The sequence below is a fragment of the Eucalyptus grandis genome, chromosome 6 (genome assembly GCF_016545825.1).
Source record: "Eucalyptus grandis isolate ANBG69807.140 chromosome 6, ASM1654582v1, whole genome shotgun sequence".
In the NCBI taxonomy this organism is placed as follows: Eukaryota; Viridiplantae; Streptophyta; class Magnoliopsida; order Myrtales; family Myrtaceae; genus Eucalyptus; species Eucalyptus grandis.
This window is the reverse complement of record NC_052617.1, coordinates 16,094,859-16,166,544: the sequence shown is the minus strand read 5'-3', so window position 1 is coordinate 16,166,544 and position 71,686 is coordinate 16,094,859. Positions and strand designations below refer to the sequence as shown.

The following is a 71,686-nucleotide window of genomic DNA, read 5'->3' as shown; positions in this document are numbered from 1 at the left end:
CCATTGTTAGCGGGTGAAACACTTGTCAACATCGATAACACTTGAGATGTGCTAATGTCCAAGCAACCATTAATGAATGGGACAGACCAAGGTGAAGAAAGTTTTGGAGTCCTCGACCATCCATCTCAATTATTGTCCGAGTATTTATGATTATTATACCGTCCACTGGCTTGGAATTCCAAATTCAACATATATGATTCTTTTTTTCTTATCGAATTTGACAAGACAATTTCTTCATTATTTATATTCAACATATATGATATCATTAATTGCGTGCAAACTATGATTTAAGATTATCCACGCAGACCAAAAGATTGAAGTTAATCGGTTTGTAGAGATTACAAGGCATTTCATTGGCCTCCACATAATCGGGTCTCTGCAGCCATACCTCTGTTTTTTACAACTAAAGTAAAAAGAAAGAGGAGAAAAAAGATTTGTCCCAAAAATAGTGAATCTAATTATTTTACAAATAAGTCAACAAGCTAATGAAGTTTCCGAAGAGTTAGAGAACTTGGATTCCGCCATTTATAGACTAAAAAAGAGTGCCAGATACCTGTAACAATGTTATTGATCTGAGAAATGAAAAAGAAGAATAAATTAAACGTTACCAAAAAAAAAAAAAAAAAAGAGTGCCGGACACCTTAAGTGCCAAAACTTAGCACGAAGAAACATTTAAGTGCTAAAAATTAGGAAAGTGACATTTAAATGCTAAAATTGAAGCATAATGAATCATTTAAATACCGACGGTGAGAAAATCCAATCAAAATATTAACGTGGTGATTTTCCGGCTAGATAAATGCAAAACAACGTTGATTTGCACACTGACGTGGCTAGACAAATGCAAAAACAATGTCATTTTGTTGTTGACGTGGTAAATAATTAACATAAAAATTAATTTAATTAAATTTAAAACTAAATTTATTGAAAGCATTTAAATTTTTCTTTTTTTAAAAAAGAGGGAGGTGATGGCGGCAAGGGCTCAGCCCTCAGCCACCTTCTTCCTCCCTTCCTTTTTTAAAAAAATTATTCATTTTAAAAAAAAATTATAATTTAATTTAATTATTTTTTTATATTAAAATTTAAATCCGTGCCAAAACAACGTCATTTTATGTTTTTTTAATTGAGTTAGCTCTTCGGCGAGCCATGTAGGCGAAAAATAATAAAAAAATTGTCACATAAGATTTTCAGCGAGGTTTACCGGAAGTGACATAAGTATCCTATTTTTTTTTAAAGTGGGACACTTAATGCCATTCCTAATTTTTGGCACTTAAATATCCCTTCTTGTTAAGTTTTGATACTTGAGTGTACTTCTTCTGACTAAAAATAACCTAAATCTGCTGAGACTTGGACATAGCAAAATCAAAGCCATTGAAAAGACTATTGTTATTGGGAGAACAAAATGAAAGAGGAAAAAATGATAAGAATAAAAAGACTTTTATGAGGTACATGATAAACATCAATTCTAAGGAAGACTTGGCAGCTCGTCTCTCACTTTCAGCCATCACTCTTGACTCGCTCTCGCTATCACTTACAGACGGACAACAAGCGAAAGTCCAAGTCCACTCTCCCTCTTTTTATACATACATGCCATGAAGTTAAACCACACATTCTTAATAGTCATCTCTCTCTCTCCTTCTCTCTTACTTAGCCGAGTTTTGCCTTCGAGACTCTGGTTAAAAAGAGTGAGAGTTCTCTCACTCTCTCTGGGTTGAACTTGAGACTGAGATGATGACGAATCTCTTCTCACCTGGAGCTCTCTTCTCTGTGCTCGTCTTTTCGTGCGCCATTAACTCAGCAATTGCCACCACTCTTTTGCCTCCCGACGAAGGTAAAGAAAATAAAGAAACCCAACAATCTTGTTTTGCTTTCTTCATACTGTTCCTCTTCCTCCCTTTTTGGCTCGCACGTACACCGGGTTGTATTTGTTTTTGCTTCCTTGCAGAGGTAAGGAAAGATGCTACACATATATTGAACCTCAAGTACACGGGAATTTGACGTCATTTGTCCTTATTTTGAGATATTGATGTTCCTTTAATTGTCGACTCTTTTCTCTTTCAGTGGATGCGTTGAGAGAAATAGCAGAGAAGTTGGGGAAAACGGATTGGGATTTCAACAAAGATCCATGCGGGGTCGAGGGTAGATGGGGAGCCAACAAAACGATTGATGAAAATAGTAAAGATGCCGTCACTTGCACCGTCGACAACAACAACGTTTCCCATGTCATCAACATGTCTCTCTCTCTCTCTCTCTCTCAATTTCATGAATTTTTATGATCATAAACTCCTAGCTAGACTTTGATATTAATTATGCGATTGGGCACCAATCTCTTTATAGAGTCGATCGGCTGATGTGCTAAACACCAAACTGCTTCTCTTTGCACCGTACCAGCATTTCATCGAAAGAAATTTGGCCCATTTTCGAGTCGAAATGTATTGAAAATACATAAGTCATTTATCATATTAAAGTTACTCATGAAGTAATTATGAGCATAATATTGAGCATAATATTAATTTCCCACTATGATTATACAAATTTTCATAAATTTTATTAATACAATCACGTGTTATGTGCTTAGCATTTAAATTAAGATCATAAACGAGTTTAGCATATTTTGAGTGATTCAAACTCAAAAATCACAATCGAATATCGATGATTGTTATGCCTCCTGACTTTAAATAAGAATTCCGATTCTATCTTTTTCTTATTATGTATATGAATTTTATCGGTGCATAGAAGGGTTATGTTTTGAATGGTATATGCTTTTTACATTAAGCGAAAAATATATATATTCATTTGCTTAAATAAAACCTTTTCTCTTTTGAGGCAATTTTTGAAGAATTTTATCACATAGAATCGATTGATGTTAAATATCAGGTCAAGGTACAGGGAAATTGAATGGGGCTCTCCCCAGAAATGGGGAGGGTGTGGCGGCGGCGGTAATATAGCCATTTTTTAACGTCATTTTGATGCCTAGTTTTCCAGTAAAGATAGAGTAAAGCCTTTCCGTCGTTGCGAAAACAGAATTCTTAAGGAGCAGTCACTTGCTGGCACTCTTCCGCCTCGACTGTTCAGATTGCCTTTCCTCCAGAACTTGTAAGCACTCTCTCTCTCTCTCTCCATTTCCCCTTTCTCCATTTTCGATCTTCTTCTTCTTCTTCTTCATCGTCGTCATCGTAGCAGTCTTCTGTCTCTGTAAACAGTGACGTCACCCGGAACTTCCTGAGCGGCACGATTCCTAAAGAATGGGGCTCTACGAAGTTGCGCGACATGTATGTGCTTCTCTCTCTCTCTCTCTATTGCGAGTGTATCTTCTACTGATTGGGGGAAACGCGGAGTGCAGTTCTGTACTCGGAAACCGATTGACTGGTCCAATCCCGAAGGAGCTGGGAAACATATCCACACTAGAAGTTTTGTAAGTGACCCCTCATCCCGACGCTCGCGTTTAGCCTCTTCGCTGTTTTAAATTTGATTGATGTTTCGAGATTTTAACATTCTCATTCTGCTCAGAGTCGTCGACATCAATCAGCTCTCTGGACCTCTGCCTCCCGAGCTCGGGAACTTGTCCCGGTTACTCCGATTGTGAGTCTCTGGATGCAAATTCCTGTATCATTCATCGAGTTATTTATTCGCTGATGATTTTGTGTCTGGCGAGGGGAATTTATTAATTGGAGTGATCTGTTGAGAGATCAGCATTCAAGTTCATTTGACCAATGTGATACCATTGGGTTTTCTTGTTTCAGGTGCCTTACGTCTAATAATTTCACTGGGGAGCTGCCTCCGAGATTTGCTGAATTGACGTCACTACAGGACCTGTTAGTTTCATTTCCAGTTTCCACAAACTCTGCTAATATTTACACATTTCTATTCTTTCTTCCTCATATCAATCTTGTCGTTCAATGCACTGCAGGCGACTTGGTGATAATCAGTTCACGGGAAAGATACCCGATTTTATTCAGAACTTGACAAATCTTGAAAAACTGTAAGGCTTAATGCTTCTTCACCTTTTAAGTCGGTCTCTATAGATATACCCCCTAACTAATTCAATCTATGAATTGTATCATCAGGTTTATTCAAGGAAGTGGATTGCAAGGGCCAATTCCCTCTGGGATCTCACTTTTGGAGAAATTGTCCGACCTGTCAGTATTGAAGTTTGGCATTTCAATCTCAGCTCTCCTTTCTTTAAAATGGTATCAATCTAATAAAGTTTCCTATTTGATTTTGATGTGCAGGAGAATAAGTGACCTCAATGGACCCGAGTCCCGAGTTCCACAACTTAGCAGTACAATTATTGAGAGACTGTGAGACCGAAGCTCCTGCACAGATAGTTTACTTTATGCAAAAAAGCCAAATTGTCTTAGCAATGTGACAATATCAGTGCTTTTTTCTTATAGGATTCTGAGGAGCTGCAATCTCACAGGAGAGCTACCTGGTTATCTAGCAGGAATGACACAGCTAAAAATATTGTGAGTGGAAAACGGCTTTCTCCTTTTCCTATTCCAAGCAGAATAGATAATTTTACTCTTAATGACCGAAAATCTACTAGTTTATGGTTGACTATTGGCTGCAGTTAAGGAACCCATTTAAGATGGCTTGAAGGTGCCTTATTGACTGCAATGGTGTTTTGATCTTTTCTGTTGATATTGATGAATTGTGAATCGTGATGTGGCATTTAAATGCCTGGTGATTGTGGGCCTCTGCCGTAGAATGTACAGTTTCTCGCAGAAGTATATGGACCTTGTCTCTCTTTGTTTTCACTTTTCCAGGAATAGAAACCACAAGAATTCTTACCTTGGTTGTGGTGCCCATTTTGTCTATTTTACTAACTTCAATAGAGGCTTCTAGTGGTTGATCATCTGGAAATCTTCCTTCTAGTGGTTTACATTGTTGAATCTCAGCCGCATAATATCTAACTGGAGTTTTATGCTTGACTGTCGTATATTTGTCGGCCATAATATTGTTTGTTTGAATGAGAGCATGGCTTCAAATGCATCTTGACACAAGCCAATTCTTCTTATTCATCTGGTCATCTCTGTAAGATTTTATACATGCTACATTTAACAGCAGTTTTTTGCCATTCTGTCATCATCAGCCATCAATGCTTATCCTTTGTTAACATTTTGAATAACCGAATTTCTGTGGTTCTGTGTGGCTTATCATATACTCCATTTCCTTTTCTTTAGTTTTGACTAGGTTGTAATTTCTCCATCGATAATTATATTGGACTGCAGAATCATGCTTTCCTGTTTTTTGAAATCCTAATTTTATTTTTTATTTTACTATTCTTTATTTTCAATATTTTTATTTTATTATTCACTCAGGCTGATATTCTACTCTTTTAGCATCCTAGTATTTAGTCATCATCCCTTTATTCATGTATAAACTGTTATGGAGGAGATCTGTTCAATAAATTATGATTAGCTTTAGTTTTGGTCCTATTTGATAAATGGAATCTGCCAATTTGAACTAGAATATGTTGCATTCCATGGGATGCATATAATTCGTTGCCGGAGTAGCATTTCTAGTTATATAAATTGAAATTTGCAAGTTGCAAATTTGAGTTACAGCAGAATTTTTGCATATGTATGGCGTGTGACCAACTTGATGCACATGGATTTTATGCAATGAATGCCTCTGGAAAGGAATGTCTAGTAGAAAGCATAGGCACCAGGCAGTTGACCTGTATGTAGAAACATCTGAACTGGACCTGTAGGTTCATTGATGTTGTCTATGTTTGCGTAATCCTCCAAAGTATACTCAAAGAGTGTCCACTGGGAGTCTGTTAAAACTATCTTCTCATTATATTTGTCTCCTTTCCATTTAATTGTTTTGCAGGGACCTCAGCTTCAACAAACTGAGGGGCGAAATCCCTGGCAACTTTAGCAGCCTGGGAAAAGTAGATCATATGTAAGTACTTTGATGCTGGACTTAGGCTTCCTTTTTGTATATTAGATAAGAATCTAAACTCGCAAGTTGTTCCGGTGGCCAAGCTATAGGCAACTCTTACTGTAAAGTAGTTGAGCTATCAATAGAACTTAGACCACGATAACACATCCAGTTTATATCCCTTAAAGTCCTTGTGTCTTGAATGCTTATTATTTCACCATTCGAACTTTACAATGATTTGGGTTATGAATTTATGTTTGTTGTCGACTAATTATTTTGAGGGGACTCTAGTCTTGGAGCAGATGTAGATCGATGATATTCTGTTGCTTAAAGAGCACGATTCACTAGTTTCAATAGAGTTACTTGTTTATGCTGAAAGAGATGAATGGGTCAGTGTTACTTAACTATTTGACAGTTGTATGCGTATGTTCCTAATGCATGTCCTGTGTGCCAGTCTTATGATGTATAGGAGTTAAGGATAGCAAAAGTCCTTAGGCTCTCTATTTGGTTCTTTCCACAACAATAACCATAGATTGTTTCGTGAGTGCAGTTCTTATGTGCTATCTACAAGGTCTGCAGATAGGGCCTTGATGTCTTGTCCCTTTTCTTGAAATGATGAGAAACTGTAGTCCTAAGCTTCTTGGACTGTTTAACTATGGCGCATCTTTTCATCTTTTTGCTCAACGATTGACTGTTTGACATTGGCACATCTTCCCTCATTATTTATTTTATGTCTTAGAAGGACAAGAACATCATTGTGACGAAATAGTTAATGAGCCAGTATGATAGTGTCCTTCATTAAGTTCAGCTTTCTGTACTAGTGTTATGGCAACCCATGCTCTCCAAGTTTTTGCAAGGATCAATTTTTTCCTCTTTTATTGATTTCCTTTATCTTTCATCTCCAGCTGAAAGCTCTATCTTGATATCATGAGTTAACTGATTTTTTTTCTACACCTAACAATTAAATGCTTTTAATTTGCTAAATAATGCATTTTCAAGGGGTAGCTCTAAAATCTTTCAATTTGAGTGCATAAAGTACATGAGGAACTGACTCAATCAAATAATCTTGTTTAGTTACCTGACTGGAAACCAATTGACTGGAGCAGTCCCTGATTGGATCCTGGAAGCAGATAATATGTAAGCTTCACTGCCTGAAGAACATGTCTTGTTTAATCACAAATTTGATTCTAGCTCTATCTGGTTAATCTTGCACGGTAGTAAGCAACTATGCAGTCCCGTCTTTCGTCTTTATGGTTTGTAGCCTACGGAGTTGATAAGTATCTTTCTGCTTGGGGATCTGTTAATTGGAAAGTTGTATGTAAGACAAGAGGCTGAATTGTATGGTAAGCATGAAAGAACATAAAGTGGATTGTCTTGGAAGTGCTTAGTTAGCCCCGCTTTCTGCTTTACAAAAAGGCCTTCTCAGCTCTAGATCTTTTTCAGACCTCTTGGAATGATAAAAATAACATGGAAAATTTTTACTTTGTATAAATCCTCTTTGAAAGTTTGTCTAACGCATCTCCTGCGGAATATGATTAGTTGCTTGGGCTATTTCGTGCTGATAGTAATATTTATGGGCTTGTGTATTTGAAAATCTCTACAGTCAACATGAGTGTTCCTTGGAGAAAGTTGATATTATCTTATGGGTGTAAGAATGAAGCTCTTATGAGGTAGTTTAAACATTTTAATGGCGGTCTGGATAATAAGATGATCTGACTTAGTAGTAGTTGGTATCACAGTTCTATTTTTGCCTCTTTGCCTTATGCATCGTGTCTGTTATACTGTTGATGGGTAAAATTGTATTTATGCACTCCAACTAGTTCTAAAGTTTCCATTGACTACAGTTAGTCTTTCTCCTTCTAATTATTTAAGATGAGATAGCTTGAATAAATATAAAATATTACTTTCATCATCTTGTGATGTTTTTGCCTTTAAACTTGCCGTACCTGTCCATATTTTGCAACTGATCTGCATTTTTGTACACAATGATCATTTGATGGAATGACTTTGAGTGTTCTCTTCAAAATGCTGATATTTTGGAAATGGTTGACTATTTCTCTGTGTAGTGACCTATCATACAACAAGTTCAAGTTCACTGCTAGAAACTCAGAATGTCAACCACGATCTGATATGTACGTACTACTTTCTTCAGTCTAAGTCCAGGGCTCCCCTCAAATGTGCAGTTGTGGGTAAAAGATTTCCATTTCTCTACTGAATGTTGATTTTGTCTTTTCTCTGCAGCAACTTGTTCGCAAGCTCGGCGGTTGATAATGTGTATGTTACCAAGAGACTTGGATTTCCAAGGACCTGCTTTTTAATTGTTTATCTACGTAGCATTGAGCTTCATTCAAAATGATGACAATTGTAACCTTAAAATCTTTATTGACTTTTTCAGAATGTCATATCCTGCCACAAATGGGCTTGTCTCATGTTTGAAAAGTCAGCATTGTCCAGAAAGTAAGTTGATCTGCTGTATATCCTGTCATTATAACCAGATCCTGATATTGCATCATATTTTCTGTGTACCCTTCTCAACTCTCCTCTTGGCTATCGTCAATTTTTGATGGTTAATGCATAATTACTCTAGAAATTCAAAAACCGCCCACATGAAATAATGTGTTGCTCATAAACTTGGGAACTTATGTGATTTTCCAATAAATGAATGCTAGTTTAGTTAGTGTGTCTGGAAAGTCCGCTCCATATTAAAAAGAAGAAGAAGAAGAAGAAGAAGAAAACCTGATTTCTCTCTGTGGCTATTTCTTTATTCCATCCAGATCGGTATAACCTCTTCATAAACTGCGGTGGGAGAACAGAAAAAATAGGGGAGAACACGTACAATGCAGATGCAGAACCGGCTACTGCTTCAAGGTTCTTCCTCAATAGTGAAAATTACTGGGCCTACAGTAGCACTGGTCACTTCCTTGATGACAATACTCCTGGAGATAATTACAAAGCTGACAATGTATCCGTACTGTCCGAGGATGATGCCCAGCTTTACAGGAATGCACGATGTTCTGCTACCTCTCTGACTTATTATGGTTTTTGTCTGAGGGATGGGCCCTACAGTGTAAGCCTTCATTTCGCGGAGATAATGTTCACAAGCAACGAAAGTCATACAAGCCTTGGAAGGCGAGCTTTTAATATTTATATGCAGGTAAATTTTGGGCGTCGTGTAGTGCTGGTTCTAATATGCAAAGCATATAGAGCGTTCAATATGTTATGGTTGGGTTGTTTTCTCTAGATATCTCGTATTTGCAAATCATGATCTGATCACAATCTCTACATTCTATTGAGACTGATGGTTTCACCTTGTTCAGTGTGGAGACACTTAACTTGAATCAGAGTAAATATTATTTCAGGGAATATTGGTGTGGGAAGATTTCAACATTGAGATTGAAGCAGGTGGAGCTGGAAAGCCGGTCATAAGAAATTTTACTGCCAATGTGACCAAGGGCACTCTGGAGATACGCTTATATTGGGCTGGGAAAGGGACCACTGCTATACCTAGAAGAGGAGTCTATGGTCCTCTTATATCTGCTATCTCTGTCTATCCTGGTATGCAGACAGACGCTTCCATGTTTCACTTGGTGCTTTTCTATTGAGAAAGTTACTCGTATTCATATTGGAAAAAAAAAGTACCCTTTTTGGTCTTGCACCAGAAGTCATCAATACGCTATTCATTTACTTGGTTTGGTCGCAAATGTCCACTATTAAATTCAGGCCATTCGCATCTGTTACAGTTGATCAGATAAATTTCCATAGGAGCTGACTAGGATATATTTTTGTCTCTAAAGAGGCAAAATTTGGCTATGGTTTGCTTTGTTTTCTTTCTATATGGGCATGTTTTCACCACGTATCTTTAATCCTTCCATTCAGACTATGAAACTATAGCCTCGTTCGCTTTCCTGCTACAAATCAACGGCCATTGCGCCTGTATTATATAGTACAGCCTTGAGAATGAAGAACATATTTCTCTTTCTTTTTCCCTTTGTATTTAGTATTACATGTTCCAAAGATGATATTTTACTGTGCTCATAGTTTCTGTGGAGTGTTCTGAGCATTTCTCATGTCCTCTTGATCCTCAATTTGGGTGCTGTCCCATCTGTTGGTTTCTGTGTTCACCAAGAAGCTTCCGATATTTTATAGCACGTATGCCCACCTCATTCACTTGGAACAGTTTTGGGTAAACATATGTTGTTCTTTCTTCACTGCAGACTTTAACATCCCACAAGAGTCGGCCATAATATCTGCTGGTACAGTCGTCGGGATTGTGGCTGCTATAGTTTTGGTAGTTTTTCTTATCCTGGTTATCCTTTGGTGGAGAGGATGTCTTGGACGTGAAGATGAAATGGCACAAGGTAGTTGCTTACCTGGAATCTTTGTTATTTTGTTTGCATATATCTATCAAGAAATAGAATGTCATGCATTCTGAATACGTTTCCCCCTTCCTTTTTTTTTTTGGGAGGGGGTGGGTTGGGCAGGGGTAATCACATTTTGTCATTTATATTTCACACAGTTGTCCTTTCAAACTGTTGGTGCGTGACTCTTCTTCTTCTTCTTCATATATTTTCTGGTGGGGGAAGGGGTAATCACAATGCATCATCATTACTACAACTAGGTCACACAGTTCTCCTGTAAAACTTTTGATGCACAACATTTGTGCATTACATTGGAAATTCGATTTGACACAAAAGGAAAATAAATTGTTAAGCCATAGTACAGCTAAATTGTCATCAATCCATTTGTTACCCTCAACGACCTAAATTTTTATTTAGAAATCCTAAAAATGAAGGGATAGATATTTATAGGAAGAGGAAGATAGATTGTTTCTTAGATGTGTGTGTGTGTGTGTGTGTGTGTTTTGGGTCTCCTTGGGGGCACAATCGACCATATATATACTAAGTCTATGTTTCAAGACATTAAAAACAAATGCTGGAACTTTGGATATACAAGATATTAAAACATACAAACCTTGCCTTACATTTCCAAAGTAGGTTTTTCTATGATTTTTCTCTTCCCCTGCTACTAAATACCTTGAGGACATTCTCACTTCATTTTTCAAAGTACATACTGCCAATCAAAGCCAGAGTTTCCTAGAAAATAAATTTCAAGGTGCTAAGATATACCGTCCTGAACAGTTTTAATTAGGTTTTCTGGTACATTGAGAAGGAATTGCTATATCTTTGTTAGATAGTAGATTATATACTTTAGCTGTTGACTCCTCCAAATTCTTAGAAGTTCCAAAATATTGTGCAGATTTGAAGGTTCTAGCATTGCAAATTGGTTCATTTACCTTGCGACAGATTAAAGCTGCCACACACAATTTTGATGCTGCCAATAAAATTGGAGAAGGTGGTTTTGGTTCTGTATACAAGGTAGGCTGGAAAATCGGTGAACTAACTTCCCCCAATTCCCAACAGAAAAGAATTGTAGAAAGCAGCATTCAATGTATCTAAATCTTCACAGCATAAATCTTATGCCAAAGTTCAATTGCAGGGTCTTCTGTCAGACGGCACCACTATAGCAGTGAAGCAGCTTTCGTCCAAATCAAAGCAAGGAAATCGTGAGTTCGTGACTGAGCTTGGGATGATTTCTGCTCTTCAACATCCACATCTTGTGAAACTCTATGGATGCTGCATTGAAGGAAATCAACTTTTGCTGGTTTACGAGTACATGGAAAATAACAGTCTTGCTCGCGCTTTATTTGGTAATTTGATATCACATTGTGCTTCACTGACTTCAATTAATGACATGGCTGTAAAGCATTTTTGATGTCTTCTGTCACAATTGAAGGTCCTGAAGAATTTCAGTTAAAGTTGGATTGGGGGACAAGACACAAGATATGTGTGGGTATTGCCAGGGGGTTGGCATATCTTCATGAAGAGTCAAGGCTAAAGATTGTGCATAGAGACATTAAAGCTACTAATATTTTACTGGATAAGGATCTCAACCCAAAAATATCAGATTTTGGTTTAGCAAAGCTTGATGAGGAGGACAACACACATATTAGCACCAAGATTGCTGGAACTTAGTAAGTTTTTTGTTTTATGTTCCTGTTAACCTAATTAGGAGTCAGTGACAACATAAAAGAATGGAGTAGAAAAATCTCATCTTATTTAAGAAAAGTGAGTTGAATGGAGCTTTGTGGTTGACTCACATCATCCCAAAGCATGGTGCTCAACAAATGGGGCTTAACCGCAAAGCTCCATGCCTCTCCCACCACTCTTCATGTTAATTAGGAAAAAATGTTAACTATATTTCATACTCTACCATTAATATTAACTTATGTAATTGTTAATTTGGCTATAAGTTGATATAATAGGCAAAGGAGCTAATTCGCCTATGTTTCTGTTGATTACTGTATAAGGAAAATATTTTTTTGCATATAAAAGTTGTATACACAGAGAAAAATATATAATAAGCATGTTTAAATGTTTCAAATGTTTGCATTGACATGTGTAGAAAGTCAACCTGTTCATAAAAAGAATGTGACTGATTGGGAAAGATAGAACTGTAAGTTCCTTCTACTAACTCTATTGCTTAACGAAAAATAACTATAACATTAAACTCCATCATCTCAACAAACTTAGATGATCTAATACAGTTTCTGGAAAAATTTTATCAGCCTACCTGAGATATTAATCAAAAGATTGATCGTATTCTACACGCTTCATTTAATACATTAAGAATAGTCAAGAAAAACATTTCGGAAGGTAATTCAGTATGCCCTACCTTAAATTCTCTCATGCAAAAAGCATATGAAAATATTACGACACAATTATGATGCAATACTTGTAATAACCTATATTGACATGTAATTTAATTGTTTTTATTATGTTTTTCTAGTGACAATCTACTTAGGCTCCGTTCATTTCGCGGAAAATAATTTCCGGAAAAACATTTTCCGGATTTTCTGGCATTCATTTCACGGAAAATGAATTCCTTGGGAAAATATTTTCCATAAAAGAAAAAAAATCTTCTAAACTAGGGGAAAATATTTTCTATTTTGAAAAGTGAAAAACATTTTCTTCACTTGATCTCTCTTGTCTCACACCTCTATAAATCCCCACTTCCTCCTCCCCTTTCGCTTATTATTTTCTTTTTTATTCGAATGATTTTAATTTCCTTGTTCTTTTTCTTTTTTTCTTTTTCTTTTCTTTGTTTCTCATCTTCTTCTTTCTTGGCTAGTCATTGGTTATCACTAGGCGAACCTCAAGCTCGTCGATTTCAAGCTCATGTTCGTCGATCTGGCGAGCCTTGAGCTCGACGCTCACGCTCGCCAATCTGTGAACGGAAAATATATTCCTTCTTCGAACATCGGAAAATATTTTCCGAAACATTTTCAAGTTTTAGCCGAACACCAGAAAACAGTCATTTTCCTGGAAAATGACTTCTGGGAAAATACTTTCCGAAAATGACCCATTTTCCGCGAAACGAACAGAAATGTAAAACAACTCAATGAACAAGAACAACTACTATACATTAAGGATTTCAATGTAAATTATCTATAAATATTCCTTTGCATGAAAGGTGCCATTTTTCATAAATATATTTCACATAACATAAACATATTGCACTTTCAAGTGAATTACAAAAGAATAAAACCAAAATTACGACGCAAGCACATGAATCGCAAGGGTTAGAAAGCTAGTGAGAAAATATAAAAAAGCTTTTTTGCCCCTGGACTTGGCTTTAGGAATCCTCCTACGGTTGCTGCCTATGTGTTCAGACCTTGTCTCAGCCTGTTTCCAACTCTTTTTTCAGTTAATGAGCCTCTTTTCCAAGTTATAAGGATGCACTTGTTTTCCAACTATGAAGCTATATGTACCCTGAAAGTTATATAAAAACCACAAATGTCTTTTTTTTATTTTGAAATATTCTCAGCGGAATCCTATTAAAAAATTTCTAGAATGCACTTGTTTTTTACTTGACTCTTGAGACCATGGTGTCATGATTAGGAATATCTCCTTACTTTGTATTTTAGGAAGATAAGAGGGACGATCTTTGGAAAATTTTAAGTAAGTGCTATTTAAGACATTTGCCATGTTGCAAACACCAGCTCTTTTTCTTGTTGTGCAGTGGATATATGGCACCAGAGTATGCAATGCATGGTTACCTCACTGAAAAAGCCGATGTCTATAGTTTTGGCATTGTTGCCTTAGAAGTTGTTAGTGGCCGGAGCAACACCAGTTACCAAAAGAAGGAGAAATGCTTTTATCTACTCAATTGGGTAATTAACTCTAGCGTTCAAAAGTTTCTTATTATGATATTTAAGTCTCTGCTTGTGCTTGTTGAGAGATGGATTAAGGAAGTGTGAACTTAGTATAGAACTCCTCATATGCACTTTTGATGGTTGCAAAGGAGAGTTACAGTTACCAGCTAATGAAACCCGTTTAACAAATTGTCATGCCGTTAAGTGCAATTTGTCATTTAAAATTAATCCAATTATTCTTGTTATGTTGGTCTATACTGAATTTGAAAGGAGCAAGCAATCCTTGCAGTAGCCGGCCTATGGTGTTCATGCTCAAGATGAGCGACTTGGGGTGGGGGTGGTGACGGATTAGTCTGGTTCTAAGAAACTGAAACTGGAATTTACCTAGTGACAAATTGAAACTTGAAACAACGGACTGCCTCCTGAAAGAAGGAATCGTGTAGATTCCCTTTTGGATTGAAGACAATTCTACTCATTGAAATTTGGGGTCTTTAAAATTTGGGTTGTTTTTGTTTGTCTTTATAGTTTTATGTGTGACATTTGTACTCCCTGTAGTTTCATTAGCACCAAACAAGTTGGTCGAGTACTTTGCAGTTTTGACAATTAGTATTGGATTTGAAAAGTTTTCAAGACCATGCTTGACCCAAATATTGATATACTGTCAATTTAGATTTGACTTTTTCACATTTATGTAATGGAGTCCAAAATTAGATTTTATTGTGCTTTGAGTAAGCCAATCAGTAGCTAAAACAATCATTATTAGTCCCTGTTAAATCTGATTTTCACCTAAGTTGCATAATCAGGTAATTCTTGTTAAACTAGAATTGAGAGTAAAAGGCACTGAATGGTGTAAACCATTGATGGACGATTCTCATGTAATGACAAACTGACAAATAATTCCTGCCAGTATAACTCAACAACAGCTAGTAATTTTAAAGCAGTGGTGGAATTTTTTTGCGACCAGTGAATGTTAGTAAGTGATTAAGAAGTGTTTAAGTTTACTAAATTTTACTTCAAATTGGTAAAGAAATCATTTTCATTTGTATTGACTTGTTCAATCTTTTCCTTCCAAATATAACTTATAACAAAGACAAAAAACTAGCAGGTGTTTATCAACTGCATTTGTCATGAAATTATCAAGGGCAGAATATATCTCCTTCTTCCTGTTTTAGTATTCTGAGCATATTCTACAACTGATCAGTACCTGTAGCTTGAGGGAAATATCTTCCTTTCCATTTCTGTTTCTAGGCACGAGTTTTGAAGGAGAGAGGAAATTTGATGGATCTAGTTGATCAGAGGCTGGGTTCTCATTTTGAAAAAAAGGAGGTGCTGGCGATGATAAATGTAGCTCTGTTGTGTACTAATGCGACTCCAGCACTCAGGCCGCCGATGTCATCTGTGGTTAGCATGCTTGAAGGCAAGGTTGCTGTTCCAGTGCTGGATTCTGAAGGCACTATCATAACGGAGGAGATGATTGAGGCCATGAGGAAGCATTTCAAAGGTGACGAACATCAGGCAGTTGATGAGAATATCACGAAGAGCATGCTCACTGATGGGCCGTGGACTGGAACCACTTCTTCTACATCTGCTAATGATCTCTATCCGATAAATCCGGATACTGATTACTGGCGGAACAGAAAATAAGAAATGGTTTGCTATGTTTTGCTATGTTTTGAGTTAATTTGGTTTTGAAAGAACTAGGGCTTTATTTGGTAATCCATCAAAGGGAACTCTTAAATTTCCTTCTAAGTTTCTCTTTTGTTCGCATTTGAAACTGAAGGTATAGATACTATAAAGAATACAACAACTATTATGCGGTGCTGTAATTGTGTATTGTAAAGAAATTATTGGGGAAAGCCAAAAGATGCTAGTTGTTTGATGGTTGTATTCGTGCCATTTCTTTCGATTTTGTTATATCGTACAATCGTGATTTTGTGACTTCTTCACGCAATTATGATGTGGATGGTTGCCACTGCAAGAGTGGGAATCTATAATGGAAGCTTTTCATTGTTTGAGTAGCGAGATGTGCATCGTGGATTCTTGCTCTGGATGTGTTTTAGTCCCCGAGCTAGGCCTGTTATATGTTGCTCCTCAAGAATTATTATAAGGAAGTGCCAGGTTTTCTCTCTTTAGTGTGGATGATGCTCCGCCAACTTCATCTATCCCATATGTGAGAAATGATAATATAGAATACTACATCCACCAAAAAAAAAAAATCTGTAAAAATTTGCACATCTAGTCACTGTTTCTTACAGATGGTTGATTACAGCCTCGTGAGCACACTACATTTCTATTAATTGTCTCCCTGTTCTGAGTCCTTGCCTTGGATTCTTGGTGACAGTTAAGCGTGTAGGCTCACCCAAAAAAGGCAGCAAGGTCTTCACTCCCTGTCCATTTGATTTATAGAAACGTCGGACCCTATGGATGCGTTTCTTATTCTAGCAAGTCAGTGCCCGCATTATCCTGTATCCCTAATTGGTCAGTATCTTTATCGATGTCTATACCCGATTTTGCCTCCTTGGTATTTTTACATTCAGGAAATCTCGATGCGTGGACTAAATCTTAGTTGAAATCTTTTAAGAACATACTTTTAGGTCGCCAAAACGTTTTTACATTAATGTCGTCGAGAGAATTAAACAAGTTAGAAATCTCAATGACCTCATTTGCTTTCCTTGAGATCCAAGGGGACTAGCTTGTTGCCCCACCGCGAGTTGGTTGACCCCACCAATTCGAAGTGTCAACATCAAAGGTGGTGATTGGTTGCTACTCCCTTCCATCACGGCTCAGCCAGCAAAGCCAAGCTATTATTATTTATTATAAAAAAAAAAAAAAAAAAACAGATCTGCTGCAACTTCCTAAATCCTATATAAATCCCTAGCCCCGCCCTCCACCGAAAATGGAAACCAAATCCTGTATTTTAAGTAGCTAACCAGAAAAAGAGTAACAAAGAAGGTACATTAAGTAGAATCCAGTATTGCCTTTTATCTCAGTGGACACCGACCTCTGGTTTTTCTTACCACCCCCCCCCCCTCCCCCGCCCACTTACGGTAAATGTAACCCAGAATCCAAAAACTCTCTTTTCTCTCTCTGCGCAAAAAGAGCCCTGCTATGTTGCAGTGAAAGCAAAATGGTTGGGGTTGGTGTACAGAGGCAATGCAGATGGGCTCGTCCTCCTCCTTCTCCTTCACATTCTTTTCACCGGAACTGGCTCTTCGACCTTGATGGTATGGGAGGGTGTGGAAGTAGCCCGGGAAGCAGCGTAGAGAGAACCCCCTCCACGTGTGATGTTGTTCCAGGGTAGCCGGGTGGCGGCCACGTCCTACCCTCTCCACGACTCCTCCGTCTGCTCCCTCATCGAGCGCGAGTTTGCTTGCCTCCCGAACGGCCGCCTCGACGTCGCCTTCGCACAAGTACCAGCGGGAGCCCCTCGGCAACGGCTTCTCCTTGTCCAGTTACTACTCTCTCCCTCTCCCCGCTCGCCTTTTATCGCTTCTTAGGTGCAAAAATAGTGGAACCCGTTATGGCTTTGATTTGATTGGTCGATGGGCATCTCTATGTTCTGCAATGGTCCCATTCCGGTGTGGCTGCATAGCCCGCAACAACTTATTTCGTGACAAAAAAAAAAAGGGGAAAAAGCCACCAAAAACTCCAAACTTTGCCTGGAGTGACACATTTACCCCGAATTTTATTTTGTGACGTGAAAAACCCCGAAGTTTGCTAATTATGACACATTTACCCCATTAAGGGTATTTTCATCTCGAAGCTCCAGCAGAAACATCATCCACTTCTTCCATTGCCATGTTTCAAGAGGCTGATTTTCCCCCTCTTGTCAAAGAAAATTCCAAACTATCGTTTCCTGCTCCCGAGGAATTCATTGATCCACAAAATAGATATCGTCATGTTCCAAAGATACCAACTCCCACTGATGTGGATGAACATGGGAGACAAAGAAAGACTCCTGCTGCTGAAGCAGTTCTAAATTGGCAATCAGAGACTCTGTTAGCACAAAACAATACCTTCAAAGTAATTGATTCCAAGATTGGAAATATGCAACAAGATCTCCGAAGGTATGATGAAAGCACCAAAAAAGATACTTTCTGAGTTCCAGAAAAGGCTTCACGCCTTGGAATCAAGACAACATCTTGGGTATCATTATCTTGAAAGTCCAAAGACAGAGATAGAAAAGCTCAAGAGGCAAATTCAACTTATTGAAGAAGGAAGGTTTAGACCTTTCGATCCACTGGCACCCCCTGTCAGAACTGGATATTTGCCTCCACAACCGCAGACGTCCATTTTTGCTACCATTCCAGAAGATTCCTTCAGAAAAGAACCAAATATGGCAGAAATACGGAACCGCCTCAGAAACTTGCAGAAGGACAAAGGAAAAGAAAAAATGCCACCTACATAATCAAGTTCGATTGTCATAAGAGAAAGGCCAGATCATATGATGTTATCCAATCCACTAGAATCTTTTCTAAAGGATTTGGGAACTCAAGAACCTAACCTTATCAGCCAACAGCCTGATCCTGCCATTCCAAGAAAACAGATTATGTTCCCAGCTGAGCAAACTTTTCCTGATACTGAATCTAACTCAGTATCTCTTTCTTCCTCTTCATCCTTCTCCATTCCCACAATTGATTCTCTTCCTATTGCACCAATAACTTCATCAATATTCATGGCTGATCCTCCAGATGATGAGATGGAATCAAATTATTCTGACCCAGAAAATGGTCAGACAAGCAACCCCACACAGCATGTATCAACTGCATCAAAACAGTTCTTCACCATCGATGATATTCCTTATCATAAATGGCCAGAAAGACTTGAGGACTTTCATACTTGGTTGAATACTTAGTCCATCACCAACCATGATATGAATGATATCTTATACAACTTTGTTATGAGGTTTACAGGAAGCCTCAAACTCTGGTGGCAATCAATTTCAGAACAAGACCAGATTCATTTTCTGATGTCACCTAATTTCGGCCATGCCATCACTCTCTTATATCATGTCTTTGTGGGAAAGCCCACTAATCTCATAGTGTTAAAAAGAAGAGAATTTTTCGAATAAAAATGCTGCTCCCTCCAGAAGAAGCATCTTGATAAGCATTATCAAGTGATGCTTCAGCTTTTCTATTAGATTGGAGCAGATCCAAATCTAAAGCACGTTTTCCTTACTTCCATTCCTAAAGAACTATCCCAGATGGTTGAAAGATCTTTCTTTGGAAAACAAAGGAGAATATAAGATATTCCCTTGGGAGAAATACAGCAAGAAGTCCATCTATGCCTTGAAGAATTATGCTTAAAGTGCCAGATGGTCCGTACCTACATCACAGATGACAAGCACCTTGAATCAGCTTGCTCTCGACAGAAGTTAAAAATTAAATGTTCCAAGCAAGACTGTGATGGTACTTGTGGCAAGTTTTCTCGAAAAAAGAAACAGTACAAGAAGTTTTGGATAAACAAATCCAAACATGGCTCCAAGCATTTCCGGAAAAAGAAGAAATGGCGATACTTACGCAAAAGGAAGGATCGCACAGGTCACAAAAAATCAAACCGTTGCTACATTTGCAACCAGAAATGACATTTTGCCAAAAATTGTTCTCAAGCAAGAAAAGGTCAGAATCGTATAATTCATCACATTGAGAATGAAACAGGTATTTCTCTTGAAAATGATGATATTGAATCCTTATTCTCTGCTGACGAAGAACCATCTGAACAAACTCTTTGTGTCATTCCCTCTTACCAAACTTCCAGTGAGACTGGATCAGACTCGGAATTTGAAGATATTTTTCATATATCATCCCTAGAACCAAACCTTGATATATTTTCAAGTCAAACTCACTGTCCCCATTTCCCTGTAAAAATCCTCACTTCAAAGTTTGCCAAACCTATCACTGTTATTGCTCTCATTGACACAGGAGCAAGTTGTTCAATACTAGACACCAAAGTTCTTCCTGAAGAATTTTGGACTCCTTACATCCGATATTTCAATTCTGCATCAGGAGATACTTTCTCCACAAATGTTAGAACCACTCCAGTAACTGTCCAGTTTTTTCCCCAGTGTTCCATAACCACAAAGATCTTTGGATCAAGTCTCCCCAATAAAAACCTGATAATTGGGTGGAATATCATGACTCAAATCTCTCAACTTCGCATCATTCCTGAAAAAGGTCTTAGATATAAAGACCAATTCTCTGAGATTGTCAATATTCATAGACTCTTTTCCATTCAGATGAGTCTATTAGATCCAATCATGCAAAAGTTGTTAGAATCTTGTTCTGAATCCCATTCAGAATTCGCTTAAAAGTGTTCACATCCTTTATGGGAAAATCCAAAGTTCTTTGTTTGCCTTCCTTTCAAAAAGAATGAAGACATAAATCCAACTAAGGCGAGTCATATGGGAATGAAGCCAGAACACTTAGCTTTAGCTCAAAGGGAATGCTCAGAACTATTGCAACAAGGTCTTATTGAAATTTTCAATTCTCAATGGGCTTGCGAAGCCTTTTATGTCAATAAGTGTGATGAGCAAAATAGGGGAAAAATGAGATTGGTAATCAACTATCAATCTCTCAATCTTTTTCTCCAAGATGATAAATTCCCTTTACCATCCAGAGATTCTCTCTTTACTAGTCTAACCAAGGCCCACATTTATTCCAAATTCGACCTTAAAGCCAGATTTTGGCAATTGGGCATCCATCCTGATGACAGACCCAAAACAGGGTTATGTATTCCAAACCAGCACTTCCAATGGAGAGTTCTTCCTTTTGGTCTAAAGGTAGCACCATCCCTTTTCCAAAAGGCCATGTGTCGTATTTTCCAACCAATCTTGTCAAGTGCAGCAGTATATATTGATGACATCCTGCTCTACAGTCCTGACGAGCAGTCACACTGTCAACTCCATGAGCAATTTGCAGAAATTGTGAAGAAGCATGGCATCATGCTTTCCCAAAGAAAGATGAATATTGCCCAGACAGAAATCAAATTTCTTGGTATGCACCTTAACAAAGGTACATATTATCCAGGGCCACACATTGCTCAAGAATTATTGAAATTTCTTGAAGAAAACTTCACAACAAAGCAAGTTCAGCAATTTCTTGGGATAATTAATTATCTCAGGGATTTTGTCCCAAATATTACAAAGCTCCTGATTCCTTTACAATCCATGCTGAAAAAGAATCCCCCACCTTGGGGGAAAACCCAGACTAAAGCAGTCACTGAGCTTAAGGAGATTATGCAAAATCTCCAACCACTGCAAATACCATCGATAGTAAAAAGAATCCTTCAAGCGCGCCGGTGATGAATGCGAGCGGCCATCCTGTTTGAAGAAATCAATGGTAAGAGACATCTTTGTGCCCACAAAAGTGGAAAGTTTTCTCAAGCTGAAATGCATTACCATTCCACTTTCAAGGAGATTTTAGTAGTAAAAAATGGAATAAAAAAGTTTGAGTTTCATCTTATTGGCCATCACTTCCTGGTAGAATTAGACATGGTATCTTTTCCTCAGATGACCAAATTTAAACAAAAACATATTCCAAATTCCCAACTGCTTCGATGGGCTGAATGGTTCTCAAAATATTCTTTTGAAACCAAACACATTCCTGGAAAAAAGAATGTGCTTGCTGATTTCCTTTCAAGGCCAAAAGCTCCAGCTAAGATCAACATGTATATCAAAAGGCTTGCTTTTTGTATGCTCAATCATGGCGTGAAATACAAGGTTGAGAAGATCAAAGATTTACAAAGTTGGAAATATCCCAGGAGATTATTCAGCAAATCCAGAATGACAGCCTCACTGAAAACATGGGCAACCTCATGTGGCAATGCCACATAGACCTATTCAGGTTCAATGAAGGTTCGATTCTTTATCCTTTTGGGCTAAATATGAATTATCCATTCATTCATCCTCTTATTTGGAAGGAAGTTGATTTCCCTGAACAGCTCAAGGCGTTATTGTGGTACTTAACCAATAAGTACTTGATAGCCATTGAAATTCCAACCATAAAGTTCATTGCCAACCTCACCAGGATATTCTTACTTGGAAGAAATGTTGAAAAAGAAAGTGATAAGAATCTCTTAGACTTTCTTAATTGGTTCTATTCTCCTACTTACTGGAAACAACTCTTCGAGAGAGAACTAAGAACTATGACACCAAATCCTGAAGTCCATACCATCCTGTTTTTTAGACGTCCATGGCATTTTTGCAGAAATAATGGAAGCATCATTAATGCCCCTCAGGAAATAGGAACCACGTCCTATAAACCTCACTTGGACAGTCGAGAAGCTCATATTCACAAATCTTATCCAATATCTGTTAGATTTTGTGAATACGAGTACAGAGAACTCTAGAGAATCCTATGCCAAGAAAACAAGACCATTCCTGAAGATGTTTGGAATAATGCACCCACTACGTGGGATCATTATGACCTAGCACCAGAAGCTAAGGAAGCACTCAGCCAATATAGACAAGTTGCATCGTCCCAAGAGCATGAAATGACAAGCGAATATGACATTGTCCAGTCTACTCAAGACCCCTATGCGCGCTTTGGAGGTCCTCTATCCCAAAATCCCTACGAACAGGGACCTTCGTCCTCATTCCAGAACATGGACACATCTTTTTACGCACAGCCATCTAATTGGCCTCAGCCAAGTATTCCTGCCAACACCACAAGTGAAAACACAAACTGGGCAGAAGAAGAAGCATCCCATTGGGCTCATGAAGCATCCTCATCTCGAAGGTTAAACCAAATCCTCTCACCCCAAGACCTTGAAGCCCTTCAGCAGAAATACGAGGCACATCTCCTAGAAGACAGAGAATACAGCTCAGATGACTCGGTCTGTAGCTACAATGCTCATGACGAACGAGACCGCTGAGTCCGTACAATTTCACTGTAGCAAGTCACTGTTCACGTTTACTATAACACTAGGTTAGGGAAGGTACTGTTCACAGTATAGTCACTGTTCATAGTGTGCGAATAATTCCCTCCCGAAAATTTCCGATGCCTTTGTTTGTATCCAGACCCATGAGCTTGGTCCTTGTTTGTTGGTTTGTAACCTCTAATCGTCTATAAAAGGCGAAGAGGATGTATTGTGAAGGGCAAAGTCCCCTGAAGTAAAGTGTGTGCTTTGTGAAAAACTTTTCCATGGCTTTCTAAACCCCTCTTCTTCTCCAGCCCGGTAAGATCCTCCAAGAAATGCAGCTTGGGTAGGTTAGAAACGTTTTCATCCTGGCATCTTTGGGTGTCTCTAGGCTCTGAATTAAAGGGTTGAGTAGTTTTCTACTAAAAGGCTATCCCTGAAGGGCTTGAACGGGAGTTGTTCGCCCACTATGGGATGCATACTTGCAGGAAATTTACTCTCCTTCCCTGGTTCTAAGTCTAGGTCCATTCATGATATCAGAGCCATGGTTTCGTTTTTAAGGTTATCCATTCCATGCGCTTGATAGGTGAATCCAGTGCTGAGAAGATCTCTTCACATCATGTCTACAGAACTAGAAATCCTCGAAGCACCCGTCTCTCTTGCTCCTTTTTCTTCGTCTTTAGCCCCTCTAGAATTCCGTGTTTCCAATGCTTCTAAGATAGATTATCTCTATGAAGTCTCTCTTAGCGATGAAACCAAGATTTCCGAAACCCAACTTCCTCTCATGAACCCTTATTCTGCTTTTGCCAAGCAAAACTCATCGTTCTCACCTATTTGCTCCATCCGCCAACTCATTCACCAAACCCCAAAGCAAGTAAAGGAGTACGTCCAGTCCTCCAAATTCGACCAACACCCCATTCTTGCTACTGAAAAGGAGTACTTTGTTACTCTCCAAATCCCCCCAGAGTTTCCCAAACAATGGGCTCAACAGGGATACACTCATGTCCATTATGGAGCTGTTCGTCTTGCTCTGACCTTTCATGGTCGTAAAGGTTTGCCAATTGTGGCAAGAATAGGGTTGTTAGATACCAGGTTTTTACAATACCAACATGCTTGCATCGGTACTGTCCAAACTACTTTGAACGCTGGAACAGTCTTTGTGACTTTGTATCCAAACTTCAATATCGCTCTGTCAGACCCCCAGCTACTCTCTTTTCTAAAAGTTCAAGTTCAGCTCACTGGAGCCCCTCAAACTGCTGACTTTGTAGCTGCAACATTACATTACCAAATGGTTTATCAAGTGCAAAACCATGCTCTTGACCTCAACTTCAACAATGGTAATGAAGATGCTTTGTTCATCTCCATGTAGAATGACCAAGCGTCCTGCATCCATGTTCCCAAACAGATTCCGAAAGATACGTTGGCCAAGCTCCTTCCAGAGACTTGGATCACCAACTACGAAAAGCTACACTAGCATAACAAGCCTTTCTAGTCTACGGACTCAGAGTTCGTACGGAAAAAAAAAATGGAACTGTTTCCATCAAATTTGGCAAGGAAAATGAAGAAAACCCTTCTATCTTCCAGACCCTCTTCATGATTGAACCATGTGTTCCTGAATCAATTTCCGAGCCAGATCCAAAAAAGCTTGTTCGACACTTCAATAGTGATGGACATCCTGTCCATTACTACAAAGACAACTATGGTCATTGTTTCTGGGATCCTTTTTGCCAATGTTCCTACTGTACAAACTCCCCTGATGAGGTAAACCCTCTTGCAAGACCTCCACCTCGACGAAAAAGGCCAAAGGATAAGGTGTACCAAAGGTACTTGAACGGAGATCCCTCCGTTGATACTCTTGGTAAATGTGATAAATACCAGTTCATGTTTTCTTATGCACCACCTCCTCCACCTAAGTTCAGTACTACATCCCAAGGCCCACCAGATCCACCGAAATCACCTCCACCATCTCCTCCTCGAAAAAGCAAGCTCTCTCTCCTTCCCGGTGCCCTCGCCGGCGTCGGACGAGGTCGCCCTCGCCTAGGCTGGGCTCGGGCCGCCTCGCCGGCGTCGTGCGGGAGGCCCTCGTCCAACATCGACGAGGGCCGCCGCCCTCGCTGCGTCGGGCGAGGGCCTAGCGAGGGGTGCCCTCGCCAGATCACGCAAGGGAGGCCCTCGCTGCGCCGGGCGAGTGGTGCCTCGCCCGATGCCGACGAGGGCCGCTCACCTGCGTCGGGCGAGGGTGCCCTCCCAGATCCGGCGAGGAGGCCTCATCCCGGGCCTTGGCTTCCTCCGCCGGCTCTACCATGGGCGGAGGGAAGAAAGAAGAAGAAGAAAAAAAAGAATTTTTTTTAAAAAGTAAAAAGACCAAAATACCCCTATGATTTAGGGTAAATGTGTCATACAAATGAAAGTTCGGGGTTTTTTGTCACAAATAGAAGTTTGGGGTAAATGTGTCATAGTTAGCAACCAAACTTTGGGGTTTTTCACGTCACAAAACAAGGTTCGAGGTAAATGTGTCGCTTTAGGCAAAGTTAGGGTTTTTGTGGCTTTTTCCCAAAAAAAAAAAAGAATCTGTCTTTTCAAGAATTATTGTGCAAACAAATGTTCCCGCCGAGCAGACAGCAGAACAACAATTTGTTCATACTAAACTTTCGAGTGATTTTGCACCCTATTATAGAAGCCACTCTCCTTAAATCTTACAACAACGTACATATTGCTCCAGATTTGCGTGAGATCCTGACATTGGATCTTTTATAAAATCGCACAATAAATAAAGATTTTGCTTTTTATTCGACAATTTCATCTCATCGTCAAATGTCTTATCAATTTGTCAATATAATGTTGTTATATATGTTGCCATTTCGATTATTATCAAACCCCATTTTCGAATTTTTTAAAAAAAAGATAGATTTTTGGTTCATATAAAGCATATCCCATAAGTTTTAAGAAAAGAGGAGTTTTCGATTTTCAATATATATTACTATTTCGATATTAGATTATGCTCCAAATAAGAAAAGTTTACTGTTTTTGATTTATATATATATTTTATGTTACGTGTAATCCGTAGAATCATTCCTTGTTTTTTTAATTGACTATTTACGTTCCTTCTCAGACATTATTTTTAAATTAGTAATTAATATTCTTATTGTATTATTCTAGTAAGGAATTCATCAACAAAATCTTTTCGTCATTTTTTTCAATCACTCACATGTCCGCCGCCCCGAGGGGAGGGATGATCTCGTGAGAGATGTCCCGGGAGGCGACAAAGCTAATGATTTCCCACGCCTGCTCTGTTCCACAGAGCAGCAGCGCGTGTCCGTCACGGCAATAGGACGGTAGAAGCTTCTCGAGCGTTGATTGGGCCGTCTCAACCACGCGTGGCAGAGCGCGTGGTGAGTGCCGTTGAGCTCACGGTTGGTCAGGGGCAGTATGTGTCGAATTTGACAATTTCATTTTAAATTTGTGGTACTTCGCGTGAGATTTACCAAATTCAACAATTAAATATATTTTAAAGCAAAAAAAGTTCAATATATCATACATACGTATGTATGTATGTAATAATCTTGGGAGACTCTTAAACTTTTCAATGACATCCAAATCATATCAATTAAACGTTATTTGATTAATGAATCACTTTTAAACAAAATCGACCCATTTTCAGTGAATTAATTAAGTGATATGTTATTAATTCACTTAATTTTGTTTGATTATTTGAGAAACAAGACCCATTACTTGTTGAAGGAATGGCTAGATATGGTGCATGAGCGATTTAAGGTTAATTAAGATTGACCACCGTTTTGTGAATACAAATGATGACTGATCATCATTAACCACAAATTAACCAATTAAGTGATTTGGGGTGGTCGTTATGTATGCAATACAAACGCTGATCCGGAGGCCCGTTTTGAAATCAACAACTTGTTTGTTCTTGTTTGCTATTGTTTTGAATCAACGACTTGTTTGCCATTATAATTCAATTGGCTCAAGTGCGAAGTTAACACCATCGAGGCAAACTATGGAGGAGGTGGCCATAGTTCTTATCATTGAATATGATCTCTTTTTGTACCCAATTTGTCACCTAACCATGTTTTAGGTTTTCAATTCAAGTTTGTAATAAATACTCGATAAGTTGTAGGTTTTCTATATTCTTGCACTTCGAATAGTTTACTTTACGCAATGCACTTTCCTTTTTTCACTTGTTTCCTTTCTTAAATGCTATAATTATAACTAGTTTAGATTCCTTAATGAACTATCCATGCGTAATCACCTAATGAGATTCTAAACATCATGAAAATGGCAAAGAACAAATGCATGATCATTTAGATAGCTCAACTGATTAGGTACCCAAAAGGTGCTAATAAAAACATTAGCATAACCCGGGTCCCTAAATTTATTGATATCCGGTTCCGTAGGAATCAAGAAAATGCTCCCATTTCTCGATTGGGTAATCTAGCCGATCCTCATGAACGAGGCTAGTGGCGACTCCTAATTGATATTTAGGGTGTCTAAAGAACTCTAAAATAAATACCTGTCATGCAAGGTATGAACTTGAAAGAACCCCATTCATAATTAACGAGGCAAGTGTGGATTACCAACTAAACGATGTGTTCGAGTCATCTCTTATAAAAATACCTACTTGGATTGTTTTATGAAGAAATATGTCTGAACTTACTCCATTGGAATTGGCCCTCGAGGCTAGTAGGTCGCAACATGGACGAACAAGTTCTTTGTGACGCCAAGTCCCATGGAGAATGGGTGAGAAGTAATGCTTGAGCTAACGACAGGAAAGCTCTTAATGACTGACCCATTAATTTAAACACAACAAGGCATTTGTGCTGGGACACGTAACCTGTATATAACTAAGGGATGCAAAACCCTCCACCTCAAGGCAACATGTCCCCCTCCCAAGGGAGAGGATGTCTCTCCACGATAAGCACTAGCTCTTTTTTATGCAGAAGCCAAAGGGCCTTCCTACTAAGTATGAGATCATTGATACTTTGCGCACGTTAGATGGTAAGTAGTTCGAGGTGTGATCTTATTTGTTTGCCATGTTCTGTGGTAAATTGTTTGTTTGTAGTCATTGATCATCTTGATTTATAGTTGTCCCTTTTATTTTGTCTAACTACGATTTGTTGCTATTACAGTGAAGAAGAAGCCAGGTTAAGATCTGTCAAACTTCCACTAAATATTACTTCAAGGGTGCTATCAAGCTCCGAGGTGTTCATGTCTGTGTAGCAAAAGAAAACTCATCAGCACAACTTTCCGAAAATAGAAGAGAACCAAATAAAAAGCTTTACCATTGAGTTTGACAACATCCTTCCTAGATATTCTGCCTCCAAATCTGAGGAAGAAGTAATATTTTTATTGAAACTTGGTAGATCCTACTCTACTATAATAGCAATCGTGGTTAGACATAATAAATGGAACAGCAATAAATGAAGATGATCAATGACTACAAACAAAAAAATTACCACATAGAACATGACAAACAAATAAGACCGCAACCTCCAACCACTTACCGTCCAATGTACACAAGCATCTCACTATAAGTTACAATGATTTCATACTTGGTAGGAAGGCCCTTTGGCTTCTGAATAAAGAAGAGCTAGTGCTTATTGTGGGGAGACATCCTCTGTTTCGGGAGGCGAGGGCTTGCTGACGCTAAGAGAGGAGGGAGCGAGGGGAGCTAAGTCGCCATGGTTAGGTTTCGGATATGCTCCAAAACCCTAAGGTGGAGTCTATGACTGACAAGAGAAATGATAATTGCATTATGGCAATGAATCCGAAAATGCCCCCAGCTATGAGGGAAAGTAACGGCCCAAAAGCTCAAAATGAACAATTGGGCCAGTAAAATTTGGCCTACTATTCTAACCATGATGTGAAGGACAATCTCTAATTCACTAAAACAAATTGATCAACATGAGCATTCTGTTATGAGGGATCATTAACACTGATCACCTCTCGCAGCCCATTTCTTTAATCAAAATATAAATCTGACATGAACACGGAATGTTTTATTAGTACGGATATGACAAGACGACATCGAAAGAGTGACTGTCGAGAAATGAATTTACTAAGAAAGACCTAAAATCTATTGAGCACGAACAAGATTGGCTTAAAGCCGCCATTGAGAGTCTCTAAATATGGGCTTGATGAGAAAGGGGGCAACTTTTCTAGCTAGTAATCTGGTAGCCTATACGCTTAATCTTAAACAACACATAAATGATACTACAAGTTAATGCGGTTAAGAGTGCGTTTAGTTCAACATTTTGAAAGCTCATTGAGAAAATATAAACAGTTTAACCTAAAGGATTTTGGGCAAATGCAAAGCCTATTTGGTAAATTACACTTTGAAAAGTAACTTTAAGAGAAATCTTGTTTGGTAGAAAATACATTTGAAAAGTCATTTTGGTGATTTATATTAGTTTTAATTTTTTTTTGTTTAAAATTGAAATAAAATAAATATATATAATTAAAAAAAAAACTAAACCCTCTATCGGTTTGGTGAAGAGTCGATCGACGGCCGTCAACGCGGATCGGCTCGCTAGCGACCATAGCCTTTCACCGAACAGCAAAGGGTTTAGTCTCTCTCTCTCTCTCTCTCTCTCTCTCTCTCTCTCTCTCTCTCTCTCTCTCTCTCTCTCTTATATATATATATACATACAATTTTAAATAAATAAAAATAAAAAATAACGAGAGACAAAATTGGAAATTTGAAGAGATGAGAGTAGTTTTGGAAGAAAAATGAGTTATAACATTTGGCCAAATGCTAAAAGCCCAACTATTAGTATTGGGCTTTTCAGGCCTTCGCAATGCTAACTTTCAATTGAAAGATCTTTCAAAATAGTTACTAAACAGTCCAGCATTTCTTTAAAGGGCTTTGGAGGCCGAAAACCCCTTGGAAATGTTAAACCAAATGCACCCTTATTAAGGTGGACTCCAATTTGTCAATCCTAAGCATTTTTGTTACATAAAAAGTATGCTCATATATTTTGGATAGTGAAAAAATTTCAATGGTAATCATCACATAATGAGTTATCTGCATTTAGAGAGATCTTAAAATTTTGACTTATGTGAAGGATTTAAAGTGTGGGAAGTTTGTCACACCGAGCAGAATGAAAATGGTGCCACTTTGGATTGTGCTATTCCAACTCCATTTAAGATCTATAGGAGTCTAACCATCGTAATGTTATCGTATACTAGTGGCCTCTCTCAATTACACCAATCATATATCAAATTGAAGGTCAATGTAATTGTCACGACCCTCCTAAAGGATTTTCGGGGGTCCTCAGGAATGGTTTAGAGGTATTGCCCCAAGGCTTGCCAATGGCCCTCAATTAGTCGCAGCCTCTCCCAAGTCCAAATATTTTCATTGTTCATAAACATATTTAGACATAAATTAATGTTAATAAAGAAAAAAATTTCATCGACTAATTATTTCAAGTGATACAAATGATTATTTTTAGAAAAATATTTTTCAAAGTATTTATTCTTTATGAAAGAATATTGGCAACTTTGAGCAATTGCGCATACCTACAATGTTTATCAGGTAACATACGGTCAAAAAATATCATACATGACCTCATTATATACAAGAAATATATGGTTAAGAGAGTTGATAGGCATGGATGTTAATCCTGAAAGATTTTATTGAATGTTTTGAATGGATAGAATTATGTTTAAGAATTTAATACATGATTTAGTGACACGATATACTTTGCAAGAATCTAGGAATATTGATGTTGCAGAAATGTTATGATTGTTTCTTCATATTTTAGGACATAATATAGGTATAGGTTAGCACAAGAGCTTTCAGCATTGCGGGAAACTATATGCAGGCTATTTAGCTTAGTTTTGGATAAAGTATGTGAAATGGAAGTAGATTTGATCCAATCATCTAATTAGCAATTTAGGAAAGTTTCAAAGAAGATTAAGAATAATACAAGATTTTTTCCACATTTTAAAGTAAGTTACGAATATACAATAGAAAAGATGAATTAAATATAAATCCAATAATATTTATATTCTTCTTTTAGGATTGTATTGGAGTTATAAATGGTACTCATATTCTAGCGATGATACCTACGAGTGAGCAACTTCGTTTTATTGGTTGAAAAAAAACACTAATGCAAAATATAATGGTCATGTGTAACTTCAACATGGAATTTACTTATGTTTGGCCGGTTAGGAGGGAACAGCTCATGATACTCATATCTTTTATGAAGTCATTAGGAGACATGATTTACAATTTCTTCATCATCCAAAAGGTTCGTTAATTAATGATTTTTACACATTAATATATGTATGTGTTATATGTTGATTAAGTTTACAACATTTTTGTGTAGGTAAATATTATTTGGTAAATGCTGGATATCCAAATCCCACGGGTTATTTGGAGCCATACAAAAAAATTAGATATCATTTGCCTGAGTTTCAACGAGGCCCTCAACCGACAGGTTATAAATAAGTGTTCAACCGTGCCCACTCCTCACTGCGATCAGAAATTGAGCGAGCTTTTGGCGTACTAAAGAAAAAGTTGAAGATTCTAAAGAATATGTCAAGTTATCCATATACAAAGCAAGTGAAAATTATGATGACAATGATGGTTTTGCACAATTACATACGAAGAAATGCTGTGAATGATGCACATTTTGCTGGAGTGGATTTGAATCCCAATTTATATACAAAGGATTTTGATTATGTAAATGAGAAGGGTAATGCTTCAAATGATGATGTAACATTCGATATAACACGTTTACATGATCAAATAGTTATGAATTTAGGAAATAGTTAAGGATGTTTATAATTTGTAAGGATAATTAGTTTCTTTTCTTGAAGCATATGTTACCATATTGTGACGCCCCCTGACGGCCCTCGATCTGTTAAGGTCGCCACATCGCTTCCTTGTCCTAGATGACCTTTATTCTGATACCAATTGATTTCGGCGAATCCGCGAGTTTGGGGGGGAGGGGGTTTATCACATCTTTCATTAGTCCTTGCGCAATTTATATGGCGGAAGCGGATCCAACAGCTCCTTCTTAAACACTGAAATGATGCACACTAGATAAACACATCAACCAGGCACTTTTTATTTACATATATGTGATAGATGTCGCTTGTCAGTACATCAAAACGTTATATCCAAAAAAAGACTGACTTTTCCGTTAGTCATCTACAACATCATCTATCTATCAATGCTGGCGTCCCAAAAATTTGATGCTATCCCCTCGTCCCCCTCTACTCTACGCCACTCAAACCTCCATCATCATTCTCTAGCGGCAGCGGCGGCGACCCCATGGTGTGTCCATCCCTCTAGACATATAGGATCACAAAATTTTGATACACGGGACCCGAGGGAAAGCCAACATCGATCGTCAGTATCACCCTTATTCAGATGGAAGTTAGTCCTAACAGATCCGGATCAAGATGCTTTGATTGTTCCCACCGCAAATCAATGGGAATGTTGTAGAAGGTACCGAAGGATGGGGGCAGCGGCGGCATCTTTCTTACTCTGAAATATGTTAGCCCCACGAGAGGTGAGTACGACTACTCAGCAGTTAAAGTTCTACTAAACTATATTACGTAAAACTATCATCATCTGCTTCCATGCAATCCAAAACAGGGCTCACAGTCAATGAATGTGCATAAGTTTAAAAGAATCTCAAACAACACAGTACAATAAAACAAGTGGATGTTTAAAACTTAGTTTATCATGACTCACTAATACCATCTTCCGAAGGACCAGTGTTTGTGTCCCTCCAGGCATATCGCACCCTACCTGGCATCACGAAGGCCTCCGGTTCCATATTGTAGTCACCAAGCATCCAGAGCATGTTACATCACACCTCCAGGCATCTTGCACCTCACCAAGCATCACGAGGAATCTCCGGGGCTCACCATGTCAATGTCAATGATGTCCCCAGTCCTCTGGATCGCATATTGTCATACTTCCAAGCATCCCGACACCCGAGGAACCTTTAGGACTCACCAATCCCTAGACTTCCAGAAGCATTGCCACTACAATCCTCCAGGCAACCCGACACCCGGGGCATCGTCATCCCAGGGATCCGATGGCATCAATAACATTACACCAACCATGGTGTAGCAGTCAAATTGATGTAATGCCAAAATGTTCCCGTACCAACATTATGTGAAAATTGCTTTGATTTTAAAATTCCATATCATAGTATAAATCAAACACGATGAAATCTCAAGGGCATATCAAATCCCTGTCGGTAAAATCTTTCATAAAGTCTCAAGTGCAAATACCCAATTAATTTGAAGAAGTTTTCTATCATTCCACCCCGGTCAAAATCCGAAATTTACAGGTGTGGAATTTAAAATATTTTCACGTGTCAAAACTTGGGATGTACAGGTGATGATTTTCACCAAAACCATAAGCATTTCTTGAAATATTGGAAACCACAGTTCAGCGGGTCGATAATATTGGTCCCGACGTGAAGATTTTTGAAACTAAAAACTTTGAAATACCAAAACCGTAAGCCTTTCTTGAAATACCGAAATCGACACATCGGTGAGTCATCAAACTCGGTCCCGACCTTAAGATTTCAAAGTAGTTTGCATGTAAAATCTTAGAGCTTTGAAATACATACATAGGCGCCAAATTCACACTCAACCATAATAGATATGCAATCCATTATCACATAGCTCAAAATCAATTCGAAACTTCCGAGTTCACACTTTGGCGCGACTATTCAAAACAACATTGGTTTACGGAACACAGTTCACCAAACGACGACGTAATTCACGTCGTATAGGTTAGTAGATATTAACTTGCCTTCAATTTGGTGGCGTCAGCGGCAAACGGACCGTGGGCTACGGATCACGAGCACGGCTGAGGCGGCTGAACGGCACAGCGGTGGGCAGGGATGCGGCCGGTGTCATCGATGGCCGGCTGGACAGGGCCGTGGAAGACTCTACAGCGGTAAGGGAGGCCGGGGCGCGGCAGTCGATGGCGGCTAAGCGCGCGGGCGAGGGGCGAGAGGCTGGCGACGATGGAATGCTGAAACGGTTTCTCTCTCTCTCTCTTTCTCTCTGCTTGCTGTTTTGTTGACAAAATCAGTCAACATTTCTTGGAACCCCGCGACTGCTCGACCAAGAGACAAGTGGGGGTGTCGTGGCCATCATCTGCGTTCTCCTCCACCAGCGCACGAAATGGTTGGTGCGTGGCTTTCGCTGGCCAGCTCCTCTCCATGCAGCGAACGTGGCAGCAGAGGTCAACTTCCCCAATTGTTGACCCCTGAAGAGGAAACGTGCATGGAGCATCTCGGTTCCACGGTCCTCATTCGTGCGGGCCATATGCGTGGGCTTCACATTGCTGCATGGAGGGGAATTCTACGTGGCTGCTACTTTGGTCAACACTTCCTCTTTAATTGACCGTCAAATGGACGTGGCTGCATGGTTTTGCATGGCCAACTCCTCCATTAGTTGACCAACAAGAAGAAAGGAACGTGCATGGGAATTCAGGGTCAATGGATTCCTTGGCTGTCCATGAAGAAGAAAACGTGGTGGTGGTGTGGCCAAGGTCTTTGCATGGAAATGCATGGCCTAATGTGACTGAAGTTCGGAAGTTTACGTCTCCACGTGTATGAAAAGCTCACTTGGTAAGGTCCCAATGCCGAAGATGTTAGCCTTGCGAGCGACGTCGCATGAAGAAATTTCTAGATGAGGTGCTATCGAGAACATAACGAAACGTGATGTTTCGATACGGTGAGAGTGGTGACGAAACAAAATCCACGAGTGGTGCCAACGACGTAGTCCGACGACAAATTCGTCAACTCGTCACAGACCGTTACGTATTCGAGGTCCGGCGAAATCCGGATATCACACATATTTATTGTAATGAAAGTATTATTTTTGTGATTGAGAAAGAAAGCATGTACAATTTTTTCATTTGATTTTTTAGCAAAAAAAAAAGAAGAAATTTTAATTTTAATAAAATTGTCTACACAACAACTTTAACATTGTTGACAAATATAAATTAAAAAATCCAAACATTATTTTTATAATTTTAAATAAAAAAATTAAAAATTTTAGATTAATCATTAAATGAGCTTTTCAAATGTATTTTTCTACCAAATAGTATTTCTCTTAAAGTTGTTTTTGAAAACAGAATTTACCAAAAGTCTTTGCATTTTTCCCAGAATCATTTAGGCTAAACTGCTTATGAATTTTCAAAATATTGAATCAAACGCATCCTAAATTTTAATATCACGTGGTTTTCCTGCAAATCGTGGCTACAACTTCTAACGTGGAACGGAGACAAAAGAGGGCCATGTTAGGCCAAAGCAAAGATTAGTAGTCTCTGCCGTCAAATTCGACCAAGTCTAGATCGACGGCTCCATGACTCGTACTCTGACTGGAAAATCTCAGCCTTATTCTACTATGACTATGCAAAAAATCAAGGTTTTTTCAAATCCTCAGCGATGGCTTCAAGATGATTTGGCTCTTTTTGAAGAAATTATAAGCACTTGAAACTTTTCATTTGCCGCGAAAGTTCTCGTCTCATCTTTCTATGATTTTTCAATGATTGAGTTTTAGTTTGAATTTGGTGTGAAAGGTAAAAATATTTATTGTACTTTTGAGAAGCCAAAACAAAGAAGTGTTGTGCGGAGACAGTTCCTGATCTGCATATATATTTTTGGGTTAGTATTATAAAAAAAAATCTCAAATTAATATAGTTATGATAAATTTATTCTAAATTAATTTTTGACCATAAAAAATTTCATATTAATATATTTATTTACAAATTTACACTCTGTTAATTTTCATTAAAATGAATTAATATCATAAAAAATCACAAATTAGTATATTCATGACAAACAGATAGTAAAATTTCATATATATATATCAATTCAATTTTTTTGTGATAAAAAAATTAATTTAATATATCAATTCGAGATCTTTCATCGTCTTAACTCATAATATTTCTAGTATTTCTTTCACGGGCACCTCAAGAAAGTGTTGCGTAGTAGACTCGGATTAATCTATTTTGAGAGTGAGTGAGTGAAAGCGAAATTGTTGTCAACGTCCATGGAATGGGACAGACTAAGGGACAAGCTGTTCTTATCCTACAACCGTACAACTCGATTATTGTTTGAAAATCCGGAGATATTATTATACTGTCAAGACACTCTATCCATCATTCATATTCCAATGTATTCAATCTTCGCCAATTACATCGACACCATTTTGAATTGAGACCATTTGTGCAGATCAAGATGCTAGATTTGACAGTTCACGAGGCTTATGAGATGTCTCATCGATCTACAAATTATTAAATTAACGCTGAATTTCAATTCGAATAATAATTTGTTAAATCGAATTTGTTGATAAAAATTTCCCAAGTAGATTTCAAATTGGATGAAGAAGCTTCGTTGGACTCTATGAAGATTTACAAAGGAGAAAATAAAATGGAAAAAAAAAAAGAAATGGGAGCAAAGTTTTTTCTTTATGTGCAGGAGGTAAATTAGGTTTTGATTTTGGGCACATAATATATATATAATAAAGGAAAAAATAAGGAAAAGGAAGGTTCTTCAGCCTACTTGCATGTCCCACTTCCAATTAAAGAAAGAAGCACATGGTGGGCCTAGAGTCAAAGTTGTTGACTCTGGCACATATAAAGAGAACGTGGTTTTTTCCAAGGGCACACAATAAATATATAATAAAGGAAAAAAATAAGGAAAATGAAAGATTCTTCAGCCTACTTGCACGTCCCAATTCCTATTAAAGAAAGAAGCACATGGTGGGCCTAGAGTCAAGTGCTTCTTTCTTTAATAGTAAGTAGGACGTGCAAGTTGGCTGAAGAACCTTCCTTCTCCTTATCTTTTCCTTTGTTATATATATAGCAGCCGCAAGACGTCAAGCTGAAGAGAAGCCACCCATGTGATCAAAAAGAAAAACGCAAATCCGTACGTACACGAATCAAAAGACGAACGCTGGAGTTTTTAATTTTGACGTACGTAGAGTGTTATGTTTTGAGCTTAAACGCTGTGATAATTTTGTGCAGGTGAGTTTATGTCCAAGTAAGTTATTTATTTATAAATATTTTAGATTTTTTGCTAAATTTAAGTGTGGGAAATATTCGAAGACGTGTTTAAAGAATTATAAACTCGATTCTCCAATTATAATAGATTATTCTTTCACGTTCCAGTAAACGTAGTATCGATACTCGGATCGAACCACGTAAATTTGTAGTGTCCTTAATATTTCTTATTTATCTCTCTAGAGTTTGCGCGTTAACATAAATTACAAGATCTTATCGTTTTCGCGTATTATATTCTAACACAAATAATCAGGTCTCCATCCCCATTGCTTTTGAATTATTAAGAAATTAATAATTGGTTACAATTGAACTAACAAAAAAAGGAAAAGAAAATTGTCCAAAAAGGTGAATCTAATTTTTACATGACAACTTAATCAACTAATGAAGTTTTCAGACAATCGTGGAATTTGGACTCTACTATCGATGGAGGGTCTACTAGCCCAAATCTGAGATGTGTTCATAGAAAAATGAAAACAGACCGTTGCCGTTGGGAGAACAAAATGGAGAGGGAAAATGAAAAGAAAGAAAAGACTTTTATTAGGTATATTGATGATATAAAAAAAAAGAGAGGTTATTATATGAGAAGAGTTAGATAAAAGCTTGCTACTCCATTTTAGATAAAGGAATAATGATATAAATAGTTCATAAACTTTACCTTAATGTATAATGTGGTCCTTGAAATTTACCATAATGTTCAATATAGTCTATGAACTTATAATTTGTTTAATGTGATCTCTGAATTTTTTTAATACTTATTCAATTTATTATTTAAACTATATAAAAATATTCAATTTTTTTACTTCTTCATTTATTTTGGAAAACAATATTGAACATTTCCATAAGGACGGATTTGAGGATGAAAAATTAGCATGAATAATACCCTTGGACGAACATTTCCAGGTTTTGGCGGCATTGGATTCTCACCAATGTTTGCATTACTCAAGCGACATTCTCACTTTGTCCACCTTGCTCTCGCGGGTGCTTCCCTCTAAAAGGCGGAACACTCCCTACTGAATTTTTACATTAGGAATTATATTGGCGCAAGAATAAATCAAAAGCGATTATATTAAACAAATCAAAAGTAAATAGCTACATTACATATTAAGCTAAGATTTAGGGATCATTTATGACATTTCTCCCTAGATAAACATCTATAAGGGGAAGATTTGGGGTCGTCTCTCTTGCTTTCACACATCACTCTCGCTTTCCCAATGTACAAGAGCAAAAAGTCTTTGTCCACCTTCCCTCTTTTCCTTTGTAAATGCATGAAGTTGGACCACTCACTTAACAATCGTCTCTTTGTCTTGGTTGAGCTTGGGACCGACATGATATGCAATATAACCCTCAAAATTTTAATTTATTCATTGTGATTCATGAACTTTATCATAATGTTTAATATAGTCAATGAACTTATGATTTGTTCAATATAATCACTAAACTTAAATTGATAAAATGGTAATATTGAACATTTCTTATATAGTTTACGAGCTAAACTAAACGGCATTACACATTGAATTAAATTTTAGGGCTATATTAAATAAATTAATTAATATTCAAGATCATTTATGACATTTCTTTCCAAATAAACATTTATAAGGGGAAGACTTTAGGTCGTCTCTCTTGCTTTCACACGTCACTCTTGCTCCTCCTTTGTTGACGTATGAAAGGTCTTCCTCTTTTCCTACAAAAATGCATGAAACTGGACCACTCACCTAACAATCATCTCTCTCTCTCTCTCTGAACTCCTCTCTGAATCCTCTGAATGATGGCGAATCTCTTCTCTGGCTCGATCTCTCTTCTCGGTGCTCGTCCTTCTATGCATTACTAACTTCGCCGCCGCTGCCGCCACCACTTGTCTGCCCGATGACGAAGGTGAAACCCACCAATCTTTGTATTGCTTTCCTTGTTCCGCTCCTTGTTTCGCTCCTTGCTCATCCTCCTGTTTTTGGCTGGCGCCTTCACCAAGCTGTATTTGCTTGTGCTTCCTTTCTTTTACGGATAGAAAGATGTTCATGCATGCATTCAACCTCAAGTGCACGCAGGCAAATCTGACATTGTTTTGTGCTTCTTACGCATGATATATTGGGCGGTCTCTTTGCCTTGTTCGCCTCTTTTCTCTTCCAGTGGCTGCATTGAAAGAAATAGCAGAGACATTAGGGAAAAGCAACTGGGATTTCGATTTAGATCCATGTAGTAGAACAGGAGTATGGAGTGACCAACTACCGCTAGATGACACTACTAACGACGTCGCCTGCAACTGCTCTTCCACCTGCGACATCGACAACACCACCGCTTGCCATGTCACCAGCATGTATCTCTCTCTCTCTCTCAATAAATTGGAGAGAAGTATCTCTATTTCATGAATTTTACAATTTTTTTTTGTCTCACTAGAAGGTTAGCTGGCTAACGTGGCGAACACGGAGCCAATATTCTGTGCCATTTTAGCAAAAAGACCATTTTTAGATCAAAATGTTTTGAATACAAAAGAAAGTGAAAATTCATAAGATTAGAAAATTGAAATGAAATTCGGCCTACAAAAGCCACTGAATTCAAGGATTGCCATTGAAATTTACTCATGAAAGTAATCTGCACTGGCTAATAGTTATTCTTGTTTTTGAAATTCAAAATAATACAGATGAGATGAAATGTGAAGAGAAAGAATAGAAGAGGCGTCACCACTTCTATTTTTTATCATATCCTAGTTATATGATCAATTTCTTGTCAAACTTTCAATTGACAATGAATAATAGGGCAAGTTTTATTAAGTGTAATTGGCTAAAAGTGTTTTTGAACGGTAAGGAGATCTTTAAAATTTTTGATAAAACAATAAAGTTCCAATTTAAATTATGGTATTTACAAGCTGCTGCTCGATTTCGTACTAAAACATTAAATAATAGGTAAATATCATGTTGACATTATATGATCATTTATTGTATTAAAATTATTAATACAACAATAACAGTTGCTTGCCATTAAGTATGGTTATCCAAATCATGATAATTTGAATTTGTATTATTCACCGTATAACGATGTTTATTGTTAATTAGATGGATTAATGCTCGAATTGTTATATAATTATCATTTCAATGATGCTATGATTTATTTCATCAATTACTATTGAAAATAGAATAACATAATTGTTTTTTATATTGAAAACAAGTCACAGTAGAATAAAGCCTTCGTGTCATTGTGAAAACAGAGTTCTGAACGATCAGTCTCTTTCCGGCACTCTTCCGCGTCGACTCTTCAGATTGCCTTTCCTCGAGAACTTGTGAGCACTCTCCCTCCATTTTCGATCTTCTTCTTCTTCTTCTTCTTCTTCTTCTTCATCGTCGCCGTCGCCGTCGTCTGTCTCTGTAAACAGTGACGTCACCCGGAACTACCTGAACGGCACGATTCCTAAAGAATGGGGCTCTACGAAGTTGCGCAACATGTATGTGCCTCTCTCTCTCTCTCTCTCTCTCTCTCTCTCTCTCTCTCTCTATTGCGAGTGTATCTTCTACTGATTGGGGAAACGCGGGGTGCAGTTCTGTACTCGGAAACCGATTGACTGGTCCAATCCCGAAGGAGCTGGGAAACATATCCACACTAGAAGTTTTGTAAGTGACCCCTCATCCCGACGCTCGCGTTTGGCCTCTTCGCTGTTTTAAATTTGATTGATAGTTTCGAGATTTTAACATTCTCATTCTGCTCAGAGTCGTCGAGATCAATCAGCTCTCTGGACCTCTGCCTCCAGAGCTCGGGAACTTGTCCCGGTTACGTCGATTGTGAGTCTCTGGACGCAAATATCTGTATCTTTCATCCAGTTATTTATTCGCTGATGATTTTGTGTCTGGCGAGGGGAATTTATTAATTGGAGTGATCTGTTGAGAGATCAGCATTCAAGTTCTATTGACCAATGTGATACCATTGGGTTTTCTTGTTTCAGGTGCCTTTCGTCAAATAATTTCACTGGGGAGCTGCCTCCGAGATTTGCTGAATTGACGGCATTACAGGACCTGTTAGTTTCCAGATTCCATAATCTCTGCTAATATATCTAGATACTTCTATTCTTTTTTCTTTATATGAATCTTGTGGTTTAATGCACTGTAGGCGACTCAGTGATAATCAGTTCATGGAAAAGATACCTGATTTTATTCAGAACTTGACAAATCTCAGCAGACTGTAAGGCTTAATGCTTCTTCACCTTTTAAGTCGGTCTCTATAGATATACCCGCAAAATAATTCAATCTGTGAGTTGTCTTCTCAGGGCTATTCAAGGAAGTGGATTGCAAGGGCCAATTCCCTCTGAAATCACACTTTTGAAGAATTTGATTTACTTGTTAGTATGGAAGTTTGGCATTTTGATCTGATCTCTCCGTTCTTTGATATGGTATCCATCAAATAAAGTTCCCCATTTGATTTTGATATGCAGGAGCATAAGTGACCTCGAGGGACCTGAGTCCCCAGTTCCACATCTTAGCAGTACAAATATTCAGAGACTGTGAGAACAATGCTCCTACAAAGATAGTTCACTTTATGCAAAAAAGCCAAATCATCTTAGCAACGTGACAACATCAGTGCTTTTTTCTTGTAGGATTCTGAGGAGCTGCAATCTCACAGGAGAGCTACCTGGTTATCTAGCAGGAATGACACAGCTAAAAAATATTGTGAGTGGAAAACGGCTTTCTCCTTTTCCTATTCCAAGCAGAATAGATAATTTTACCCTTAATGACTGAAAATCTACTAGTTTATGGTTGACTATTGGCTGCAGTTATGAACCCATTTAAGATGGCTTGAAGGTCCCTTACTGACTTCAATGGTGTTTTGATCTTTTCTGTTGATATTGATGAATTGCGAATCGTGATGTGGCATTTAAGTGCCTGGTGATTGTGGGCCTCTGCTGTAGAATGTACAGTTTCTCGCAGAAGTATATGGACCTTGTCTCTCTTTGTTTTCACTTCTCCAGGAATAGAAACCACAAGAATTCTTACCTTGGTTGTGTTTCCCATTTTGTGTAATTTACTGACTTCAATGGAGGCTTCCAGTGCTTGATCATCTGGAAACTTTCCTTCTAGTGGCTTGCATTCTCGAGTCTCAGCCCCACAATTTCTAACTGGAGTTTCATGCTTGACTGTCGTATATTTGTCAGCCGTGACATTCTTTGTTTGAACGAGAGCATAGCTTCAAATGCATCTTTAAGCAAGTCAATTCTTCTTATTCATCTGGTCATCTTCGTAAGATTTTATAAATGCTACATTTAACGGCAGTTTTTTGCCATTCTGTCATCATCAGCCATCAATGCTTATTCTTTGTTGACATTTTGAATGACCGAATTTCTGTGGTTTTGTGCGGCTTTATCATATACTCCATTTCCTTTTCTTTAGATTTGACCAGGTTGTAATTTCTCCATTGATAATTATATTGGACTGCAGAATCATGCTTTCCCGTTTTTTGAAATCCTCATTTTCTTTTTATTTTATTGTTCTTTTTTTAATATTTTTATTTTATTATCCACTCAAGCTGATATTCTACCCTTTTAGCATCCTAGTATTTAGTCATCATCCCTTTATTCATGAATAAAATGTTATGAAGGAGATCTGGTCAATTTTTTATGATTAGCTTTAGTTTTGGTCCTATTTGATAAATGGAATCTCCTAATTTGAACTATAATATGTTGCATTCCATGGGATGCATATAATTTATTGCTGGAGTAGCATTTCTAGTTATATAAATTGAAATTTGCAAGTTGCAAATTTGATTTACAGCAGAATTTTTGTATATGTATGGCGTGTGACCAACTTGATGCACATGGATTTTATGCAATGAATGCCTCTGGAAAGGAATGTCTAATAGAAAGCATAGGCACCAGGCAGTTGACCTGTATGTTGAAACATCTGAACTGGACATGTAGGTTCATTGATGTTGTCTATGTTTGTACAATCCTCCAAAGTATACTCAAAGAGTGTCCAGTGGGAGTCTGTCAGAACTATCTCCTCACTATATTTTTCTCCTTTCCATTCAATTGTTTTGCAGGGACCTCAGCTTCAACAAACTGAGTGGCGAAATCCCTGATGACTTTAGCAACCTCGTAGACATAGATTTCATGTAAGTACTTTGATGCTGCACTTAGGCTTCTTTTTCATATATTAGATGAGAATCTAAAATCACAAGTTGTTCCAGTGGCCAAGCTGTAGGCAACTCTTACTGTAAAGTAGTTGAGCTGTCAATAGAACATAGACCGCGATAACACATCCAGTTTATATCCCTTAAAGTCCTCATGTCTTGAATGCTTATTATTTCACCATCCGAATTTTACAATGATTTGCGTTATGAATTTATGTTTGTTGTCGACTAATTATTTTGGTGGGACTCTAGTCTTGGAGCAGATGTGGATCGATGATATTCTGTTGCTTAAAGAGCACGATTCACAAGTTTCAATAGAGTTACTTGTTTATGCTGGAAGAGATGAACGGATCAGTGTTACTTATATATTTGACAGTTGTATGCGTATGTACTTAATGCATGTCCTGTGCGCCAGTTTTATGATGTATAGAAGATTAAAGATAGCAAAAGTCTGTAGGCTCTCTATTTGGTTCTTTCCATGGCAATGGCCATAGATTGTTTGGTGAGTGCAGTTCTCACGTGCTATCTTGAAGGTCTGCGGATAGGACCTTGATATCCTGTCCCTAGTCTTGAAAATGATGAGAAACTGTAGTCCTAAACTTCTTGACCCATCCAAAACTTGCATTTGGAAAAGTTGGTGCACCTGAGTTGGAATCACAAGCAGAATGGACATCAAATTAAAATACTCTTGGTTTGAAGGGATACGACAAAACTTTCAAAAAAAAAAAAAAAGTAGGCCGCATATAACAAGGATGGCTACTGTATGGTGAAAACACAAGGAGAAAATTGACAGCAATGAAGTGGGTGACGGTGCACCTCAATTCAATTGGTATCCTTTCTCCTTTCTCCCAAGGAAAAATCACAGAAGTAATCAAAATCAAACAAAGAAATGAGACGAGGACCTTACCAAAAAGGAGAAATACCGACAAAGCCCCAGCTGAATGGGTAAATTTGTACAATTATATAATCATCATATGTTAAGAAGATATTTTTATTTTTTTTTGGTCAGACATATGTTAAGAAGTTGAAAAAGTAAATATTCATATTTCCTCATCTCAAATAGTAATTTAGAATGGGTAAAACTGAATTAGGATGGTAAAGAAACAGAATAGTGGTGCGAGCTTCCTTGTTAGTTAGGGCAGAGAACTGTTTGTCAATGCAATCATGCATTATCGATGCAATGGAAACACGAAACTCTGTTATCTGGAGAATGGTAGCTACTGAATTACCATTTATCAAATTTCCGATCGCCGCAGCGCTGTGTTAAGTGTTGGCTGCAAAAGAGGACCAATCACCATAGCTGGGTTAATTGTAACCATGTCAATGCCCTTTTCTTTCACAAATTTCAGGCAGCGTCCTCAGCCAAAGTCTTGGAAAGCAAATACCACGCCTACAAGGGGCAAAAATTAGAGATATAATGCATTCATGACGGAAAAGAAAGCCACTTCAAAATTGATGCCGTTATGATAACCACTGAGATTGAGATGGAACAACTCCACCAACCAGCCAGCTAGTTTGTGTCAATAACAAGAAATACAAAATGGCAGAGATCACTTTGAGAGGAGTGGTTAACAGTGCATTTTTTTTAGATTTCACTCATGTTGATCATCTCAGCACCAGTAGATATAATACATGAGACAACAAGATTAAACTGGACAAGATGCATACATTGGTTTGCCTGCACAAGTCTGGATCAGAAAACCAACTTTCATCCACCACAACTTCAGGTGTCCGTGGTTGTCCATTGTATACAACTGCAGCGATAGATGATGTCAAGACCACACGCTGCACAGAAGGTGCTTTGGAACATGACTTCAGGACATTAAGAGTTCCTTCACAGCCGGATCAAGTAATTCTGCCTGAAATATGATAACAATTAATTTGCCAAAAGAGATAAAATAGATGAAATAATGAGAGAACAGATTGTGTCGCTACATGTCATAAAATCTTCAGTGCACACCTAGAACTTGAATTATAAATCCTACTTAAGTTTTTTCTCCTCGCCAATTCAAGGTTCCTCAGTGAGCAGCAGCCAGCATTTTGACATCCATAGTCTTAAAATATGAAAAGACAAGGGCATGGGATAAGGCAAGGCTACATATTTGACTTAACGAACAGCATTTGCCCCAATAAAAAAAAAAAAAAAAAAAAAAAATCTAGAGAAAACTTCCCAATGAAGACCTTTTACATGCTCATTTGGCCTGGATAGGAAAGAATTAATTAGCAAGGCACTCAGAAAATATGACATGTTTTAGTCATGTTAACCAATTACCTAACACGTCATTTAAATAAGAAATGGGGTGCTGAAGAATTCAATTAGCATCAGAAATGGAGACAGCTCCTTAGTAAATAATAATTCAAATATCTCTCAACTCTGTCTAACTTCACAAATTTCAATCTAGTACGCACTCAATAATCGTAGGATCTCCATTGATTCTGCATAGTTCTAGTAAGAGAACTAATTGTACGTAACATTGTAAGAAGTGCAAGCGTGAGGGAGGTCCCCATATAAATGATGGTTCTCTCCCAAAACACATGAACTGATAGAAGTTGACATGCTACTCTATGATCTTGCTCATCCATAAAAGAATCATATCAAAGTCGAGATAAATCCCTTCGTAAACAGGCTCTGTTATCATCAATTACCAAGTAAAAACGTAACAAAATAAATGAAAATTTGAATCTTTTAGAGTCTAAAGGGAAAAATTAGGTAAGTCCTCGAACTCACATGCTCTATTTCCTTGCCTGTAACTTATGCACATAAGGAAACATAATGAGATACACAACCAAATTATTATCGCGCCAAAAAAAGAAAATACATTAGCGGATACTAGAGTAAAGGTATAGAAGCCAATGGCCAAAAGATAAGCCGGTCAACTTAAAATCCCATATACAATTGATCCCGACCAATTTTCACAAACAATTTGCAAAGCTGTACATTAGAAGGTAATGAGATGTGCTTTGATGAGGATATCGGATTATGCAAATCAAAGAGCAGAAGAATACAGTCACTTCCACTACAGTTTCCAGGCACCCTTCATTCCCTTTCATAATTAAAAGGCAAAGCTATAGTATAACAAAACTAAATGGGGGTGACCAAATTAATGAACTTGGTTATGGTTAATTTTGAATAAATTCTGACTCTCTCAGGATAAGCATGACGCATGCTGTTTGGCTTCAATAAATAAAACGTGGCAAAAAAGGAATAATGGAAAATAGAAAAAAGAACTACTCTGCAATGACTAACGTATGAATTCTGGAATCAAACCTGAGGATCCTTGACATCATGATAAAAGGGAGAGGCAGTGTGAAAAACGCCTGCACAACCCTCAACAATAGGATCAAATGAACCCTCTTCCAGCAGGTTTGCTTTGAACAGTTGCAGTCTATCTTTCGCTCCATCAAGTCCAAGCAGGTGTTCAGTCTTTTTTGGATCATCTGTAGGAGAGACGAGCAATCACTGTAAATGAGTTGTTTGGAAATAAGGAAAAACCAGAATATTCAATGACCATAACTCTTCCACTAAACTGGAACAGCTCGAGTCAAACAACATCATGGCTCTTCAACAAAAGTTTGAATGAAGGCATTTTCATGAAAGTCGAAGATATCTGGTTTTTCCCCCAGAAACTAAATGATTTAAAGCATGGCACTGTAATAGAAATTTGGAAACCTCATGTAACAATACCGAGAAAACAAACCCAATATCTCGTAACTTTTAGAAGATTCCCGAACGTTCTCTTTCATTTTTCCTTGCCTACCAATGCAGGAACAAATTCGAATAGCCCCTGCGAGATCACTGTTGATCTAACCAAATCACAACCTTATTAAGTAATGTCTTCGGAGCTGGCAAAACAATCCTAACTAATGCACAACTACCCCAGTTCTGGAAGAATGACCTCAAATTCGGCATGTGCAGGCCAAAAGGGGAAGAAAAAAAAAAAAGGTTTATCCAGATTGATTATAGTTCTAACCACCACCATCTGGTAATCAATAATCTCACGAGATGACTCCTCTATACTCCAGAAATGCTCGAAAAAGAAGCAAAAGAAAACCTTTCTAAGAGGCACGCCGTCGGAAAAAGCACTACACCCCAGTTTCAGTTAAACCCCACTCAGCTGTTAAAACGTCGATTACCTCAAACCAATCCAGCCAAAACATAAGCTACTTCACTCGGCCACCAGTCCGAAACTGCATACGCACGAAACATTCATCTACGGCATAGGATTACGCGAGATGACGACGAAATAGAACGCGTCGCGCAGGACACAAGAGAATCAAAGACCATCGGAAGCAAAACCGGCCGATCGGGGACAACCACCGGCCAATCACTACCAAAAGGCACGCATCAGAGCAAGACTCGACTCCAACGAGAACGGAAACGAGAGGATGGAGAACAGACTCGGATCGCGGACGGTGGCCTTGACGGTGTAGCCGCGCTGGAGGAGGAGCTTGACGAGCCACGAGGCGATGTAACCGGACGCCCCGGTCACGCACACGACCTTCCCGGCACCGCCCGCCGCGCTCATTCTCGCCTTCGTCTCCTTCGTCCCTTCTTCTTCTTCTTCGTTTCGAGGAGGTGCCTCTTTCGCTCTGCTGCAGTTGCGACTGGCGAGCAACCGGGAGCGCTCTTCGTAGCGGAGTGCGCCTCGATATCCAATTTTTAAAACGCTGACGCCACGTCGACGCCACCCCACGTGGCGCCGTACCTGCCGTCGGATGCTAACGGAACGTCAAGGTATTATTTTTATAATTATAATGAGCATTTTTATATTGTTTTGAAAAGGAAGGTTTAGGTATCGGGGTGACGCGTCGGCTTACGGAATTGAAGAGGAGATTTACGTCATCAGTAAGGTAAATCATTTTGGAGTGGCCAAGCTAAACGCCTCCTCTCTTATGGCAGACACGCCACTTTTCGTCAATTCAGTGACTAAATAAAGAATAATCAATGGAGAGATGTCGTGGGCCAGCTGGTCTGTTGACCATTGACTCGAAAAAGAAGACAAAGACGTCGGATCATTTTGAATTGTATCTACACGGCCTTATCGTCACATAAAAAGCCAAAAAAAAAAAAAAAAAGAATGCTCGGCAAGTGAACTTGCATGAAATCACCGAAAAACAAAAGTAAAACCTATCAGAGCTTCTTCATATGAAAAAAAAAAAAACCAAAGGACTCACATCACCAAAATCTCGTACCAATATATTTGTGCCACATCGAGCCTTCCAAAGTCCAAGATTTACCAAAATTTAGGGGCAACTATGACACAATCATCCCAATTTTGGATAAATGTGGCACGAGTATACCGGTTCAAGTGTTTTTACTATAAAAGTCTAAGTTTTAAGCCGTTTAGTAACTATCTAAAATTTACGATTCGAAATAAAATTACATTTGGTATCGTGCTCATTGATTATGTTTCAAATCAATTTCTTTTAATTTTTAAATAATTTTTTTGCTTTTTTTTCCTTCTTTTTTTTTTTTTTCATTTTTCTTGCGGCCGATGACCTCATAGGAGCATTACCAGCTCTCATTGGCTAAGCCTCGCCGATGGCGAGGCCGACCTCACCGAGGCCGGGTGAGGCTTGCTTGGCCATTGGTGGGGCTAGGCGAGCCTCGGCAGGCTAGGCGAGGCCCACCTAGCCACCGACGAGGCTCACTCACTCGTCGAGGCTCGGCCTCACTAGATAGCGAGGCTAGCCTAGCCCCGTCGAGACCTCGGCCTCGCTAGATTGCGAGGCTCACCCAGCTCCAACGAGGCTCGGCCTTGCCGATGGCCAAGCGAGTCTCGCCAAGGCTAGGAGAGGCCTACGGCCACCGATGGGGCTTGGCGAAGCTTGTCCGGCCACCAATGAGCTTGCCGAACCAGGTTCTTTGACGACCGACGGCGACATAGCAACCGCGGATGGTGGTCGATGAAGAAAAAGAAAAGAAGAAGAAGAAGAGAAAATGGAAGAAAATGAGTTGGTTTTAATTCTTAGATTTGTTCTCAGAATCAACATTTTTTTTTTATTCTTGATTTTGTTTCAAATCTACTTCCGAGAAAAAAAAATAGAAATTTATTCCCAAAAATAAAATTTTATCAAACGCAATTCTGCTCCTAAACTAATCCTAGGAAAAAAAAATCAAAATCAGGCACTGTTTGAATGGTTACCAAACAATGCCTTAACTAATGAAATATATTTTCATTATTAATAAAAAATTTGTCTGAACATTTTCGTAAATGATGAAAATATTATTTATTTATTCATGCATAATATAAGCAATCATTTATTTTTCGCAAAATAAATACCCTTGGCATAGGACCTCATAAGAAGACTCTTGTTTATTGCTCATTCCATCTAATTCATATATTAGCAACATTCTTTTACCGTATTATCAAAAGGAGTAGAGATGATCAGGAAATTCCTCTGATTCCTCCCTTCACGATGTTCATATGCACCAAACACTTTCTAACATGAGAGAAGACAGCAAATAGGGCAGAACCTCCCGTTTGCATCTTTCCTAACTTGGGATGGAATATCTATTATCAGAATTTAACAAGTCCCTTCTCCTTCAGGCTTTCAACGGTTTCCTTCAAACTCTGCTCCAGAGGAATGTAGTCCAGCCCCAGGCTCCTCGCTTTGTCCTTGGACACCTGATAGCTCGGTGCAAAAGGCTTGTCATCGGTGCACCTGCGTGCAAAATATCAAGTCATTTTAGAGGAAAACTCGTCCACCTTCACCTGAATCATGGTATGATGATAGAATGAACTCAATGCTCAACGCACATTACGCACAAGACAATGTGAATGCTCAAGTGTTCGATGCTTGCATCTTGGAATAGTCAGACATTGGACAAGTGCATTTATACACGCGAAGCTAAACCAAAGGCCATAACTTAATTACTTACTTTTCGGGAAGCTGGAGAGAAGGGTAGAGCTCACGTAAAATCCTCACGATCTCAGAGTAGTGTGCGACTCTCTCAACTAAACAATATCTTCCGCTGGCTGACGGGTTCTCAAATGCCAATACATGAGCGTCTGCCACATCTTTGACGTTCACCAGTCGCGTACTTGCATTTGGAAAGGTTTGCGCTCCTGAGTTGAAATTGCACCGAATTTGAAGGAGAAATATTCTCTTGATTAGAAGGAAGGGATGTGATAAAGCTCAAAAGGTATTAAGATGACCTCTGTAATCTAGAAAAACTGCATGGTTACCACTGAATTACCATTTACCAAATTTGCAATCGCTGCAGCACTCGTGTTCAGTGTTGGCTGTAAAAGAGGACCAATCACCAAGCCTGGGTTGATTGTAACCATATTAATACCCTTTTCTTTCACGAATTTCCAGGCAGCATCCTCAGCTAAAGTCTTTGAGAGTGCATACCACATCTATTGGAAGAAAAAGAGAGGGAGATAAAGCACTCGTGATGAAACAGAAAGCCACTTCCAAATTGACGACATTATGATAACTTCTGAGTTGTGCCGAAATGGAATGGCAGGTTTTAGTTAATTACCAGAAAGATTCAACAGGAAAGATCACATCAAGGAGTGGTTAACCATGCAATGTTGACACTTACACTCACATTGATCATCTCAGCTCCAGTCCAATATAACACATGAGACAAGAAGAGTACTGAATTGGACAAGATGCTTACGTTTGTTTTCCTGCAGAACTCTGGATCAGAAAACCAGTTTTCATCAACTACAACATCAACTGTCAATGGTTGTCCAGTGAACGCAACTGCAACCATAGATGATGTTAAGACCACACGCTTGACAGATTGTGCTTTGGAACATGACTTCAGAACATTAAGAGTCCCCTTCAAGGCGGGATCAAGTAATTCTGCCTGAAATATGATGAGGATTCATAAGCCGAAAGAAATAAAATGGGTAAAAAGATGAGAGGTGAATTGCATCACTAATAGTTCCCTTCAGCTAATTTTATTTCTTATGGTTTTATCACTAACCAATTCAAGGCTTCTCATATTGAGGCACAATATTAACAAGACATAAAGAAAAAACAAGAGACAATATAGAAACTCAATGAACAGGCAGCATTTTGACATCCACAATCTTATACAAGGGCAAGCAACGATCCACCCAGCCACATACTTGATACTAATGAACATTATTTCTCCAGTAAAGAGAACAAGGAGAATTTTTGCATGGAAGAGCTTTAATATGTAGTTTGAAGCTGGTTCAGGAAACATCACATGCTTAGTCATGTTAACTGATTACCTAACACGTCATGCGAATCAGAATAAAGTTAGCTGAAAGCGAAATTATCATTCAACAACTTCTAACTCAATGAACTTTAAACGGGTACAGACTCAAATGCAACTAAAGTAAACAGGAATGACCAAGTTCGTGAATTTGGTTAATAGCAAATGATTCCCTACTCCCTCAGAATAAACATGAAGCATGTGTTTAGCCCACGATGAAGGAAATTGTAGCAATAAAGGGCTTAAGAAGAAAGGGGAAAAGGGCTCCTTTGCCAGGATAGGTATATGGTTCTAGAGCCAAACCTGCGGATCCCTGACATCGTGATAAAAGGGAGAGGCAGTGTGAAATACGCCTACACAGCCCTCGACAATAGGATCGAATGAACCCTCTTCCAGCAAGTCTGCCTTGAACAGCCGAAGTCTATCCTTGGCTCCATCCAGCGCAAGTAAATGTTCAACCTTCTTCGGATCATCTGTCGGGGAGACGCAGAGGATCATTACGAATGAGCTATTTGGAAATAAGGAAAGAGGTGAAATCCGAAAAACTATAGCTCATCCTCTAAACTGAAAATGGCTTAAATCAGACAACATCGCAACTCCATAACACAAATTCTCCAGAAACTAAACAATTTGGAGCGCAGTAGCGCTGTTATAGAAAGTTCAAACCTTGTACCAGGCGTTGGATCGATGATACTTTCAATCCCCTTCATCTGGCAATCAATGTCATTACCTCATGACTCCTTTATACACTAAGAAGTGGGAATTCTACCCAAAAAAAAAAAAAAATATCGAGAAATTTTTTCTAAAACGCACATCGTCGAAAAGGCAAGCTACAATGGCACAATTCTGAATCCCTGGGTCGATCAAACCCCGTTCAGTCGCCGAAACCTCGACCACTTCAAAACGATCCAGCTACAACAAAAGCTACTTGACCAGTCCGCCACCCCGTCCGGAACTCGAAACGCACGAAGCTTTCGTCTACTGCTACGTCAGAACCTCAGGCAACGATGACGACATAGACCGCCCCCCGCAACCCGTACACGAGGCGAGAGCGAATCACCGCGATCAGGACACAATCCCAGTCGATCGAGGACAAATTATCACCAAAACCGCCGTACGACAGAGAAGGGACCTCGGAGGAAAACGGAAACGAGGAGGGATCGAGAAAGTACTGGGATCGCGAACGGAGGCTTTGACGGTGTAGCCGCGCTGCAAGAGGAGCTTGACGAGCCACGAGGCGATGTAACCGGACGCGCCGGTCACGCACACGGCCGTCCCGTCGCCGATCGCCGCGCTCATTCTCGTCTTCTCCGATCCTCCTTCTTCTCCTTCGTCTTCGCTCGCTGCAGCTTCGCGAGGTTCCTTTCGGTGCTCTCTTGCTTTTCAATGGCGGAAGCGCGCTTCGACGTCCATTTCAAGCGCGGGCTCGCGCGAGCAAGATTCACGTGGTGTAGGGACGACACCGTTTGACTTTTCAAAATTGAGTTTTCAAGTGATTGAGAATCGGCAAATATTAGCACCGGATGCAAATTGGACTAAGTGTTGGGGGTAAGGATATACCATAAACATATAATCGAGAGGAGGCTGATGGAAAAAGCCCATTCTACTGGTGAGCTAGAAGTCGACGCAATGTCAATCGAATATGAAATATGTAATAAGAAAATATTGAGTAGGTCTATTTTGTCATGTAAGTTATGTGTCATCTCACTCATTAATCGTCACGTGTTCATAATGAGTTCATTTGTCGGATTTTTTTCTTTTGATCTCTCTCCTCCATTATGCTCTCTCTAAGCTCGAGTGTCTCCTTTCCCCGTCTGCTCCTGCCTCTCCTTCTCCCTCCACACTCTCCTTCACCTGCACGTCCCAGAGCTTCACTAAAAAGCTCCATGCCAACTCCACCGACCTCCACCAGCACGCGCATACCTCCACCACACGTACGATGCCTCCAATTCCTCCCTTTCCATTGTTGCCCTCAAGCCGCCGTCGCCTCTTGTCATTCCCTTCGACGGCCATCGAGGAGTTGTTCAACTTTGACACCATGTTCTCCGGCGTCAGCTTCGGATCCCTCTTGCTGAAAAAGCCTGTCTCGTCGTCTCCTCCTTCTAACCCGACCTCCGTACCTCCCACACCATCGCCGCCAATAGAGTCCCCGGCGCTGACTGAGCTGACCAGACCTAGCTGAACCACACCGACGGCGCCCATGTGATATCTTCCAAGAACTTGGCGAAATGTGGTCAAAAGTCAAAGCCCAAAACAATGTTTTATTGTTACCCTCGGCTAGGCCGTTGAGGAAGGCCTGTTTAGAGACAGCAAAAATAAAGGGATTCTTGTGCTCAAAGGACCATTCTTTGTGTTGAGATGCATGTGACTTGTGTTAGAAAGTTTCATGTAGGTAGAATTGGCCTAGTGTGGAGCAGCTAATACATTTTAGTTAGCTCGTAAATCTTGGACTTAATCTTTTGAGTTGAGTGAAGACGAATTAAATGGGATAAGTTAACTAGTGGCTTTGCATGTATCTGTTTCAACTAAGACGGATATAAGATTGAGCGTCCTCTTGATGATATTATGGTAATCACTGAGTTGTAACAATATGAAAATGGACCAGACTGCCTCCACCCACCAGTCAGCTGGTTTTGTGTCTAAAACCAGAACTATAAAATGGGAGAGATCACTTTAAGAGTTGTGGACAGGGCGCTGTTAGATTCGTTCATGTTGATCGTCTCAGCACCAGGAGAAAATAATATACTCGACGATGCAAAATTAAACTGGACAAGACGTTGTAAGTTGGTTTGCCTGCACAAGTCTAGGTCAGAGAACCAACTTTCATCCACCACGACATCCCGGATCGATCTTCCGTTGTATGCAACTGCAGCCATAGATGATGTCATGACCACACGCTGCACGGAGACATTTTGGAACATGACTTCAGAAGGGGATCAAGTAGTTCTGCCTGAAATATGATAACGATTAATTAGCCAAAAGAGATAAAATAGATGGAATAATGAGAGACTAACACGCTGCTCTATGATCTATTTTTATTTTGCTCGTTGACAAAAGAAATGTAACGAAGTTGAGAAAAATCCATTCGTAAGCAGGTTGCGTTATCATCAATTAAGAAGTAAAAGATGTAAAGAATCAATGAAAATTTGAACATTTTAAAGATGTAAAGAATCAATGAAAATTCGAACATTTTAGAGACTGAGGGAAAAATTATGTAAGTCCTATGATTCATGCGCTCTTATTTTCACAAGCAATTTGCGAACCTGTACCTCATAAGGCGGTGATAGATGTGCTTGACGAAAATAACAGATTATGCAAAGCAAAGAGCAGAAGAGTACAATCACTACTCGCTACAATTATAGTTTCCAGGCACCCTTCATTCTGTCGCGACCTAATTTTCGCGGGTTCACCACCTAAAACTAGGTTAATGGATTGTTAAGCCTAAACTTAACTCGGGCCTCCCAAGCCCATACCAAGTCGCGACTTAGATTTGAATTCTTAACATGCAAATTGATTTTATTTAGAGTCGCCACTAATCGGTTTATAGTAGGTCGATTAGACACCTAAGTAAAATAATTGGAGAATTACTTTACTCCTACGAACTGCAGAGAGGCCCAAGGGTACGGGGACTTGGTTACACTAGACTATCCTAGTGCCATTTCAGTACATTTTTATGTCATTTTTTTTCAAAAAATGTTTGGCAATTGAATTGATTTTAATCTAACTTCCTAACATGTGAGGTGATCATACGTGTGCGCATACCACCAATTTAACACTCAAGAAAGCAATTTAATATTGCAAAATATACCTAGAAGCAACAAAAGCATCTGCATTGTTAAATCAAAATTCACATCAGTAGCCATAGATATGATTTCTAATTAACACGCAATTTCAATTTTTTGTTTTCACTTTATTTAATGAAAATCATGACTTATGCAATGCATGTTAATAATCTAATATGACATGGCAGCATGACCATGCAATAATTAAATGCAATCTAAATGACATAATTCTAATGACATGTAATGCGATGCAATGACATACAAAATTATTTAAACTAAGATGACATGCCGCATATAATTTAGCACGCGAGTTATATGTCATGCGACATTTATTAAATGATTTAGTCTAATGACGAGGAAGTTCTAATAAAAACTAGATGATGTGCATTTGATATTTCTATTTAAAAATGCGAAAATAATCTAGCTAGATTAAAATTCTATCTAATTTAAACTAAGGATTAAGTCACATTAAATCCTAATTTAAACTAAGATATTATCTTAATCTAACATGTAATTGATCTAATATGCAATGACGTGCGGAGCAAGCCCTAATTCTACATGACATATGCATGATATTTTTATCTTTTATTTTTTATTAAAAAAATTCAAAATTTAAAATTGCCATGTAAATAAACATGCAACTAAAATCCTAAATTAATGCATTTTTTTTTTTTTTTATATTTTTCGAACTAAAATCCCTATCCTAGATATGCAAGATAACAAGAAACAAACTGAATCTTAATTCAAATATTTTTTTAGATTTTTTTTTAGTGATTCTCCAAAACAAGCAATTATCGGCTAAACATTAAATCTAAACAATTAAGATATGCAATCAAATAAAAGGATCAAAATAATCGAAAAATAACCCGTTGTCTCGGAGTGTCATATTAACGATTATCCTAACTCTAATTATCACAACAAAGAGTTCAAAATAACTAAAAATATTATCCGAATTCTTACGGATCAAATTAATAATTATATTGATTTAGTACTTAAAAACTATCAACAGACCCCAAAAATTAATGTAATTAAAAAAATAACCCGACATCTTACGGGGTCAAATTAATAATTACAATAAATTTAGGGATAACTCTTGCAGATAATGCCTACAAGATTCGTAAAGTGAACGTTGGGATCCAATTAAGTAAATAACTAAAGAATATAAACAAAATAAAGTAAAATAAATGAAAAATAAAAACAACCTAATTGATTTTGCTTTTTCTGTTGTTTTTCCTTTTCTTCTGAGCAAGGCAGCACGTGGTGGCCGGTCCGGTGAGGAGTCGCCGGCGTGAGGGGATGATCGTCAGAGCTCCGGCGAGAGGAAAACAGCAGCAAGCGATCGGCGAGGAGGTGAATCGGTGGTAGCTTCGCGAACGGGGGCGCTGCAGGGGCGTCGGCTCGGCGTCCGGTGGGGCGAGGCGGTGGCAGGGACAGAGCACCGGCGTGCAGGCGTCGATCCGGTAGGGGCTGCGTCGCGGCTGAGGAGGAGGCGCGGCGGATAAGTCGGACGGCGTCTCCGCAAGGGGCTAGCGTTCTGTTCGGGACTTGCTGGCGGAGCAGCGAGCTCGTGGGCGATGGAGAGCTCCGGCGACAGGCGAGATCGCGGTGCGGGTGCAGCGGTCGGTGGTTGCAGCAGCGTTGTCGTGGTGTGGGCGCGGCGTCGGAACAGACGCGTCGCGGGTGGAGGCGCTGCAGGGGAGACGGCAGAGGCGAACGGCGGGGGTCGTCGGGTCTCGTGCGGAGGAAGATCCAGGCGTCGGACGGGACTGGCTTCGAGCTCCAGGCGGCGTCGGCGTGCGCGGTGAGGCGGTTCGTCAGGGAGCGGAGCAGGGGCAAGGCTCGGCGCGGCACGGTGGGCTCGGGCGGAGGAGGACTCAAGCGTCGGGGACCTCGGCGGCGCGGCGTCGTCGCGGCGAGCTTCGTGGGGAGACCGCTGAAGCGGCTGTGGCGAACACACTGGCGGAAGCCTCGCGGATGGAAGTTGCAGAGGAGGGGCAGCGATTTGGGGAAGATGATGAACAGTAGGGGTCAAATCACCTCTTTACTTTTCTCCTCTCTCTCTCTCTCTCTCTAACGTCACTCTCCCTCTTCCTTCGTACTCTTTCTCTCCTTTTACTGAAACAAAACTTCTCTCCACTTTTTTCTGAATTTTTTCCAAAAGAAGCTCTTCCAAAAAAACTCTCCCCCCTGGACGAAGAGAAGGCCACCTCTATTAGAGTGAAAACTTAGTCAGCTCTCATAACAACTCAATCGCTGAAGATCATCCTTCGAAAGGACGAGATTATCGCAGTACGCCGACTCACTTCACTATCAAAATCATCTGCTAAAATCTTTGTATTTCGACTCGTTCGATCATCAAGACATCTTCCGATAAAGCGCTCATTATCCAAATTCTAAAATCTTTTAAAATCTTACTCCATAACAAAATATTTTAGATTATTCCTTATCCTCATTAATATTCCCAATGATTTTATCACAAAAAGACTAAAGATAAGATTGCATATGATTTTTAAACGTCAAAAACTACCGTAATATTGCATCAAATCTCAATTTTCCACGAGATAATTTTCAATAAAAAACATGGGCTTGGGCCAACCTGCTCGCTTTGTGGACTTAATCCAATTAATTTGAACCCATCCGTACCGATCCAATAGATAAAAATGCAAATTAAAATAAAATGCACATAAATCTATATGCTATGCGATCTATATATATATATATATATATATATATATATATATATATATATATATATATTGATAAAATTAAACCCTAATTTTTTAATGCGATAAATGACTAAACAAACCGTAAAAATCTAGGTGTCAACAATTCCCTTTCACAATCGAAAGGCAAAGCGCAAAGCATAACAAAACTAAACCGTGAAGCATGTTGGTTGGCCTCAATAAACAAAAAATGTGGCATAAAAGGATTAATGCAAAAGAGAAAAAAAGAAGAAAAAAAACTTGCTCCCCAAGAACTACTGAATGAATTAAGGAGCCAAACCTGAGGATCCTCGACATCATGATAAAGGGTGAGCCAGTGCGAAAAACACCTACACAACCCTCCACAACAGGATCAAATGAACCCTCTTCCAGCAGGCTGGCTTTGAACGGTTGAAGTCTCTCCTTCGCTCCATCAAGTGCAAGCAAATGTTCGGTCTTTTTTTGGATCGTCTGTCGGAGAGACACGAACGATCACAGTGAATGAGCTGCTTGAATATAAGGAAAGTGGCAAAACTCAACGCCTATAGCTCATTCACTAAACTAGAACGGCTCGAGTCAAACAGACATCAGAATTACACGAATTGAGACGACATAGACCCTGCCAGACAAGATACACACAACACGAGAGCGGACCGAGATCATTTAGGAAGCACAAAATCAACTCGAATGAAAACGGAAACGAGAGGGATCGAGAACGGACTGGGGTCGCGCACAGAGGCCTTGACGGTGTAGCCACGCTGCAAGAGAAGCTTGACGAGCCACGAGGCAATGTAACTGGATGCGCCCGTCAGGTGCTCGATCATCCCGGCACTGATGGTCCCGCTCATTTTTCAGTCTTGTCCGATTCTTGCTGTCCTTCTTCTTCGTTTCAGGAGGTCGCTCTTGCTCTGCAATTCTCGAGTTGCCATCAGTGCTCTTCCGGCAGAGTCGCGCTTCAAAATATAATGATCCGACGTCTGCAAGTCTTGCTCGACTTGCCGATGGAAGCCAAGATGTCTGTTTGCTGGCATCAATTAGGTAGCGGCACTTGCTTTTGTATTAATCTCAAGATTCTCAGCTCTAACTTAAAATCAGAACAGTAGTGGGAAACGCAGAAACGACATTATTGATTCTAATATGTACATGACAAAGCCATGCAAAAATAAAAAATAATAATAAAAAATACAACCTTTCTATATCCCGTATAAAATGACTTGGCGCCATGAAAAGATCGGTATAAAATAATAACAACTTGTCCGATTTAATCATGCAAGCATCCGTCGAGTACAAGGAATTAGGTTTTAATATAATCATGTATCAAATCAATGATTAATTGATTACATGTACGGAATCATTTGATGTCTCTTATTTATTTCACATGGTATTAGAACATCACGTGTGCGATGCACACGATGCATTAGGCATCTAGAAAGAAAATTCAAAAATCTTCTTGTTGTGAAAAACCAAATCATTTGTCTAAAGAATAGCAAATGTGTCTAGAGTTGCTTAGATTTATATTTCGATTGAGAGAACATAATTTTTACATGTAATCATTTTTCATCTTGACAGTCCCAACTGTCTTCCCACGTATGAAAAGAAATTTATCAAGGAAACTGTTGTCTCTTTTTATTGTTTAAGTTGTATTTAGGTTATTGTCATGGAACCCTCGTGTAGCCAGCAGTAAACTTGAAAATTACTCGTGATTAATCATATTGTTCATTGAAATATACGTAGCCCAATTAAAAATGTCAATGGCCTAATTTTTAGCACAAGCTATGACATATGATCGTAAAAGATAAAGAAATCTATCGTAAAGTTCATGATGGAGCATTATAAGTGATTGAACTTCGGTAAGGTCAAATATTATAAGATTATAATTTGATTTTTATATTATACGGAAAGTGAAAAGAGCAGGCTTCCTATTATATCAATAATCTTTTACCTTGTTTATTAGGCGGGCTTCATTATTTGGCTAGAAAATCGCATAAGAAAATAAGTATCACCAATTGCACAATTTTCCAATTTGAAACGAAAGGACTGAAAAAAGAAAATTTAACCCCTAAATCTGAAAAGTAATGCGACCATGTAAATATATGTAACATTATGGACTTAAGCGGAGTCCTTAAACTGCTCTATGGAGGTAAAGGCGGGAGAACCGCCCTGGGGTGGGTGACCCCATACTTGCCTCCCCATCCCCTCAGTTGAGTGGATAGACATAGGCCGGGGATTTGGGGGTCCATAGGCAGTGAAGGTGGATAACCAATCCCAGAAACACTGCGTCAGGGGCAACTCTGGCTACGATTGGGCTGGCATGGGATAACCAATCCCTGTCCCTTGCTCGAAGTGATATGGAGTGGGTGAAAATCCCATGGCTATTTGACCATGCTTTACGGCACAATTCCTTAACCAATTGGGTCAAGCAATCCCCCCAGCTAGAAAATCGCCATAAGAAAATAAGTATCACCAATTGCACAATTTTCCAATTTGAAATGAAAGGATTGAAAAAAGAAAATTTAACCCCTAAATCTGAAAAGTAATGCAACCATGTATAACATTCTATCAAACCCACAACATTATATTTTCAAGGGGATATTGTAAAATCACTCTTGAAAAAACTAGTCATATACATTTTAATTACTGGTATGACATCTAGTCATTATTAGTCATCATATGTGGCACGCTGATGTAAACAACTTTACTCGAAACAACATCCCACATGAATCACCATGTCAACAATTTTCGATGACAATTGGACAGAAAGACTTCATTAAATTTGCACAATAGTTTAAGATTATGTTAGCAAAATTAAAAAGTTTAGAATTGAATTGCCATCATTACAATAAGTTTATGATTTACTTGGTCAGTTTTCAAAAAGTTATTATAGTAACACAGATTGCTAAAACAATTATATGTCACACTACTTATAATAAATACTATCCAAAATAGATCCCTAGTCAATTTAAAATAGGATAAATTTTATCATATACTACATTTGGTGCCAGTTTAAGATAGGATAAATTCATATTTAAGAGAGATATATGTTGGATAAAATTATTTCATCGGGGAAGAGGGACAAATGTGGATATGATTTATAATATATATAATACAAAAGTTATATTTCTCGAGAAAAACAAACTTATTAAATTAATAAAAATAAAAATAATATTTAAATATAAAATAATATTTGAATTCTTAATTCAAAATGACAAAAAATAACAACGAATTTTTTTATTTATTTCTATTTTTATTTGTATATTCAAAAAAAAATATCTTATAATATAAATTCAATATATATAAATATATTAATAGTATTTATATTTATTGCATATTTGAGGTTTTAGGAATATTAGAATAGTTTACTATATAATAAAATTTTATTAGAGAATGAAGGAAAGGGAAAAAAAAAAAAGAAAAAAAAAAAAAGAAAAAAATTTAAAAAGAGCAAGGGAAATAATAAAAATAAGCAAATAAAAGGAAATAGGCAAGAGTATTGTGGGATATTTTACAGTCTTCCTTTAAATAAATTTTAGGTTCTTCCACATTAATATGCCTTTTATACTAAACAGCGGCTATAATAGAATACAAAAATATCCAATTTTAGGATTGCAATTCACCAATTAGTAGATAAGATATAACAAAATCTCTTAATTTTATATTTTATTATATCTTGTCTTATCAAGCAATAACCCAAGAGTCCTTTTTCTACTGTAATTAGGCTTTTCAAGGCTAACTTTTTTTTTTTTTTAGAAGGTTTTCAAGGCTAACTTAACGAGCAAGAATTGGGGTCCAAGTCATTGGATTGTCGTTTAGTGATTTTGAAGCCTACAACTTATTGGGGATTTAGCATAATACATAATAACTAAAACGACAATTCATCCTGGTTGGTTGAGTTGACCCACCAAAATTCATAAAGAATTGCAAAGAAGGCGTTCAAGCTTTAGCACACTTCCGTGCCTCGGTATATTTACTAAACATTTTATTAATGTTGAAGCACTAAAGTTGCACATAATGTTATAATTAAACTATATCACATAACATTTAGGTAATATGAAGTTATTCGTGAAATTGTGGACATGGTGGTCCAAAAAGGATAGGGTTAATACCCTGAAAAACCCCAAACTGGTACATTTGTGACAAATTTATCATAAACTATTTTTTTTACCACTAAAAATCCCAAACTGGTATACCTTTGACAAATTTATCCCAAACTGGTACACTTATGACAAATTTACCCTCCGTTAGTTTTTGTTAAATTTTACTATCAAATTATTAAGTTAAATGACACGTGACAGTTCACTAGTATACCGATTTGAGATTTTACGCTCCGTTTGTTATAGTTTACAATTTTTATGATTTTTTATGGTATTAATCCAATTTAGCGGAGGGTATATTTGCTACAAATTTACCAATTTGGGGTTTTTTGTGGTTGAATAAATTAGTTTGGAGTAAAATTGTCATAAATGTATCGTTTAAGATTTTTTATTGTCAATCGGTAAATTTGTCACAGTGTACCAGTTTACGGTTTTTCAGGGTCAAAAAAATAGTTTTGGATAAATTTGTCACAGCTGTACCAATTTGAGGTTTTTCAGGTAGTAACTCAAAAGGATAATGGGTTAAATTATCTTTTATAGTGATTTGCATCTTAATTGCTCCCTTCTTTAGGTCGGTGTCCCAAAATCAAGGGCTGGTTTAGTTTTTAAGATCGATTTATGTTATGTTACACTCAAAAGCTGTGGGGCCAATTATGGCTTAAATTAACCACGGGGGTTCGCCTCACGGCCACCCTTCCAACATGGAAGGGGAGGTGAGGTTCAAATCCCCACCTTTCGGGGGGATGGGGGCATAGGGACGCGTAAGTTTCGAGCGTGGGTTGCGACTCCCACGCCCGCAAGAGACAAAGTGGCACAAACAAGGCGAGTGAGTGTAAAGTATGAATAGAGTAGGACCGAAAAAAAAAAAAAAAATTATGGCTTAAATTTTTTAGGACAAATTTATTCAACGCCTAATGGAAACTAAAGCTACGGAAATTCGCCTGATGACTAACGACAATTTATTATATAATAAAGAAATTAAGGAGGAGGAGATAATTGTTAGGTTGCTAAACCAAATACTACTCACATTAGGATTGTATTCCTAGTTGAATTATTTAATCCGGAAATTATATAAAAAAGATGGGTGATGACTTTTGCCCATTTAGTCGTTGAAGGAGTTTTTTTTACCTTTAACGATCAATTGTGTAGCTTGTACATAGATTATAATACCTCGAAGAAAATATCGTGAGTGTTTTGAAGTTAAGAATTTTTGAAATCTTTTTGAGATTGAGAGATTATTTAAAAGTCTCCTCTTTTAATGAAATAGGTCACATCTATAAAACCACACGAAAACTTTATCCAGTCTACTCTTCGTCTATATATATTTTGGTTGGATCGTTTTCTTTACTGCACAGTAGGCACACACTTGCAGCGAAAGAGGCTCTATCGTCGAGCCAAGGATGGAGAACAATGATCACAGCCACAGCCGCCATTGCGACGACCAGGACCAGCCAAAGGGAACGCACGTCAACGGTCAACGGAATGCCGGCGTCGACCAATGCATGACGTCTTCGAGCCAAGAACTAGTGGCGGCGCCGCCGTGGCCGTCATCCGAGGACGATTTCCAGCTCGAGTTTCCACTCGGGTTCAGATTCGCCCCACCGACGAGGACCTCATTCTGTATTACTTGAAGCCCAAAATCGCAGGCGATCCGATTCCGCTTGCTGACTTCTTCGCTGACGTCGATCTCTACCAGTTTGACCCCAGAGAGCTCATCGGTACGTACGTATACGCGGCCGCCGTATAGACTCAGGCTCCGGTCGGTTTGTAGTGTACGCGCATTCATGCTTGAAGATTGGACTTCTTGTTCTGTCGTTCCTCCGTTTGAATTTCTTGGCTTTCTCTGGGCTTGTTTGGTTTTCTCTTTCTTTGACTTTCTTGGCGTTTCTTTGATCTTTTTACCATTATTATTTTTATCTTTATTTGTATCTTATCTCTAGAGGAAAATACTTAGAATGGAAACTATTCGTTGTTTTACATACACCCTTGGCGAAAATAGGTAAGAGTAGTTTATTCCATATGGGAGAATTATCAAAAATATACTAAACTTATTATAATTGTGTTAATCCGATTATAAATCTTTTTCTTCGGCCATTCAGTCTTAAACTTATCATTCCATCCAATTTTTGCCAATTAATGTTGACTTTGATAATTTTTAATAATTCTTTATTTTTTTCAAAGTTTTTTAATATTTTTAATTTTTAATTTTCCTCTTCTTCCTTCTTAGATCTAGGTGAGGCCAATGCCACAGGTGAAAGTGGCCTCACCTAGTGGTCAGGCAACCTCGCTGAAACCTCATCAGCCATTGTTGGAAAGGAAGCAAAAGAAGGAAGAAGGGGAAAAAGAAAAAGAAAAGAAAAGAAAAAATATTTTCAAAATCTGTCTACGTCAACATTCGCCAAACGGCTCGGATGAACTGAATTGGCATAATTATAAAAATTTATGACTGAATTGATTAAAAAAAAAAAAGCTAAAATCTGAATTGGTATAATTATAATAAGTTTAAGAATTTTTTGGTAATATTTCCCTTATTTCGTGGTATAGTCAGAATCTAAGTTTAAAGGCAGTAGAAATTACTCTTATGCAACTCATTTCATGATTCTCCAGAGAGCCACAAGGCAGCGGGCAAAGGTGAGGACGAGTGGTACTTCTTCACCCCGAGGGACAGGAAGTATCCGAACGGGTCGAGGCCGAATCGTCGCACGCCCGGCGGGTTTTGGAAGGCGACCACGAAGGATAGCGTCATCCAGATGGAGAACATGACGATCGGGTACAAGAGGCTGTTGGCCTTCTTCGAGGAGCCTCGCCAAGACGAGGCGACGGGACGGCCTTGAGCATGCACGAGTATAGGTTGGCGGAGGACGAGAAGAGGAACCGCACCGGGACAGACGAGAAGAAGGGAGCGAAGGACAAGAGGGTTTGGATTCATACGTTCATGTCGACATTATCGTATCTCAGTTTTCCTTTTCGTTACACTTAACGCGAAATTGTTGATGTCTTTGTGACGTGTGTTGTGGCAGTTGGATGAGTGGGTTCTGTGCAAGGTCTTCACGCCCAAGCATGCAAAGCATTCGAAGAACGGCCGGAAATCTGATCACCCACTGAAGACAAGGAACGAACAGAACCATGATCAGCCAGACGGCAACGGTGATGATGCCCCGACGACCACCGGCAAGAATCGAGGCCGAACAAAGGGTATTGTTGTTAATGAAGATGATGGCTACTTGCAAGACCTTCAATCCACGCCAACTCACAAGCTCAACATGGGCCGGCAAGTCGATGTCGCCGACAACTATCAACTGCCTCAGAGTTCTCAGATAAGTGCTCTCGGCGGTCTGGAGACCGACCGACCAGCCTACAATGTTTTGCCATATAGCAGCCATACGGACCCCGACTCAATGGCGCACTGTCCGAGTGAGATGCGGATCAGCGTACATCTACAAGTCCAGCGGGTGGCCACGCAGCCCGCGAGCCTCGGGCCTCCTACCGGCAATGCTCCTCCTGAATCACATCCAAGCAGGAGCTGTCGCCTTCCCGCACACTCCACTCACCATAATCCTCGTCCAGTAGTGGTGCATAGCTTCAAGGATTTAATCAGCACCAACCCATAGAATTCGCTCCCACATAATAGGTGATCAGATATCCAAGCGAGTTCTTATGATATATATTGACTCTAGCTACCATTAGCAAGCAGTTGGGATGGGAGGTTTTACTTGGATTTGGATTATTAATCAACTCTTGTGAATTTGATACTTCTTTTTCTCTCATCATGTTGTTATACAGATTTTGTGTTCGTGGTTTTTTTCTTTGCTAGTGCGAAAAAATCGGCCTTGTCCTTTTGTTTTGGTGTCCGTAAATTTTCATGTCTGAAGGAAGGAAAGTCGATGAACTATCTTAAGATGTTCGTTTTAGTGATTCTATGGGCGGGCCGGCGAGTCTCAAAGCCCGTGCCCTGGCCCGCCTGATTCATCGGCCGGTGTTGGAAAAAAAGTTCCAAGCCTGGCAAGTAAGCCGAAAGAAAGCGGTCAAGTCCGCCCATTCTCCAGGCAGGCCTCACGGGGCATGCGAAGAACACTACATGCAACCAAGAATGTTATGTTAGGTGGAGTCGAGGACGGAGATTTCTCGACTGTCGAGTTCCCGGCACAAGGTCTCCGCTCCCGGCAGGTCACTAGATTTTATGGCATTTGATTGAATAGAGGAGGGACTTTGTGCAGCAAAATGTTGAAAGACAACCCGTTTTGAGCAGAGGCTCTAGGATTTTCCTCATCGCTCTTCGCATCATGGTCCTGTGCTTTGTGCCACTAGTAAAAACTGGATGGGAAAGTTGTGTTGTTTCCCTGACACATTGGCAAAATCTGCTTGGACTTGATCATCCCTTTACAACATCACTGTGCTAATGTGCAATTTATCATTGATCCTTCGATTCAATAGTAGCAAAATTTGCAAATCTTTCGAATGGTTTTTACTAATGGAAGCAAGAACTTAATCACCGAAATAAAGTAGCAAGACTTTTCTTTTTCTTTTTTTTTTTTTTTTTGGGGGAGAAAGCGAAATAGAAGCTGAAATGCCATGAACTTTCTAGCCGAGGCTTTCCTCGCCACCAGTTTCTCTGCAGATAACAAGAGATACACGTGGCAAGCACCCATTAGGGCCACATTTGTCTCAAGATAAGGAAATGGATGATGCCCTCTCCCCGCAACAAGCGCTTTGCACTTGCCATCCTGCTCGACCCTCAAATAATAACAATTCCCTCCCCCACAAACGTAAAGTTGCAAGTCGAGAGAAGCTGAGAAAGAAAGCGAAACGCTCACCCAACGACGCTTGCAACAGCAGCAATGGCTTCCATGACCATGACAGCCTCCTTCCTCGCCGGCTCGTCGGCTGTGGTCGGCAAGCTCCCATCGGCCAAGGTCTCGAGGGGGCTCTTCGTGGCCAAGGCCTCGAGAGCCACCGAGGCCGAGAAGGCCAGCCTTGAAGTCGATGCCACCAAGGAAGAGAGAGCCAACGGGAGGAGGGACTTGGTCTTCGCTGCTGCAGCCGCAGCCGCATGCGCCGTCGCGAGGGCCGCTGTTGCTGAGGAGGAAGAGGAGCCAAGGAGAGGGACTCCCGAGGCCAAGAAGAAGTATGCTCCTATTTGCGTGACAATGCCCACCGCTCGCGTGTGCCGCAAATGAGGGTCAGGAATTTGGCAACTCCTTTTTACCCCTCTTGCTTTCGTGTTGATTTGGGAATGATGATATGTTTGTAAAACCTGGTATTCTAATTTCTTGCTATCTTGGGACTAATCGATCACCATTCTATCTAAGTCCGCTTCGTTCGTCTGAGTCACACTTTCCTGTTGCTTTCCAACTTGAATATTGATTTCGACGTCGGGCTATCCTTTCTACTTGCGCGGGTGTGATCGTCGGTACTTGTCGGGCAGTGAATTTCGAAGGAGAGAATACTTTAGATGCATATCTTCTTCGGAATTGCATTATCCAAATTCACTCAGGACTGGCAATTGGCTCTGGCCAGTAGAGATTTTCCCCACGGCAAAGCGTTACCCATCCGACTTAGTAGCAGCGGCCAGTTTGCATTAGGTCTGGACTCATTCAACAACCAGCTTTCATGTATAAACAGTTACTGCGTGTCGCCAGAACCAACTCATTATCGTAGTAACTCTGCGAAAACATACATGAAATTTTACAATGTTCTGAAAGAGTTGCAACATGTAAAGATGATGCGATTCGACCGAACTGCATCCCACGCATGTTGCCGGCCGCCGCAGTACAATCCCCATAATAAGGCCCACGGGTTTTGGTGCGGTGTTCGATCACCGACAAGCTTATGTGTAAAGCCAACCAGCATACAAGGTGAATCATACAAAGCAGCTACAGGCAACAGAAGAAATTTGATTACTCGAGTGAAAGGAAATTACAAAAGGGAAAAGAAAACTCAATTGTTTACACCGACTCGAGGTCTTGCAAAAGCTGGAAAAACAAACTGATGGAAGTAAGAGATAAAAAAACAACGACACCTCGCACTGCATCTACTCGACAGGAGCCGTTACTGTATGGTAACGACATAGACAAAACGGTAGATCATCTTCTTATTCAACTCGGCATTGGTGAGGCAGGCATTAAAAAGATCGATTTGAACTGCTATCTCACTCAGCCTTCCCATTTTGCTGGGCAGCGACAAAGTTCCGGACTACTTCTATGGCTAATTGATGAGCACTTTTGTCCTGCACCTTTGCCAGTTCTTCCATGGCCTCGTATGTCTCCTTATCAGCAAATAGCTTCAGGTTGTAGCGCGCAGGTGCCTTTATGACACCATCCCACTTGTCAACCCACTCTTGAAGCTTCTCAAATCCCTGGTGGAAAACAAGACCGTTAAAGAAAATTGGCTAGCCCACAATTAAGGAAAAGAAAGGACGTAATAACAGATCATACAATCTCATTCTTGACAAATATTGGCTAAAAATATTCCTAATCTGATAAAAAAAACTATAAAATATTGGCAAGCTGTAATTATTTGGTGCTAACCACACGATTAGTGAAGTCGCCGAATGATTCCTTGGATTGTCTCTTACGCTTCCAATAGTAGAAAAGAGGTTCAAAAACCTTCTCGAGATCCTGAACTTTAACCTTATTCATAAAAGTTCTTGCTATTGATGTCTGATTTGGTGTCCCTCCGAGCCAAATCTGTTTTTCCACACAAATTAAAGGTTAAAATGAGTTTATTCTGATAGTTTTCAGGAGATATAAGGCATTGAGAAAGTGTAAGACGTACCTGGTAACTGTTAGGACCATCACCAACAAGTCCAAGTTCAGCCATGTATGGTCTAGCACAGCCGTTAGGGCAGCCAGTTACCCTTATCACAAGAGATTCATTGTACTTAAGACCAACCTACAACGCCAGTGCCAACGAACCTTTCAGATACTGAACTGCGATAATATGGCATTACACGACTGAGCTGTCATGAATGGGTGGTCATATACCTTATCAAATACAGCTCGAGCCCGCTTAAGTAGATCAGGTATTCCTCGTTCAGCTTCAGTTATTGCCAATGGACATAGAGGCAATGCAGGGGCACGCCATTGCAGTTATATTGAGAGAGTCCACGTATTTAGGTTCCTGTCCACAATCACAACTTTCTTATTATTGTGCAGTGAAATTATACAATCTCTGAGTGTCATAATATCAAAGACAATGTCTGGATCTAGAGTCAACAGCAATGTCCTCTGGGAGGTTGCAACCATATAATAAACAGTTTCCATGTCGTATTCAACTTTAGGGAGCAAAAGGGACTCCTCCTTGAGAGAAATTTCTTACTGACGGCACTGGAATCCTTAAAACCTCCAAGCACAGCTTAAATAGCCATACAAGCGGACTCAATTGTGCACATATCAACACAGTGATTTGAAAAAGCATCGCTCTGTTTACAGATTTTTATCCCGCACAAAAGCACATACCTTCCGTGATTATGCTACTGAAACAACATGCAAATGGAAATGAGATGTTCTTAACTAGAGTGGACAAATTTCTTAAAAGGATATTAAATCATCACATAACACTAACACCAGAGTGAGAATAGTATCTCCAACGCAACTTACCAGAAAACCACCCTGTGCAAGAGCTTTTGTGATAGGACGCTTCCACGCATTCCGTATATCACACAATATTAAATTCTGGTTTGGTGTGAGACGAACATTGAGATTATATTTCTCTATTATCTCTCTTAGTGTCTTTTTCATATTCCCCCCAATACGTCCATTATCAACATGCAGCCCGCAAAACCAACCACCATCTCCCTGCCAAAAACATTTGAGAATCACAAATCAGAGATCATATGGGTCAAGCATGGTACAAGAATGTTAAGGCCAGATATAGGACACAGAATTATCAGAATGCAACAGATATCAAGATCCCTCAGAATAAGAAAATGATAGCAAACAATGAAAAATACACACACCTGCTTCTGCCATCCCAGGTAACTCTTGAACTCCCACTCTGGTAATTCACGAATTGGCTCAAATTTTCTGCCATAATACTGCTCAACAACGCTTCTGAACTTTTCAATTCCCCAAGAACTAACCAAATATTTCATTCTACTATATTTGCGATCATCTCTTCTCCCATTTTCTCTCTGTGTAACAACAATAGCCTTTATTGCATACAAAATGTCCTCTTTTGGTACGTAACCCAAAGGTTCTGACAGGCGGGCAAAGGTAGTCTCCACCCTATGCGTTCTTCCCATACCACCACCAACCTGCAAAAGAAAATATCACAATTATGCAATTAAAAAAAAAAGCATTTAAGAAAAAAAAATGTCAGTCAATATCCAATAGAAACACGAGTCATCTTACATATAAGTTAAATCCTTGAGGCTCTCCTCCTCATTAGAGATGACAACAACTCCAACGTCATTTGTAAAGATATCAACCGAGTTATCTGTGGGCACAGTAACAGCAATTTTGAACTTCCTGGGCAAGAATTGAGTTCCATAAATTGGCTCAGGGAGTCAGGAAGTTTGTTCCATGAGAATTATCGTTTCGAGCCTTAACAACCTCAGCAGGTTCATCTGAGGTGATTTTTTCTCCATTTACCCACATATCAAAGTAGAAACCCGACTGCGGTGTAAGAAGTGCAGCAATATTTTCCGCAGTTTCTTGTGCAAATTTGTAATCCTTTCTCGCATATGGGGCAGCAGGGGCAAGAACATTTCGGTTGAGATCTCCACAAGCACCGAGAGTTGAGCCATGTTCATAATTATCGTGCTCATCACTGTCTTGAGGTCCTTCTTCAGGACTCCATGGAGCTGAAATGTTTGTCTTGTAGTCAAACGAAGTGTTCCTATTCCAAACTGATCAGCAAGATCATCCATGACCAAATAAAGTTGGTTGGGAACGTTTCCAAAGGGGTTCTTTGTACGAAGCATGAACGAATATGATCTTCCCCCACGTTCGTCCCTGTTGTACTGTTGATAGCTCCCATGGAACTTGATGATTTGGATAGCAGATTCATTTATGTTGGGGGCATCTGTCAGCAGTTCCTCATTGAGAGGGTACCTTATGTAATTACTTTGTTCTTTAATTATTTCAACCTTGCTACGTTTAGGCTCAGCAGCAGTTTCAGGCTTTATTGGCTGCACATTGTTAAGAAAACTCATGAAGAAAGAGGCATAAATTATCTGCTACTTAGAAAGCAAAAATTCAAGTCATAATAGCTTCCTGTCAAGATAGAGGATGCATCTGGTCTTCCCCATTGTTTATACATTATTCAAATTTATGGATAAAAGCAAGATGAAGAACAAAGATGCAAAAAGGAAAGTGATCCCGGAGTACTAATTAACCCATGCAGTAAGTCGAACACCGAGAATTCGAGTACAGATACAAATTAAGCTTGCAAAGCCAAAAGAGATGGCTTTAACAATCCTAGTCTGACAGAAGGAAGGTGTTGTTTATCAAGAGTTTGATTATGATGATGCACGTTCTCCCTGTAGGAACTTACCGAGTGCAAGTCCATATCTATCGCTGGCAATTTATGAAAAAAAAAAGATTTTTGGCAGCGTGCCTTAAGCAAGAGATCTATAATTGTGAAAATGGAAAAGCAATCTATTTTTCGCCTAAAACAATTTTCTTTAGCAGCGCTCTTCACATTTTTCAATTTTTTTTTTTTTTTTCAAGAATGTTTCAAGCAGAATCAGCGTTCTCTCCTCAACTTTCCTAAACCACACACCCCAAAAGGAAAACCAAAAAGAGAAAAAGCTGCCAACTTTCAGTCTTTCATTTTCATTGTACCGATTTCC

General features: G+C 39.1%; 5 protein-coding genes and 1 pseudogene across 5 annotated transcripts in view; 3 read left to right on the top strand and 3 right to left on the bottom strand.

Annotated features, from left to right (window-relative positions):
* Positions 1-1,621: 1,621 nt before the first annotated feature.
* Positions 1,622-15,991, top strand: LOC108960430 (probable leucine-rich repeat receptor-like serine/threonine-protein kinase At3g14840). The gene is made up of 24 exons (XM_039314929.1): positions 1,622-1,828; positions 2,059-2,230; positions 3,022-3,093; positions 3,201-3,269; positions 3,341-3,412; positions 3,508-3,579; positions 3,741-3,812; positions 3,908-3,979; positions 4,065-4,136; positions 4,230-4,298; positions 4,392-4,463; positions 5,833-5,904; positions 6,958-7,020; positions 7,950-8,015; positions 8,125-8,157; positions 8,279-8,340; positions 8,658-9,037; positions 9,243-9,438; positions 10,098-10,241; positions 11,140-11,258; positions 11,380-11,590; positions 11,677-11,914; positions 13,963-14,113; positions 15,344-15,991. Exons 1-24 carry the CDS (start codon positions 1,726-1,728, stop codon positions 15,737-15,739), a joined length of 3,048 nt encoding a protein of 1,015 aa, XP_039170863.1. The 5' UTR covers positions 1,622-1,725; the 3' UTR covers positions 15,740-15,991.
* Positions 15,992-43,684: 27,693 nt separating this feature from the next.
* Positions 43,685-47,762, bottom strand: LOC120294345 (annotated as a pseudogene).
* A 1,653-nt stretch (positions 47,763-49,415) lies between these two features.
* On the bottom strand, positions 49,416-52,721 carry LOC120294625 (phenylacetaldehyde reductase-like). The gene is made up of 6 exons (XM_039314930.1): positions 52,491-52,721; positions 51,622-51,791; positions 50,752-50,943; positions 50,323-50,485; positions 50,005-50,191; positions 49,416-49,787 (listed from the first exon to the last, which is right to left on the bottom strand). Exons 1-6 carry the CDS (start codon positions 52,615-52,617, stop codon positions 49,643-49,645), a joined length of 984 nt encoding a protein of 327 aa, XP_039170864.1. The 5' UTR covers positions 52,618-52,721; the 3' UTR covers positions 49,416-49,642.
* A 10,670-nt stretch (positions 52,722-63,391) lies between these two features.
* LOC120294344 (NAC transcription factor 56-like) lies at positions 63,392-64,727 on the top strand. Its single transcript, XM_039314397.1, has 2 exons — positions 63,392-63,611; positions 64,501-64,727. The coding sequence occupies exons 1-2, from the start codon at positions 63,392-63,394 to the stop codon at positions 64,725-64,727; spliced, it is 447 nt and encodes a 148-aa protein (XP_039170331.1).
* Positions 64,728-66,611: 1,884 nt separating this feature from the next.
* On the top strand, positions 66,612-67,224 carry LOC120294626 (photosystem II 5 kDa protein, chloroplastic-like). The gene has a single exon (XM_039314931.1). It carries the CDS (start codon positions 66,732-66,734, stop codon positions 67,068-67,070), a length of 339 nt encoding a protein of 112 aa, XP_039170865.1. The 5' UTR covers positions 66,612-66,731; the 3' UTR covers positions 67,071-67,224.
* Positions 67,225-67,767: 543 nt separating this feature from the next.
* Positions 67,768-71,686, bottom strand: part of LOC120294343 (sulfite reductase 1 [ferredoxin], chloroplastic-like) — a 4,288-nt gene continuing 369 nt past the window's right edge. The window contains 11 exon segments of the mRNA XM_039314396.1: positions 67,768-68,248; positions 68,421-68,579; positions 68,668-68,784; positions 68,877-68,966; positions 68,968-69,012; positions 69,492-69,689; positions 69,851-70,147; positions 70,245-70,273; positions 70,276-70,397; positions 70,399-70,639; positions 70,642-71,023. Coding sequence (XP_039170330.1) covers positions 68,042-68,248; positions 68,421-68,579; positions 68,668-68,784; positions 68,877-68,966; positions 68,968-69,012; positions 69,492-69,689; positions 69,851-70,147; positions 70,245-70,273; positions 70,276-70,397; positions 70,399-70,639; positions 70,642-71,023 — 1,887 coding nt within the window. The 3' untranslated portion in view covers positions 67,768-68,041.

Excerpts from the sequence above, each read along its gene's own strand:
- LOC108960430 (XM_039314929.1), top strand. The coding sequence starts at position 1,726 with ATGATGACGAATCTCTTCTCACCTGGAGCTCTCTTCTCTGTGCTCGTC. Across the intron at positions 4,299-4,391 it reads AGTACAATTATTGAGAGACT|GATTCTGAGGAGCTGCAATC; the intron begins GTGAGACCGAAG and ends TTTTTCTTATAG. Across the intron at positions 9,439-10,097 it reads TGCTATCTCTGTCTATCCTG|ACTTTAACATCCCACAAGAG; the intron begins GTATGCAGACAG and ends TCTTCACTGCAG.
- LOC120294625 (XM_039314930.1), bottom strand. The coding sequence starts at position 52,617 with ATGAGCGCGGCGATCGGCGACGGGACGGCCGTGTGCGTGACCGGCGCG. Across the intron at positions 51,792-52,490 it reads AGCCTCCGTTCGCGATCCCA|ATGATCCGAAGAAGGTTGAA; the intron begins GTACTTTCTCGA and ends TCTCCCCGACAG. Across the intron at positions 50,486-50,751 it reads AGTTCTGCAGGAAAACAAAC|ATGTGGTATGCACTCTCAAA; the intron begins GTAAGCATCTTG and ends TTCTTCCAATAG.
- LOC120294344 (XM_039314397.1), top strand. The coding sequence starts at position 63,392 with ATGCATGACGTCTTCGAGCCAAGAACTAGTGGCGGCGCCGCCGTGGCC. Across the intron at positions 63,612-64,500 it reads TGACCCCAGAGAGCTCATCG|AGAGCCACAAGGCAGCGGGC; the intron begins GTACGTACGTAT and ends ATGATTCTCCAG.
- LOC120294626 (XM_039314931.1), top strand. The coding sequence starts at position 66,732 with ATGGCTTCCATGACCATGACAGCCTCCTTCCTCGCCGGCTCGTCGGCT.